Genomic DNA, 66778 nt, shown 5'->3' with positions numbered 1-66778 from the left:
AACGAGTATGCCATTAACAAGTTCATTAACAAGGACAAGCGGCGGCGGATCTCGGCTGCCACGAACCTATCCGAGAGACAAGTGACCATTTGGTTTCAGAACCGAAGAGTGAAAGACAAGAAAATCGTCTCCAAGCTCAAAGATACTGTCTCCTGATGTGGGCCAGACTGGCCACAGAGAGTTTAAATGCTTCCACTTGCCTCCAAAAGACCTTTGGAAAGACTTGAATATGTATTTAATTCCCCCATTCCCCTGCCAGTAATGGCAAATTTTGTGAATTGTTTTTCTCTCTTCCCCTTATCTGGCTCTAAAACCTCTTGCTGCCCAACGTGATTTCGTAGTTCTGTTCCTTACTTGTTTTTTATTTTGCTCTTGTCTAGGTTTATTTTTTATGACTTTTTAATGTTCTGTTTCTCCCTCCAGGCCAGTATAAAGGACTTGAAGTATTTTTAAATAATCCCCCCAGATGAATTTCAGAAGTGCCATTTTGACTTTAGGGTTTTATTTTTTTAAATCACTTTTTATGCCTGTTTCCAGCATTTCTTATCTTCATAATCCATTAGGGCTGAATGATTTGCAGTCATTCATATCCTGTGATTGGGTAATTGAATCATTAGCTCTCAGCAGTCTCCCTGAGGCAAATGGAAACAGCTCTGGGCAAGCAGTGTTCTAGGGTCACTGGGAAAGTCTAAAAATAGGAGGCTGGAGGGACTGTGATGGCTTTAAAAGCAGCTACCTTATTAAATAGGGTTTGTATCAATATTGGAGTGAAGACAATCTTTCTGACTTTGGGTCTTTCACTTGCTGTTGTAATTGTTTGTGTTTAATACACCTTGTAGATGTGTGCTTTTATAATCTTTAATTTGGAAATAATGTGTCCTCATGATGCCTTCATTTCTCTAGATGCAGATATTTAAATGGCTGCAATTGGCAGAGTGACCCACGGATGGTATAAATTCATCCCCTCTCCTTGGCCTCCAGTCTGTGGGGCTAGAATTGAGACCATCTCCTCAGTTCCCTGAAAGAGGCTTGAATCAGTGTGGCCATGGGTGGGAACTTTTATCCAGAACCCAGCGAAGAACTTGACTGTCTGAACAAATGTATTGGGCTCTCGTGGAGCTTTAAGACATCTAACACATGTGGAGCTCTGAAGTCCAGGAAGAAAAAAAATATGTTTCTGAAAGTGATGATAAATAACTACTTCTAAAGTGCTGCATATTTATACAACTGAGAGATTATTTTTGTAGATGCAATGTCTGTGAGCTGAGATACATGGGCAGTGCTTCAGGCATTTAAAAATCACTTTTTTACTCCTAGGGAGATGCAAATAAACAGAACTCTCTTGTTTCTTCTGAGTCTTTATACATTTGTTTTCTTTTTCCAAGCTTGTGTTGCCTCTAGAAACTGGTCTTATTTATTATAAAATCTTGTGATCCTGAATGCTATGGGATTCCCTATAGATGAAGGAAACTCAACACCAGTTCTGGTCTGTAAAACCTCCAGGCTCTCCACTTCCATCACCCCTTCCCTCTCCTTTTCCTGTGCCTTTAAGATAAATAGTGATAACTTTAAATTAGCATATAATTTGTGGTGTCTAAAATTATATTTTTTACCAGACCAGCTCAAAAAAAAATTCCCAATTAAATTCTACTTCTGAAAAAGAAACATTTCAGGCTTATCCCTTATCGCCTTCTCCCGGCAGCCTGCACACAGCAGTTGAAGACTGAAACCATAATTATACACCCTAAACCTCTAGACGCAATTTTTAGGCACTACTTGCTTTCTGAGGGCTTTTTGCCACTCAGGGAAATGGCCGCTGAGGAGCTGGATGCCTCGTCGTTGTTAGCGCCCGGGCGCGATGAATTCAATGGCTGCTAACTTTTGGTATGTGAGTTAAATACAGTTGTGTAAAACCCCACACGATATGTAAACTCTTCTGGCGGTTGGATTCCCCTATGGATCTGCCGGAGAAGGCTCAGAGACCCAAGGTTCGGAGCTACTTTCGTTTTCTCCTCCTCGGCTTGATTTCTTTCGTATCTTGCAACCGACTTCGAGCAGGCAACTTCGTTTTAATTGAGACAGGCCGATAGAGAGACAGGCAGAAAAAGAAAAGTGACCACGATTCAATCTTTCAAGAAGAAATAACCCCTGAAAATGGGGCCACACCGTCCCGACCTTCCACTTCGGGAAGAGATACTGACATTTTCTCTCTTTTTCTCACAAGACGTGTTTTCATTTGAAACGGGCCTGTTTCCCCTTCTTCTCCATCGTTCCCCCCACCCCCACCCCCGCCTTCTTTTTTGTAAATTCCAGACTCCAGGGCCGCATCCTATTTCCCAGGTCCATTTCTCAGGTTTCCTGACGTGGATAGGGAGGATTGCCTCGAGGTTTTCCTTTCATCTGTAGTCTGCCGGTCAGTTTTCCCCGCCTAAGAGAAACGGGAGGTTTGCTGAAGATTAAAACTGCGCTCAAACGCTCTCCAGTGGAATTTGAATTGACGGCTAAATCAATAACAGATGAAGACTTTGTTATTTATATGCATTCCTTTTATATTCTGAATTGAGGAGGGAGGAGCGGAGCCGGTCGGTGGTCGGAGGGCTGATAGGGAGGCCCGCGAGGCGAAGGGAGCTTCAGGGAGAGGCCTTTGCTTCGGGTGGAGACTGAAAGGCCGCAGGAAGAGCGCCTCCAAAACCTGGAAGGTTACGAGCGCCGCCGGTGGAGGATCAAGGCCGGTGCGTCTACGCGTGATTCGAGAGGCGAAGGAGGCTTCGGATCCGAGACGTACTGCCACACAAAGGGGCGGCCGCGACGCTTTCCAGTCTCTGGCAGCCCGCTGGGTCCATCTGACTCCGCTGTCCCGGCCACTTTGCAGCTACGATCTCCGGCTTTCCGAGACGCTCGGCCGCGCCTGACAGCGGGCCTTGACCGCACGAGCTGGCGACCCCAGGCCGGCTGCGCCGCCCTTCACTGTTGATCTTGACCATGCGGCGGCGCCTCACCAGGCGTGGAGCTCGCTCGCCATCTCCTGGGCAGTCAGCGGCATTGGCAGAGCTCGCCGTTTAGCTCCGCAACCAAATCCTCTTTTCCCATTCTCCAGCTCACCAGCAAAGCCTCCCTCCCTCCCTCCCTCCCTCCCTCCCTCCCTCCCTCCTTCTCTCCCTCCCTCCCTCCCTCCCTCCCTCCTTCTCTCCCTCCCTCCCTCCCTCCCTCCCTCCTTCTCTCCCTCCCTCCCTCCCTCCCTCCTTCTCTCCCTCCCTCCCTCCCTCCTTCTCTCCCTCCCTCCCTCCCTCCTTCTCTCCCTCCCTCCCTCCCTCCTTCTCTCCCTCCCTCCCTCCCTCCTTCTCTCCCTCCCTCCCTCCCTCCTTCTCTCCCTCCCTCCCTCCCTCCTTCTCTCCCTCCCTTCCTCCCTCCCTCCCTCCCTCCCTCCCTCCCTCCCTCTCTCCCTCCCTCCCTCCCTCTCTCCCTCCCTCCCTCCCTCTCTCCCTCCCTCCCTCCCTCCTTCTCTCCCTCCCTCCCTCCTTCTCTCCCTCCCTCCCTCCCTCCCTCTCTCCCTCCCTCCCTCCCTCCCTCTCTCCCTCCCTCCTTCTCTCCCTCCCTCCCTCCTTCTCTCCCTCCCTCCTTCTCTCTCTCCCTCCCTCCCTCCCTCTCTCCTTCCCTCCCTCCTTCTCTCCCTCCCTCCCTCCTTCTCTCCTCCCTCCCTCCTTCTCTCCTTCTCTCCCTCCCTCCTTCTCTCCCTCCCTCCCTCCCTCTCTCTCTCCCTCTCTCCCTCCCTCCCTCCCTGTCCCCGTCCCCAGCTGCCAGCTCCACGGTACAACTTTGTCTGCTGGACCTCGGAAATTATAAACCCAGGCGATGAGGTGGGGCGGCTGGGCATCATCTGAGCCAGAGAAAGGGAGTCTAGTTGTTCTAGTCTTTTCTATTTCTCTTTTAATTCCTTTACATCTCTAGTCCCATAGGGCAAACCGCAGCTATGCGGCTGCCAAAACGTCCGAAGAAGACACACCTGGACCTGGCAATACCGGAGAATCGTTGTATAGTACTGAGGTAGGAAGAGAGAAGACTGCAGGGATCCGTTGGAGCTGGAGTTTCAGACCTAGGGAGGCTGTAACTCCTCGAAAACAGGGCGAGTTTCCCAAAATGAGAGCCTAGGTTCCCTAAGTCCCTAGGAACTGAGGTTGCAGCTTGCGCCTACACCCCGCGCCCCTCCCGCCCCCCATGAAAGGACAGGGAATGGAATACGTCTCTGTTTCTGAGCTCCTAAGGAAACTCCAACAGAGCCCTGAGGAGCCCAGACTTGCCCAACCCCTACCCCTACCCCCACCCGCACCCCCTACCCCCGCCCTAGAGCAAGAAGAAGAGGCCGACTGCGTTCCCCAGAGCCACCCAGTTGGTCGCCATAACTCACACAATAAAGTCTCAGCGCGCTGGTCAGCCTTGCCCTCCGGCGGCGCCTGTGTGGTCTCCGTGCCGGAGCTGGCGGTCTAACCAATTCCAGCTTGGCTCGGGGACCGCGAGGCAGGCTGCAGGCTGGGGCGGGCGCCAGTCACGGGGTAGCTAGGGGTCTTGGGACCGGAGGCAGGAAAGGAGGATCCTTAACCCTCCGGGAGGAGCCGTGGCGGGGACTGCCACATTGCTCCCAGCGAGGGAGCGCTGCCGCCCGCCACCCTGTTCGCCAGACCTCCGAACCCGCCAGCGGCCCGTGCGCCCCTGGAGGCGCTGAGCAGAGGAACGCTGCTAGTCCGCTGCCTCGGTGTGCCCCGCTGTTCCCGGCCGGTGGCTCTGGCTTTTCTGTTCTTCCACATCAGATCAGGGGAGCTCGTCCTGCACGCCACGGAGTGGATTAACACCTTGGAGTTCCGGTTTGAAGGGCTGCAGTCTCCAAGGTGACTGCTGGCGATTAAAAGAATGTAGCCTTTGGCCACGACTGGCCAATCAAGCTGTCTGGGTCCCCAGGCCAGCATTCTCCATGGACCTGGATGGTGACTTTCTTAGGAGCAGAGGGCTGGACCATGGAGAAGCACACCAGAAGTGATGTGAATCCTCCTTCCTGGGCGCCAAACTTAGGCAGAATTTGTGATGCATTCCTCTTCTATCAGCAAACTATGCCTGCGGCCGGGGACCTAGGGCTCAGGCAGCGCTGGGTCTTCACTGCTAGATCATGTGTGCAGAGTCCAGTCCAGAGGGATGAGGTGGGAAGGGACGGGGTAGGAGTAGCTTTGCTCAGGCCTAGCGACAGAGTTAATGGCCCCACCAGACCAAGGGCTCTCTGGACAAGCCAAGAAGTGCACCGTACTGGAAAAGGCCTCAGCTGCGAGTTAAAGCTGGTAGAAGCAAGCCTGGCCCATGCAGCCAGCGGAAAATGGGAGTGCAAAGCCAGTGAAGACCAAGAAGGACCCCAAGGGACCTTGAGGCAAATGCACCCGATGCCCAATGCCCCCAGCTGCGGAACTCAGCCTGGAAACTCGAAGAGGCTTCACCTTTGCTCAACATGCCTTAGCTCTGCTTGGCAGCCTAGTCATTCGCCATCGAATATTGCGGGTGTTATCATAATACCCTGAATGGGGGGGAGGGGAGAAACGGGTCGGGGGATGTAGGCGGTGCTGAAATGACCGGCTTTGAAGAACCTGCAGGCAAAGTTTCGTCCAATCGTCTGAGCCTGTCCTTTTATTCCCGGTTGTAACTAAATACTGCTGCAAGCGCAGCCCAAGCCCTTTGTTGGAGATGTGTGAGCGCAGTCTCTACAGAGCGGGCTATGTGGGCTCGCTTCTGAATCTACAGTCGCCCGACTCCTTCTACTTTTCCAACCTGCGGCCGAATGGCGGCCAGTTGGCCGCCCTTCCCTCCATCTCATACCCGCGCGGCGCGCTGCCCTGGGCCACCACGCCCGCCTCCTGCGCCCCAGCGCAGCCTGCCGGTGCCACCACCTTCGGCAGCTTTTCCCAGCCCTACCTGGCTGGCTCTGGGCCTCTTGGCCTGCAGCCCCTGGGCGCCAAGGACGGATCCGAAGAACAGGCCAAGTTTTATACTCCCGACGCGGCCGCCGGGCCGGAGGAGCGTGGTCGTGCGCGGCCTCCCTTCATCCCGGAGTCTAGCCTGGCCCCCGCGGCCGCTGCTCTCAAAGCGGTCAAGTACGACTACGCGGGTGTGGGCCGCGTCGCGCCGGGCTCTTCGGCCCTTCTCGAGGGGACACCCTGCTCCTCCGGCTTCAAGGACGAGACCAAGGGCCCGCTCAACTTGAACATGACAGTGCAGGCGGCGGGCGTCGCCTCCTGCCTGCAACCTTCGCTGCCCGACGGTAAAGGGTGGCCACGCTCCGCGAGCAACGCTCCCCGGGCCGGGGTGGGAGGTGGGGTGCAGGGGAGAGTGTGTAGAGGGAGGGAGCCGCCAGGGGCGGGCAGGCAACCGGGAGCGGGCCGGGCTGATTTGGGTTGGGGCTGTGTTGCAGGCCTGCCGTGGGGGGCGGCCCCGGGGAGGGCCCGCAAGAAGCGGAAACCCTACACTAAGCAGCAGATTGCGGAGCTGGAGAACGAATTCCTTCTCAACGAATTCATCAACCGGCAGAAGCGCAAGGAATTGTCCAATAGGCTGAACCTCAGCGACCAGCAAGTCAAAATCTGGTTCCAGAACCGGCGTATGAAGAAGAAGCGCGTGGTGCTGCGCGAGCAGGCGCTGGCGCTATACTAGCTCCCGGGGTGGCCCTGGCCGGGCCGGGCCTGCCTTTTTTCACCGAGGCCTGGCGTGAAGGAAGTGAGGGGATAGGGCTTTTCCTTCTGCTCCTTCTCCGCTGGTTCCAGGTACCCTCCCGCTCAGACAGCAGCTCCAGAAGCCTGCAGGAGATACGTTTGGAGACCTGGCCGGTTGAGCATCCACCCTTTCCCCTTTCTCAGAGAAGCCTGCAGAAGCTGCAGCACAACCTTGGCCTTGAGGCTTCCAGAATGGGGGTCTGGAGTCATCTGCCCTAACTCTTAGCGGGGGCATTATTATACCCAGGGCTCACTCTAGTGTCCTTGTACTTGGATTTCTGCTTCCACCTGATTAGTCTTCTTTCCCCCCACCCCTCCCCAGCCCTTTCTGCATCTAGCAGGCACCTAACTAGAGCTCAGAGTGGAACTGAATTTAGGTAGAACTCCCGGGCAGATTAGAAAGGGCTGAGGGCACAGTTTTGTCTCTTTGCAGCCAAAGTCCCTTGTGGCAAAGCCAGAATCTCGACTTTGGAGGAGGGAAAGGGCGCCGTCCCCCTCCTGTATGCCCTGGCTGTTTTGGGAGGACGATAGCCATCCTAGACCTTCAAACTTCAGGAGGAAAAGGGAGTAAGGGCATGGTGGCCAAACTCCAGAGACACCTCAGAGTCCGGCTGGACTGACCCCTCCGGCTGGCTGGGCTGAATGGATTGGATACGTCCTTCCCGTGGATGGGATGAGGGAGGCTGGGGCTCCACAGCAAACTGCAGCTTCCAGAACAGACTGGTAAAATCCCCCTCCTTCTTCCACCTCCTCACACATGCCCAATGCAGAGCCCTTCACTCTGCAACTGGACCCCCAGAGCTGAGCTCTGGTGAGGAGAGCTGCTAGTTGGCTTTGAGGCTGGGCTGCACTAGGAGGAGGGGGAAATATCCGGGGGGAGGATAAGGGAGTGAGCCAGGAAGGGGGGTGTCCTACCTTCCGACTGTAAATATGGCTTTCTTGTCGAGGTAGGCAAAGGTGTCGACTTGTCTGTCTTTCTTGAATTACGGTAATGGACCACCACAGGGAGAGGTGAAGTCTCATCTCCCCCACCAGTCAACAGTCAGGAGGGCTAGGAAGGAGGCCCTTCAGATCCTCAGCCCCTTCTCTGCTCTAGACTGAGTAGAGAGAAGCAGAAGTTCCCCTCTCATCACTCTCTCCACCGCCCACCGGCCCCACCAGGGGCCCTGCCACTGTGCTCCTTCTGAGGCCATGTCTGACCGGCTCCAGCAGAGCCTTAGAGACCCTGGGCCCTGCCTGGCTTCCTTTGTGGAGACTGAGGTTGCTGAATGCCAGATAGAGATGTCCTGGGTATGCTGGAGTGTCCTGCCTTAGCTTCAGGGAACGCAAGGGCCCCCCAAGCTCCTTCTACCATCTCTGCCCCTTTTCTGTCTCCTTCAGAGAAGTAGCACCCCGCCCCAACTCCTAGCAAGATGCCCAACAGCCAAAGAGTTGAAGATTCCTTACCAAAGTATGATGATGATTTATTTTCGGTGGAGGACCAGGCACCTCACGGGGAGTCCTAAGCCTCATCCCAACTGACCTCAGTTGACGTTTAGATGAATTGCATTTTCTCTGCTATCTAATAGTTTTCGTGCATGTTTTGTTTTGTTTTGATTTTGTCAAAAACAATAGCGTGTATATATCAGACATACAGAAATGTTTTGAGTGGAAATAAATATCCAAGTCCCAGTCATGCTGTCGTGGGACTGATGTCGATTTTTCAAAACGTTTCAGATTCCCTTCTAATGTTTTTCAGGCCACCAAATTCACTTTTCTTTCCTGGTTGCGGCTTCACTATGGTTGCTGACTGTTCATTAAAGGAGAAAATGGCTTCCAAGTCAGTGAGGAAATGGTGTATAAAAGCCTATAAACAAAATGTGTATAAAACATCCAAGGTGGGGGAACCGTGAGCAGATTTCAGCGTGTCTCACACACTAAGCGAACCCTCGGCTTGTTGCTGGCTGGAGCTTCCACATTTTGCCTAAATTCTCAAACTTTGAAGCTTGCTGTTCAGGGGGCTGCCAAGATATGTTCCTCAGGTTTCAATACAAAACATCTCTCCCTGCCATGTTTCTGGGTCAGCCTTCTTGTGGGCAGGCAACGCCCTGTGGAAATCCTCCACACTGGCACCTCTGCCTGAAACCCAGCAGACTCCCTTGGGAAACGTGGCCTCTGCACCCCCTAGGCTTTCAGAGCCTCTATCTCAGGCCAGGAAAGCCAGGGCCTGCTTGGTATTCACCGAGCTCTTGCAGATCCCAGCTCCCAGCTAGCTCAGTGATGGAAACTAAAGAATTGCTAGCTTTTAGTAAGTGGGAGAATTAGCAAAACCGTTAAGTCTCTAATTCCGAGCGTTCAGTGGTTCCAACTCCCCTTCCCTGAAGCTAATTTGATGAAATATATTTTAAACAGCTCCTAAAACAAACAAACAACAACAACAACAACAAAAAAAAACAGGAATAAAGGAAACAAGAAGCTGCCGAGGGAGGCCCTATCGTTAGAAATGTTTCCCCGCCTGGTGGGGCTCAGGGAGGTGATGGTACCAGAACTGAGTTTCTCTGAGTCCCAGAAGGTTTGCCCCCTTCAAGATAGCTGAACAAAGGCAGAGGCCACACTCAGACCTCAGGTCTGGAGGGCTGAGTAAAGGGCCAGGGAACCAGACTTAGACCCAGGCCTAAGACAACACAGGGAGACCATTTTTTTGCAATATATACCATCAAATCATTGTGTTCTTTTTTCTGTAGCCTGGGATGTAGGGTGGGAGGAGATATTCATGGAGACCACTCCCCAAAGAGATTGAAATTATTCTAAGTGTAAAATCTTGTCTGTTAATGGGAGCTTCAGCAGTGTTTTTCGAATCCATCCTTTCTACTGATCCATACGAATACAAAGGTGGTGGTGTCCTCTCTCCCTTCCTAACCAAAGTCCTGGCAGAGATTTGGAACCACCATGAAATTTGAAAGAAATAAATACCCGAGAGAAATGCTGAAATCGAAGTGTTTAACATTCCCTCGCACAAAGACAAATGCGTCCTCCGAAATGCTGCAGTCCAGGCAGGCCTCTTGACCAAGGAAAAGGTTTTTAAATGAGAAAAAACGGCTTGGTCTGGCATTCAATCGGCTGCGAGCTCAGAGGGCCGACCAGGAGACGCTTTTAAGGCCTGGGGGCTCTCCCCTCGGGAGGCGGGCTGGGGAGGCTTCCGGGAGGCGGGCGGGCGGAGGAGAAATCCAGAACCGTTGTAAATATTCATGTGTGTGGAGGTGGAGGGAGGGTGTGCCCCTTCATCCCGCCTCTCCCAGCTGCATCCACCCCCCCGTTAGTGGGGAGGGGGGGCTCGGTGCCTGTCCGACCGTCCTTGGACAAAGGTAATCTCCCCACATTTTTGTTCTTCAGTCACTTGACTTAAGGAGCCCATTCCGAAGGCTCTGCAGGGAAGGGACTGGCTCTGGGTGCTTTCTCCGCGTTTCTCCTCTTCTTTCGTTTCCTAAAAGAGCATAAATAATTAAAGTTTGGCAGGGAGGAAAAGCTTTCTTGCAGAACTGTAGTGGCAATAAATGAAATGACTCAGAATCCCTTCCCCAGTCAGCTTTTACGAGAGCTGCCAGACAGTGTCTGTTCACGTTCTCCAGATACCACGGGCGCCCTGACAAAGTTAAGGTCAAGTTAGTGTCTTATCTTGGGTGGCTCGAAATTACCGCATCGTGTCCGGGCGCTGCGCGGAAAGCTACCGCTCGCGGAGCTGCTGGCTGTGCCCGGAGGGTCCGGTGCGCTCCCTGCGCTTCGAGTGGGGCCGCGCAGGCAAAGACAAGGCCACAGCTCTGGGATCTTCACGGTAGGTTCTCGAGCGGGACGCGCGGGTCGGGAAGCTGCGGTTTTCGGGGAAAGGATGGAGGAAAAAGCTGGGGCCAAAGGGCGAAGCGGACTGGGCCCAGAACGAAAGCCTTGGCTTGGGGGTGGGGGTGGGGGCCCGTGCTAACGCGCAGAGAGGGGCCAGCCGCCCCTTTCCCTCTGCACCCGCGCGCCGCTGCAGATGGCGCACCCTCCCCCGCCAAAGCACGGTTCCAGCCCGAGCGCCGTCGCCATGTCGTTGAACTTGAATGGTTCGTCCTCCCCCACTTCCCTCTTTAGCGGTCAGCAGGCTCCACTTTGGGGGCAGCGGGCTGCCTGCGCCCCACCCGTGCAGAGAGAAGGTACCAGAATCTTGCGCACTTGCAGACACATAAAGACCCAGCCGGGGGCCCCTGCGGTCCCTGCCCTGGGTCCTGAGCAGCCTCTTGGCTTGTGTTTAGTGTCCGGGGAGCCATTTTAGGAGACAGATCCAGGGGCGTCGACTACGAGCCCGAAAGGGAGAGAGGCTTGGGCCGCGGATGGAGATGGGCAGGCAGATAAGTGTGCCGGCGGGCTGGGCTAAGGAGAAGGGGGCGAGCTGGAATCAGGGCGAGAGTGCCAGCTGCGTGGAAGGTGCACACAGGGTGGGCAGTTCTGGGGGGGGGGCTTCGTGCCCTCCAGTCCCACCAACCTGTTTGCACAGTGTTCTGAGAGAAGCTGAGATGGGAGGGGGGCGGAGAAGAGAGAGTGGGAGGGAGAATGCGGAGGGAGGAGAAAAAAGAGGAAGGGGGGAAACATTGGCCAGAAAATAGATATGAGCTCTGATCACCCGCCTTTTTTCTGTCTGTCGGCATGGTGGGCAGAGCTCACGGCACCGGCACTGCAGCGGCCGGGGCCAGGGTGGGAACCGTCTTCACAACCTGCACTGCCTGTCCTGGGCGTAGGGCTGAGGCCCAGGACCAGTGCTGGGATTGCCTGGCAGAGGAATCCTGGGGAGAGGGGCAACTTCCTGCCCACGGTTCTGGGATTTGGGTTTGGGGAGCTTCTTTCTGAGACACTGATTTTTACCTTTGGAAAATGCTGGCTTTCCCAAGGCGGGAGCCCAGGCCTCGCTTGGACCCCCCCAGGCTAAAAAAGAGGGACGCAGCCACTGCCGAGGAGACTGAGGCCTCGGGGCGAGTGGATGGGGGGCCCGCAGAGCCGAGTGGAGAAGAGGGGCTTGAAGAAGGAGCCAAGAGCTTCTGAGAGCCCGCCCCCCACCCCCCAGAGCCAACGGACCTCCGGGGGGCCCACAGTGACCCTGCAGGCCCGAGGGTGCCGCAGGAGCCTTGGAAAGGCACGGCACGGATGTGTAGGCCTTGGCGGGGCTCCGACGTCGAGAAGGGGCTGGATGTGAGGCTAGTTGGTCCCAGTCCAGGCCATAAGGCAGAGAGGTTGAGGAGGGCGGAGGCACCGGCGTTTTGTCTCCGCTTTCGGGAAAGCGGGAAGCCAGGCACCCTGAGAGTAGGACTCCAGATCCTTTTGTTCACCAGACCCCCCAGCTTCTAGAGGGCCACGGGGTATCTTCGCTGGCTGAAGTTCCTTCTTGCTTTAGCACTGGGGGAGAAAAGGCAGAGAGGTGACAGGGAGAGAGATAGAGGCGGTGACACATAGCTAGGGGAAAGGAGGAGAGGATCAGGGGACAGACTGAGACAGGAAAGGAGGGGAGTAATAAGAGGAAGGAAGAAGAAAAAAGGAAACGGGGAAGTGAGAGAAGAGAGGACAGGAGAGAAAGAAGTGAGAAGAATGAAGGGAGACAAGGAAGGAGAAAGAGAGACAGAAAGGAGAGAGGGCGACAAGGCCGAGTGGGCACCGAGGCCCTGGGCCGGGTGAGCTCCTGGTAGGGTTTTGGCGTGAGTTTTTTGAGGCTGGCATTCTCGCTCCCGGTCGTCCATGGAGAAAGCCGTTACTCCGCAGCGTAAGCGCTGGGTAGAGAAATATGTAAATCAGGGCTCCTGGCGCCCCGAGAGAGGCGCAATTACGCCCCTTGAACAAGAAGCAACAAGCTCCCGGCGGGCAAACTGAAAAGGGTGGCGGCGTTGCGGGGGAGGGAGCGCCTGCAGGACGGGGTGTGGGGGGTGGGAAACTCACACCCTCACACCTAGTCCCCTGTGCCCGCAGATGGGGCTCCCCCCTCAGCTCTCCGCTTCTTTCCCTTCCCCCTTCCTCCGCCTTCCTCCCCCTCCCTCCTCCTCCCAGCCGGCCTCGGTCCGCGTACTTAAAGGCGCGGGCGGGCGCGGGCGGGTGGCCCAGCCGGGCGGTGGCAGATGCACCCAGCAGTGGCAGCCGACGGCGGCGCACAGGTGACCTGCCTGAGGCACAGCCTGATCAGGGGGCGCCCGGGGAGAGCTGGCTGTAGAGGGAGGCCGATCCGCCCCCAGCGCGCGCGCGTCTTGGCGCCAGGAACTGTCCCGGAGTGTGTTGGCGAGCACTGATATAGATATAAGGACATTTCTCTCCATGGCGTCACGTGACATAATTACCACCAGAATCAATCAAGATGAATAGCACGTCAGCTCCCGGTGGGGATTTTTGCTTAGTTGATCCTGGCCCAAGCCTCTTGTGCAATCGATGGCTCAGGTTGGCGGCGCGGGGAGCGGCCCGGGGCTCGCCGGCGCGCACGCCGCGGAGCCATGAACGACTTTGACGAGTGCGGCCCGAGCGCAGCCAGCATGTACCTGCCTGGCTGCGCCTACTATGTGGCCCCGTCGGACTTCGCCAGCAAGCCGTCGTTCCTGTCACAACCGTCGTCCTGCCAGATGACTTTCCCCTACTCTTCCAACCTGGCGCCGCACGTCCAGCCCGTGCGCGAAGTGGCCTTCCGCGACTACGGCCTGGAGCGTGCCAAGTGGCCATACCGCGGCGGCGGCGGAGGCGGTGCAGGGGGCGGCGGCGGCGGCGGCGGCGGTCCCGGCGGGGGCGGCGGCGGCGGCGCCGGTAGCTACGCTCCCTACTACGCTGCAGCGGCGGCGGCAGCGGCGGCAGCGGCGGCGGCGGCCGAGGAGGCGGCCATGCAGCGCGAGCTGCTCCCGCCCGCGGGCCGCCGTCCGGATGTGCTCTTCAAGGCGCCGGAGCCGGTGTGCGCCGCGCCCGGGCCGCCGCACGGCCCCGCGGGCGCCGCCTCCAATTTCTACAGCGCCGTGGGCCGCAACGGCATCCTGCCGCAGGGCTTCGACCAGTTCTACGAGGCTGCACCCGGGCCCCCGTTCGCCGGACCGCAGCCCCCTCTGCCGCCCGCGCCGCCGCAGCCCGAGGGCGCCGCCGCCAAGAGCAACCCCAAGACGGCGGCCAGTGGCGGTGGGGGAAGTCCCTGTGCCAAGACGAACCACGGCTCGGAGCCCAAGGGGGCGGCAGAGGGCGGCGACGGCGAGGTGCCCCCAGGGGAGGCGGGGGCTGAGAAGAGCGGCGGCGCAGGTAGGCACCGGACGCGGGGTGGGCGGCTGGGTTCGGGGGCCGCGGGCGCGGGGGGGGGGGGCGGAGGGGGCCTTCCTCTGCTTGCGCAGTTTTATGTGCTACTTTATAAGCGTTCGAAGGGGTTTATACATCCTATAAGATTTCCCGGGCCGTTGTAAAGCGTGTTTACGATACGAAACCAATTTAGGTGGGCTTAAGGTAGACTTCGATGAGGACATTAATCGCTGCAGAGAGCTTTCCCCCAGTTTTGTGCGTGCGGTGAGGGGGATTGGTCCTAGAGACCATGGAGGGAGGGAGGAAGGGAGGAGAGATTTTAAGCCAATTTGTGAGTGTGGACACTCGAGCCTCCTGCTTTTAAAGGGGTGGGGTGGGGGGTTGGGGAGAGTTTGATGCTTGAACTGGACTTTATCCAAGCCGCTGGCTGCCCGGCGCGCTCGTGTTTCTCTCCCTTCCGAGTCCAGCTCAGAGCCTGCCTCGCCCTCTGCTTCCCCACCTCGATGCCAGGCCGTGTGTGTGTGTGTGTGTGTGTGCACGTGTGTGTGGCTGGGCGTGAACACACGTCCACGCCCGCACTCTCTACTGTGACCGCCCATATATCATCCCCCACGACGCAGGCAGGGCCTTTCAGCGGCAGCAGGGGACGTCCCCAACGGGCCGAGGCCTGGCCCTCGCGCGGGCCCGGGCGGGCGGCCGGGGGGGTGGGCAGGCAAAGGCCTCTCTCACCTCTCGGTCTTTTTGCCTTGCAGTGGCCCCCCAGCGATCCCGAAAAAAGCGCTGTCCCTACACCAAGTATCAGATCCGCGAACTGGAACGGGAGTTTTTCTTTAACGTGTACATAAACAAAGAGAAAAGACTCCAACTTTCTCGGATGCTCAACCTCACTGATCGGCAAGTCAAAATCTGGTTCCAGAATCGCAGAATGAAAGAAAAGAAACTGAACAGAGACCGTCTGCAGTATTTCACTGGAAACCCCTTATTTTGAGAGCTCCAGGAAGCACCCCTCTCCCCTGAGCCCCACTCACCCACTCTCCTCCCCACCAGCCTGCCCTGGGCAGGCCCAATGTCCTTGGGTTTAATGACGCCTCTTCTCTGTGGAACTCCACGATTCCTTCCCACGGTCAACTCGGGACCTCCCAGCGACCACTGCAGCCTGCGGACGAGGTCGGGGACTTGGCCGAACGGATCCTAATAAGGGGAAAATGGTAAATGCAAACGTCCCTTTACAATTTTGCCGCCAATGCGCTGTTGTTCTCCCTCCCTCTCTCTGAGCTCCCGTGGGCACGCTGTGGGATCTGTAGAGAGTTAGGCCGAGGGGCTGGAAGGCGCTTGTTTTTGCTCTTGAGTTTAAGGGACCGAATCCCTTCCCCTTGGTGAATGCAGATTATTTAAACTCTGGGGAATGTACCTTTGGTCTGTCGTATCAAGGCATGGGTCACTGTCTTTTGTGTGAATAAATGGTTTCTAGTAAAATGGAGGTTACAGCTTCAATACACTGTATGAATTTTCCTCTTTGAAGAAGTTTAGTGTCTGATTAGGATATTTTAGTGGCCAGAACCTTCCCTTCCAAGCAACTGAAAATCAAGTGAAATGCTTTTTAATCCCGCTAAAATAAGGAGTCGTTCCCTCCCATTCTTTCTAGGCTGCACTGGCATTAAAAATCACTTTAGGGATGAATCTCTGAATTGAAGACGTGAGCCAGCCACACTGGTGCTGCCTTCTTCAGGCCATGAGGTTGGGGCAGCAGGAACCTAAGAAACAAATCTCCTTGCCCACCCCACCCCCAATGTAGTAAACTTGGAATTCCTGAAAAAACAAAAGAAACTTAAAAAAAAAAAAAACTGCTTAGGAGATCCAAATTCACTCTTAACAAGCTGTCAAGGAGGAAGCGTCCCTTAAAAGAAAAAATTAAAACTAGAACCTGTCATTGGGGAAAAAAAAGTTTGCTAAAGGGAAGGTATCAGTGGGTGGAGAGGGCCTGGGTCCTTGTTAGTGTCACACGGGCCTGGAGCAGAGAAGGTAACCCCTCATCCCTGGAAATAGGGCCCAGGGCTGCAGATCCACTTCTCACCACATTTACTGCTTCAAGGTAAAGAATGTGGTAGGGGCCGCACTGCACTTTATGTTGCAGGGCCAGGCCAGGCTGTTTACAAAACCTTGAACTGTCTAGACAACACCATAAAAGCCAAAGTTCTAAACAGCTTAATTGGGTTATATTATACACCTTCTGGTGGGCCCAAAGGAGATTTCCGCAAATGTGCAATAAACTGGAAGAGTGAGAAGAGCTTCTCTTTCTCTGAAAAGAATAAAGTGAATCTTATGACGTGTAACCTCTCGTAAGCCCAAAGTCAAAAAATAATCCATGAGAGGCACAGCACCCCATGCATCTTCCAAGGGGGCATGCATTTCCAAATGCAAAATTTTTTTGATTACCAAAGCTTTTGGGGGGAAGGAAAAACATAAGTGCATAAGTGTATGCCTTTGAACTTCCAAAATGTCAAGGTCATCACCTTTAACCTTTCTGAATAATTAGGTGCCTTAAGGTTCTTCTGTGATATTCAACTGCCACCCACTGTCATGCACACATGCTCACATACATCCAGACCCACACACACGTTTATGACCACACACAATCATATCGGGGGCTCACCATAAATCTAAGCCAATTCCTGATTTCAGGATCAATAACCTTAATTTCCCTTCAAACGTTTGTGTAATTCTATAGCAATTGACTGCTTTTAAAAATACTGGTTATATTAAAATGTCTACCAGCATGCTTTTAATACAGCTAAGAAATGCTGAGATTGTTTTGGGTTTTTTTGTGGGGGGAGTCATAGATAGCAGTCCTTTAGCTCTAATGAAGAACCGAGGTTTTAAAAGCAGGTATTTGAAAAAGGAAGGTATTACGGACTTACTTCGTTATATTTGAAAAAATTTGTCACCCTATTAAATAAATTATTGCACTTCTTATGATATGGAACAAAAGAAAATACATTTATACTGTTTCCAAAAATGTTCCTCAACCTTTGGTTAAAGATGCAGTAGAAACAAAGCCTACAGTGGAATAACTTCGTTCTGAGGGGGATTCCTTTGTTTGGAATTCTAGGCATCCGTTACAGTGTCAGTGCCCTAGTAATGTGATCGTTCCAGGAGATTAAAACTGGTTTATTTCTTTCTCTCTCCACCTCTCTCTCTCTCTCTCTCTCTCTCTCCCCTCTCTCCTCTCTCTCTAACTGCGTCTAAATGTAGCAAGCTTGTATGTCCACCACCGTAGGAGAGCCGAACCTAGAGATACAATTTCGCGTTTGCCTGGCCTTGGAGAGCCACACGGGGGCGTGCTCACGTTCCAGAAGCCGCATTTGTCGGAGAGGCAGCGGTACCATATCTTTCCAATACTGGATTCTAATAGCGGTTAGAAATCGCGGAGGTGTTTGGTGTTTGTTTATTCTAAGCAGCCGTGAGGTTGGGAAGTTGTATAAAGCCAGAGGAACGGGAGCAGATTCCTGAAACAAGAGATAACCTAATCGTTGTCTTCTTAAAGTTGTTGCAAAGAATACCTCGGTATAACCTGGTGGTGTCGAGGAGAGGGTTTTAAAAGACAAATATGTGCATTTCAAAATAGGTCATGCCACTGCGAGTTAATTAAATTACGGAAATCAATTTTCTTGGTGGTTTGAGTGTGGAGAGCCATAGGAAGGTAGAACCACCCCTGCCCAAAACCGCGTCCTCCTTGCACGCTCTCCGACCGCCTGGGGTGATAAAAAGGCTTTTGTTTAAGACAGATCAGGGCCCCGGCAACTTAGCTGAGTGTGGTCTCAGAAAAATGAGACGCGTGGGGACCTAGCGGGTCATTCTGCGCGAGGAATCCCCCTACCCCCGGTCGTGCCTGGCGCTTGGGGCTACCGGTAGCACCGGGAGGCGCAGGCAGGACTGAGTTGGGGCTCCCGGGCCAGACTGGGCTAATGTGGCTGCGGGGAAAGTCAGGCAGTCCGGGAAACGTTTGAACTTCAAGGCGTCGTGGAATGGGGAATGCATTTGAAGCAAACGGGCTTTGCTTTTGACAGAACCCTGGCCAGCCTTCCAAGCCGTCTGCTGGCCTTGAGCGCCGAATTTGATTTTGGCACAAGCTCTTGGAAGCAGTTTTCTCACTGCGTGCCCTCCTCGACCCCACTCCCACCCTGAAAAGCCCCTGACATTGCGGAGGGCCTGTGCCACCATCCGCCGTCCAAAAGGGAAGTTCCAACATGAAGGGTGGCAGTTCCTTCTTTCCCGAAGTTCATTGTAAGTACATGCAACCTCGGAATTAGTGAGGACCTCCTCAGCCCCGCTGTCTCTGCCCCCTCCCTCCAGGCCCTGGACCAAAGACTCTGGGTCCACCCCTGGGAGTTGGCATCTGCTTCAGTGGAGGCTGGGGGCCATGAGTCTCCCCACCCTATGGGAGGCGCCAGCCAGAGGCATTGATGTTCCCCACGCATACCCTGGCTCCTGCCTGTCTGACCGTGGGTCCAGCTTAGCTATTGTGAATCGACATTTCCGGGAGCCTAACCCGGGCCTCAGTCCAAGTGGGGTGAGAGCCCCCCTCCCCAAATGTCGTTGCGTTCCTCTTTAGGCAGCTCCAGTGGGGGCGCTTGTGGCCTTTCAGGGACCTTTGGCTTTGGCTGGCAGCCTCCCCCAGACCACGGATGCTTAGCAGCCTGCAGTTCCTTTCCTCTCAGCAGCGCCCAAATTGAGCCTGAAAAAGGCCAGGGAATTGGATCAGGACTTCTGGGGTCTGCAGACCTGACCCTTCTTGATCATTCGCAGCGTGTGGGGCTCATAGAGCATAGCCACATGCCTTGAGTCGCTGAGGTCTCAGATCCTGAAGTGGAGGGAAATTGGGAGTAGTCTTTTGTGTCTGCAAAGGGAAGAGGTCCCTAGACTGCTGGTCCTTTTGCATGTCTCCTTAGACCCGTCTTTGCATTGGTGGTGGCTTCTCTAGCCTCCCCAGTTGCCCCCTTGATTTCTTTTCACATTGGCTGGGAGATGCACGGTGCACTCTGGAAGGGTGCTCTGAGGAAGCAGCTTTTAAAATTTGTACCCATCCACTCTGCCCCCCAAAAGTGGCACAGCCCTGAGAGGCCACTCAGGGCCCAAATTCAGGGTGAACCTAGACCCAGGTCCACTCAGGCCCAGGGCCGCTGCCCTTCTTCCCGGTGACAGGAGAGCAAAGATGCAAGCCATTTCTTGAATTACAAATGCTAATTTCTTGCTAAAGCGACCCTTTTAATTTTTCTCTGGAAAGAACTGTGCCAGGGCGAAGGATGTCTTGGTACAATTGTGGATATTCATCTCCTTTATTGCGCAATATTGATTTATTATTAATGGTAACTGCTCTAACTGATCTAAAGATGATCGAAAACAGCAGCTACGTAGCTGTATTAAATACTTGTAAGCAAAATAAAGCCTGGCCTTGAAAGCCTTGCTTTTTCATTCCATTTGCTTTATCTTAGCCTTAGAGTCTTAGGCAAACTTTCCATCCTCCCAGGCTCAGATCATTATCTTGTATTATTTCTGTTTTGCTTGATTTTTATAATAAAATCTCTCTGAAATATTGGCAGTCTCTGGCCTCAAGGAGCTGGTCTGAAGACAGAAATTAGAAAAAGAATAAAAGAGAATTTTGTAATAATAGATCCAAAATTATATCTGATACACATTTTTCCCCTGTGGGTGAAGAAGACCTATTTAAAACCAAATCCAATGTGGGAGTGACTTTTGAGCTTGAAGGCACAGGGAGCTGAAACAAAGTCCCCCCACATTCGGAAGGCAGATCCTGCCTGTCCTGGCTCATGGCAGACCTACCCGTTCGGTGAGGAATCGCTGGGTTTTAGCTTGATGTTTTACTCATGTATAAATAAAGATTATGAAAGGGCATTTGATGGGCATAAAATTCTCGATTAGATTGAACACTCTTGCCTCTCTTGTGTGATAGGGAGAATTGGACAACGGAGTTCCCAGCAGCTCCCTTGGCCAACAAGCAAAGGGAGGACAGTGCTGGGGCGCCAGGCTGGCGTCAGGGCGCCTGCCACGAGCGTGTGCAGCGGGCACTTTGTCCAGCCCTGGGCATGCTTAGCTGTGGCTGAGATCATGATCTCCGCCTTGAGAGAAAGCAAATTTCAGGGTGCTAGTCAGTGGCTGTTAGCTTTGAACAGGACCTTAGCAGACTAGAGTCAAAAGTTGGGTTTTTTCCCTGCCTTCCTCACTCCCCCACCCCCAGGCTTTAAAAACACTCACCCCTGCCGAAGGTAATGTTTAAACCTCCGCTTCATCCGCGGCATCCCGCAGCCAGAGCAGTTAGAGGCGCCAGGCTTTTAACCTGACAATGATGTTGTATTTGAACAGCTGCGTAAAGGTTTAAAAGGTCTGTCTCACTGCCACTGCGGAGTTTTTTAAAAGGGGTTATTGTTTGGGCGAGGGCACTGTGAGGGGACAGCCGAAGCTGTCCCAAGGCCGATAATAATGTCCAACGACTATTTCCACCAGGCCAGGGGAGATTCCTTTTGGGGAGGGGTGGACAAAGAGTTTGTTGGGAAAGGTCTTTGTGAAGGAGCGAGCGGGCTATTATGTCCCCCGGTAGGCTGAGCATCAGGTTCCAAAAAAAAAAAAAAAAAGTTCTGCTGAGGCAGAAACCCAGTTTGCCCACAAGTTCAGTCTCTGGGCCTGAAATCCAAGGCCAGCCCATGACAGGACTAGTGTGGGGAGAAGAAAACACGGATGCCTTCCTGGACAGAGAACTGGTTTACGATCAGAGTTTCCAGGGCCCTTTTCCTCTCCCAGATGCAGGAAAGGGGATCCGGGAAGCCGGATCGGCTCCAGCGCCCTAGCCGGGGTCCCTCGTCTAGGGCAAGCCTTTGGAAATCAAGGTTAAAACTCCCTGCTGCTGCCCGGAGGCTACGGCTTCCGAAGGACCGCTCACCGCCTGCAACCAGAGAACAAGGGAGGAAGTTTCTCATAAAACTCTGAGTTTCCATGGTGGTGCTGGTGGTTGTTCTTTTAATGAGGTTGACCACAACCCCAGACTAAACCCTCTTTATAGAACTTTCCCTCACCAAAGGAAACAGAGGACTGAGGTTTCCCCACCTCCTTTTTCCCTCCCTTCCCTTACCCAAGCAGAATCGAATCATGTCAAATACTTTTAGGAATTGTCCAAAACTATAAAGCTCAACTTCTGACAAAAGTATGCTTTTAATATTTGACAATTTGTGTTAAAACAAAAATTGACCTTCTTGGTTAGCAGCGAAGGGGAAAAATCAATAGTATAATTTTCAATAATTCATAAAGCAAACGCCATTATGCTAAATCTTAACTATTAATCTTATCCTTTACAAAGTCTCAATTGATTTGTTAATAAAATATCTTCCCGTGTGTGGCAACAGCGGGTATAACTCTTTAAAAACCTTCAGAAGCCAGAAAATTACCAAGTAGCCCAAGAATGTAGATGAGAATTTTATTGATCACCCTGATTCTTCTTAATATGTATTAATAAATTCCACAACCTTTTGTGCCTTGCACTTGTCAGAAACCAGTGCTTTTACAAAATCCATAAAAGGAAAACATTTTTCTGTGCAGAAGAACCAAATGACACCTTTGCATCTCTCTCTCTCCTGCTTGGCCCAGTCAGTTTTCTAAAACTTCTGGAGTCTGAGGGCGAGAGTTTCCTCCTTTCCTAGAAAACATTCTTTTCTCTCTTCCTTCCTGTTTGCCCTCTACTATCAGGGCGTGTGGGGAGGGAATCCTCGGTTTAGTTGGTTTAGTTCTTCCGCTGGGAACCCGGGGGATGCTTTCGCGGATAGCGAACTGCTGGCGAGGGACTGTCTCGGGCTGAAAGCTCCCAGCGGCCCGACCCTCAGAGACTGGGGTGTGGTTCCACGGAGAGCCGAAAGCTCGGGTAGCCCACCGGGGCGCGGAGGCGCCGGGGGATGGGGCAGGCGGGCCGAGTCAGAGGACAGCGCCGGGGCCGGGCCGGTCCTCGGGGTTCCGTGGGGCCGGCCAGCTGCGTGGCCGGCCAGCTGCGTGGCCTCTCGGCTCTCGCGGCCCTTCTCGCCTCCGCTCCCCAGGATATCTTGGCCGCGTCTCCGCACCAGACCTCTTTACTGTGGACCCCTGGGGTGGTATGTCTCAGAGCCTGGGGAATCCAACTCACCTTCCCAGGTTGCCTGGGACAAAATGAACCAGGCTGGGCCCCCAACCCCGCCCTGGCCCCGGCCCTCTTGGGCGCCTTCTGCCTGGGCGTGTGCGGAGAATGCTTCTGTGTGCTGGCGCCACGGCGCCCCGGCTTCCCTCCCTGCGTGTGTCCTCCCGGAGACCCCTCGGGCCGAGCCTTTCCTTCCGCCTGCGGGGCCCAGCGGCTGGAGTGGGGGACGCGAGTGGGGCGGGCGGGCGGGCCGAGCGAGCCCCGGGAGGCTGGCGGACGGCGGAGAGTGCTGGGCCGGTTGTTTCCAGCGCGCACTATCGCGGGCGCGTAGTAGATGTCGCTGTTGTCCGTGCTTACGCGGCCGGCTGGCCGGGCTCTGGAGCACGTGACCTGCGAGGAGGCTGCGGCTCAAGGCCATTTTCAAATCTCATTGGCTTGGTTGTCATGTGGTCGACAGAGGCATCCACAATTACACGGGGAATGTTTTCGTAGAGATGTCAGCCTACAAAGGACACAATCTCTCTTCTTCAAATTCCTCCCCAAAATGTCCTTTCCCAACAGCTCTCCTGCTGCTAATACTTTTTTAGTAGATTCCTTGATCAGTGCCTGCAGGAGTGACAGTTTTTATTCAAGCAGCGCCGGCATGTACATGCCACCATCTAGCGCAGACATGGGGACCTATGGAATGCAAACCTGTGGACTACTCCCGTCTCTGGCCAAAAGAGAAGTGAACCACCAAAATATGGGTATGAATGTGCATCCGTATATACCTCAAGTAGACAGTTGGACAGACCCGAACAGATCTTGTCGAATAGAGCAACCTGTTACACAGCAAGTCCCTACTTGCTCCTTCACCACCAACATTAAGGAAGAATCCAATTGCTGCATGTATTCTGATAAGCGCAACAAACTCATTTCTGCTGAGGTCCCTTCGTACCAGAGGCTGGTCCCTGAGTCCTGTCCCGTTGAGAACCCTGAGGTTCCTGTCCCTGGATATTTTAGACTGAGTCAGACCTACGCCACCGGGAAAACCCAAGAGTACAATAACAGCCCCGAAGGCAGCTCCACAGTCATGCTCCAGCTCAACCCTCGTGGCGCGGCCAAGCCGCAGCTCTCGGCCGCCCAGCTGCAGATGGAAAAGAAGATGAACGAGCCCGCAAGTGGCCAGGAGCCCGCCAAAGTCTCCCAGGTGGAGAGCCCCGAGGCCAAGGGCGGCCTTCCAGAAGAGAGGAGCTGCCTGGCTGAGGTCTCCGTGTCCAGTCCCGAAGTACAGGAGAAGGAAAGCAAAGGTCGGTATGAGCAGAGTTGCCACCCCAGCGGGGCGCGCAGCCCGGGAACCCGGCAGAGAGAGGGAACGCCTGGGTGCCCAGTGCCGAACGCGGCAGCCTGGGGCCCCGACTGGCAAGTGCCACTCCTCCCCGCTCTTAGAGGGGCAATCTTAGTCCCGAGATGGTTTCCGCTTTTCCCGCGCTGCCCTCGCCCTCCTGGCTACTCCTGGCCCCGCGCTGATGGCGCCCCGGCAGAGGAAGGGCTTGCTGGGTTTATTTTTCCTGAGCTAGACCTGAAATGCAACAAAAGAGCGCAAATGAGACCTGCGGCTGGTAAACACGGCCCCAGAACCTCCTTTCTCCTGCTCAGATTTGTAGTCCCAGCCCTGCCTTTCACCCAGTGATGATTTTAAGGTGGTCCAAGGCACCGTGTTCCTGTTCAAGTGTATGCACCCCGCATCCTGCGAGCTTGGGGGCGGCAAGGGGAATGAGGTAGCTGGACCGGTTGGTGCTTGGGCCGAAGAAAGAGCAGGGCTCCTTGCCTCTGCGGAGCTAGGTAACCTTGGCTTTGTCTGGGGAAAGTGCCTCAAGCTTTGCAATCCATTTGCAAAGTGGGCAAAGGCAGAAGGGGGAGAGAATGGAATGTGTGTGGCCCACCCAGCAGGGCCAGCCTGAGGGCTGGGCAGGGCAAAGAGCCAGGGGCTGTGGCTTTTCTGCCCCTGATCCTCTCCCCCAGTGCTCAGAGTTGGGCCACAGCAAGGAGCTACATTTCTGGGAGAATGTTTTTGTGTGGGGGCAAGAAGGCATAAGAATTCAGGAAATTCTTGGGCACACAACGATGCCCAAGCAGGGCGGAGAAGGTGTACTCGGTTATCTTTTGAAAGAGAATTGGTACCTATAAACCTGGCTGTGCGGGGCTCCCTGCCTGCCTAGGAGAAGTGGGAAAGAAGAGGCAGACATGAGGATCTGAGGAAGCAGTGGCGTTTGTATGCTTGTCAGGCTGTGACTTGCTTCTTCCACTCTAGTCCCGTTGTAAGATTATCACTTAGAATGTTGCTGGTGAGATCCTGAAAGTTTACTATTGTACTAATATTTTGTGCAGGTCAGAAAGGAGAGAGAGAGAGAGAGAGAGAGAGAGAACACTGACACAGAGGGCAAGAGTACCCACCCATCGTGTCATTTTGGGGTATTTTAACTAATCTGGCATCATTTACAAATCCCTTCCAGGGCCTACTTCGTGTGAGTAATGTGTAATACCAGCATTTCCCAAAGGGCCTGGCTGCCAGAGGGGTCATGGCCAAGGGTACATTTGAACAGACTGAGAGAAAAAAAAATTCTTGATTTTTTTTCTTCTTCTCCCTTTAATTTTGTTAGAGGAAATCAAGTCTGATACTCCAACCAGCAATTGGCTCACTGCAAAGAGTGGCAGAAAGAAGAGGTGCCCTTACACTAAGCACCAAACGCTGGAATTAGAAAAAGAGTTCTTGTTCAATATGTACCTCACCCGCGAGCGCCGCCTAGAGATCAGTAAGAGCGTTAACCTCACCGACAGGCAGGTCAAGATTTGGTTTCAAAACCGCCGAATGAAACTCAAGAAGATGAGCCGAGAGAACCGGATCCGAGAACTGACCGCCAACCTCACCTTCTCTTAGGTCCGAGGCCCGTCAGAGGCCAGGATCGGAGAGGGGGCACCGACTTCCAGGGCCGAGTGCTGGAGGACTGGGAAGGCGGACACAAAACCTTCATTGCTCTTTGTTTTTTGATTTTGTTTTTGTTTTTGTTTTTGTTTTTTGTTTCCTGCTAGAATGTGACTTTGGGGTCATTCTGTTCGTGCTGCAAGTGATCTGTAATCCCTATGAGTATATATATATATATATATATATATATATAAACTAGCACATGTAATTTATTATTTTTTTCATCGTAATGCAGGGTAACTATTACTGAGAATTTTCGTTTGGGTCTTAACTTATTGGAACTGTAGAGCATCCATCAATCCACTCGTCCATCCAGCAATGTGACTTTTTCCTAACACAAAAGGTCTGTGTGTGTGGTTAGTCCATGAGCTCATGGTGTTTTGAGTACATCCAGTACTTAAAAGTACTTTTACATATATATTTTAAAAAGATTAAGAAAACCCACAAGCTTTGGGGGGAGGGACTAAAAAAGCACATTACAATGTATCTTTTTGCAAATGAGTTTAGCAATTGTCCTTGGTGAGATGGAATGTTGAGAATTTGCCTTGTAGCCTTTCCCTTGTGGTGCATCTATGGTTTGGTAGAAGTACAACAGCAACCTGTCCTTTCTGTGCATGTTCTGGTCGCATGTATAATGCAATAAACTCTGGAAACGAGCGTACTTCCTCTGCTTTCTGACATGGAAATATGTTACGGTGGAAATGAAAGACTTTGGTGAGATTGTCTTCCTGTTAAACTGCTTGTTTGGGTCAGTTGACTGGGTGGTAGAGAGCAGGGGAGGGGAAATGGGAGAGAAAAGCTGAAGGGGGACTTTTGTGCTGAAATTTGGCAGTGGTCAGGGGAGTGATAATCCAGACTGTGTGTACTGTTTTCCTAGTTGGGAAGAAGGAGGGTCCCCTCTCCCCCTCCCCCCATGATAGTAACATAATTGATTTGTCAGTGGGTGTGAGCTTCCCCTCTAGTCTCAGCCTGGTAAGTTAAGCCTGTGCCAAACCGCATTTTCCTCGCAGCTCCCCACTTGTGTGTCTTCCTCTCTTTGGTTTTGGTTGTGTTATTTTTAATGCTTTCAGTGGAGTCTTGGGGATTTCTGGCTGGTGTGCCATCATGAGGGGCTGGGTTAAAATCTGTCTTGCCCACCTGGAAGCCGCCAGGCCTCCATTACAGGAGCAAGGACAAGCAGCAACCTAGCATTGCATCGGATCCAATTCAGCCCCCATTTCCCTCACCCCCACCCCCACCCCCATCCCCATCCCCACCCCCACCCCCATCCCAAGCGCAAGACAGCCAGGCCAAAGTGAAGTCGAGGATGGGTGAGTTTTCCCATCCCACGTTGCCCTGGTTTCCTTGTGGAAGGATTTTATGCTCAGTCATTACCTTTTGGTGGCCTACAAGAAAAAATTTTTTAAAGGAAGAAAAGGTTTTCCCCAGTTAATCCTCCCGCTATTTAATTACAAAATGCTGGTTGGAGCCATTGTATCTGGGAGGCAAGAAAATACACGAAGGGTGACCGAAAGAGAATTTACAGATAAATATGACTTCCCATGAAGTCCAATGTTCAAGCTACCACCATGGCTCAGAAAACTCCAGCCAGCTTTCATGTGTGTGTGTGTGTGTGTGTGTGTGTGTATGTGTGTGTGTATAGATAGATAGATAGATAGATTGCAGGATCCTCAGCCCAAGAGGGTCCAGACTTTAGTCTGGCCAGGGAGAAGAGAGGAGAGGCCTTGGGGGGATGATCTGACAGAGAATTCGTTACCCCATGTCGTACTGTGGTTTCAGAGGGTCTCCGATAGATTCAAGCAGCTTCACAAAACACGTCCTTTTCATTTGTCCCCTTTCCTAGGGGGTCTGAGCCTTAAAACCCTCATCCAAGTAGTATTTGGGAGACTCAGTATTTATTCAGAGTTTTAAACTTCCTCCCGAAAACGAAGAGTCTTTCCCAGTTCCAAGACAGAACCCTTTAGGGGAGCCATTTCCTAGGGTGGAAGAGGGATGGCTGCACATCAGTGCCAGGTTGGGAACACTGGAATAGATTTGCCCAGACCTCCATTGGTTAGGCAGAAGAGGAGGGCAATTTTAGCTTCTCAGTTTACCCCCCGCGATGTGGGGAGCACCATTCGTTGTTGACAGGGGGCCATGTCTTGGAGGAAAACCCGTGCTACAGGCAAAGGCAGCTCCTCTGGAATAAAATCAGAAAGCCATTGGCAAAGGCAATCGATTAGGCCAGAAATAGCCATTTCCCCCCTTCCTTTCCGGTGCTCGAGGTGGGCTGGGAGCCCTCCAAGGGTGCGCTGGGCAACTTGTAGAGCGAGAAATATATCCTCCACCGCCGGCGGCCCGGCTGCTTTTGTCTCGGCTCCCAGCCGGGCTTCCGAGGCTCTGTACCATGGATTTGGGAGTGACAATGGGCATTTCCCTCAGATTCAAGGCTGCCCAGCCTTACCTTTGGAGGCTTTAAAAAAAAAAAGAAAGAACAGAATTCCTAAGAGAGTAGCCCAAGGACCAAGCCATTTAAAAGACATATCCGGAATCCACTCAGAGGCCGTTAAGTGGGAACCATGGGAATCGGCCTGGCCCAGGGAGATGCTGGCCTCTTTGAGGCGAGTTGGGGGCAGGGGGCAGCGGGTGGGAGCGGGCCTGCTCTACAATCTGGGTTCTGCCCTATGGCGTGTTTTCTTCCAGGACCTTTCCAGAAGTCCCGAAGAAGACAAGGCACCCTGGCCGCCACTGTCCGCGCGGTGCCCACTGCCAGCTTGCGGACACTTCCGAGGGCAGACAGAGCCCGGGCGGTGGCCGCCGCCACGCCCAGCCCACGGGCCAGGCCGCCCCAGCTCACCCCTCGGGCCTCGGCGTGTGCTCAGCCTCACGTCGGGGGTGTGTGTGGCTGCGCGCGCGTGTGAGTGTGGTAGGGGGAGGGGGCCCTCCGAGCTGCTCCATCCGTCCGTTTTATTAGGGACACATTAATCTATAATCAAATACACCTCATAAAATTTTTATTGAAAGGCATAATATCATTACAGAGGTCTTCCACCTGTTTTAAACAACACGACAAGCTGTGAGAGAGCGTGTGTGTGGGTATGCGTAGGGAGGGGTGGGTTTGGGTCGGGAGAGAGGCACGGGGAGAAGAACTCCCCTCTGGCGCTAGGGGGGCCGCCTCCGAAGGCCGTCCTGTCTCGGGCCGCACCAGCTCTGCGCTCCCCCCCTCCCCGGGCTACTCTGGGCTCTGCCAAGTGCTGGGTGCGCCCAGCACGCACGGCCGGTAGCTCGGAGCCGAGGCACTGGGGAGGCAGCACCAGCTCGGGACTGCAAGACCGAGTGCGGCCAGAAGTGGGGAACAAATAGTCCCCAGCGCCTCCTCCGGCCGCGATCGGGCGTGTGGTCCCAGCCGCCTCTGGGCTGGCCGAGTCAGGCCGGGCTGAGCCCGGCGCACGGGTCGGGACCCGCGGGCTCTAATTGCCGCGCTTATGTTGATGATTTTTTTTTTTTTAAATCACAGCAGCCCCCAGTTTAGCGGACTGATTTACTCCCGGTATTGGTAAATATGATCACGTGGGCCGCGCGACCAATGGTGGAGGCTGCAGCCTGCGAACTAGTCGGCGGCTCGGGCGCCGGCGGGGAGCGGCGCGGCGGCGGGCAGTGTAACCTTGGGTGGGAGCGCACGGCGCCTCAAAATGTCCTCCAGTGGCACCCTCAGCAACTACTACGTGGACTCGCTCATAGGCCATGAGGGCGACGAAGTGTTCGCCGCGCGCTTCGGACCTCCAGGGCCTGGCGCGCAGGGCAGGCCCGCAAGTGTGGCCGACAGCCCGGCCGCCGCCGCCGCCGAGTTTGCCTCGTGTAGTTTCGCCCCCAAATCGGCCGTGTTCTCCGCCTCGTGGTCCGCGGTGCCCGCCCAGGCCCCAGCGGCGGCGGCGATGAGCGGCCTCTACCACCCATACGTGCCCCCGCCGCCCCTGGCCGCCGCCGCCTCCGAGCCCGGCCGCTACATGCGCTCCTGGATGGAGCCGCTGTCCGGCTTTCCGGGCGGTGCGGGCGGTGGCGGAGGCGACGGTGGCCCGGGCCCCGGTCCCAGCCCTGGCCCCAGCGGTCCACCCAACGGGCGCCACTACGGGATTAAGCCTGAAAATGGAGCGGCACCGGCCGCCGCCACCGCCGCCACCACCACCTCCACCTCCACCTCCTCCTCCACTTCCTCGTCTTCCTCCTCCAAACGGACTGAGTGCTCCGCGGCCCGGGAGTCCCAGGGGAGCGGCGGCCCCGAGTTCTCGTGCAACTCGTTCCTACGGGACAAGGCGGCAGCAGTGGCTGGGGGAACCGGGCCCGGGGCGGGGATCGGGTCTGGGTCCGGGGCAGGCGGCTCATCGGAGCCCTCGGCTCGCAGCGACCACCCGAGCCCGGGCTGCCCGCTGAAGGAGGAGGAGAAGCAGCCGCCGCAGCCGCCGCAGCAGCAACTTGACCCAAGTAAGTGCAAAAGAAATTGCCCCCTGATTTATTGCTGAAACCTGTAAGGCTCGAATGTGCAAAACTGATAGTTTTACTAACCTATAAAAACGTCTAGACGCCTACCCTAGCCTAGGCGAGCAACACGCATCCATAAAAAAGCTTCCCATAACCACCTACCCTGGGCGCGCGGTTTGTACGGTAAACAGAGCGCGGGCATTAAGGCTTTTTATAATTCCCCCCAAGTTGTGAAAAGCAGCCATCCTTGGTGAAATTAATTTAACGACCTCTCTCCCCCACCCTGTCGTCTCTCCCTGCCTCCCCTCCGCCCCTCACTCCCCTTCTCCAAACACCCCTCTTCATAGACAACCCCGCAGCAAACTGGATCCACGCTCGCTCCACCCGGAAAAAGCGCTGTCCCTACACCAAATACCAGACGCTTGAGCTGGAGAAGGAATTCCTCTTCAACATGTACCTCACCCGGGACCGGCGCTATGAGGTGGCAAGGATTCTGAACCTCACAGAGAGACAGGTCAAAATCTGGTTCCAGAATCGTAGGATGAAAATGAAAAAGATGAGCAAGGAGAAATGCCCCAAAGGAGACTGACCCGGCGCGGCGCCGGTGGGACCACTCGGCTTTGCAGTGGCAGAGGGTTTTTGTGTGTGTGTGTGTGTGTGCTTGATTTCCAGAAGTTCTTCAGCGATTCGGACATTTCTCCCCACCCCGGCCTTTTTTTTTTTTTTTTTTTTAGGTAGAAGTGACTGTGTGGTTGGTTTCTGTGAGGTATTTGGGGGACTGTATTTGCTCGCTTATGTGTTGGAGAAACCAAGTGGCTTTGGGGTGTTGCCCTATCCCGCTCCCCTGTTTCCTGTCCCTTTGGTTCCTTAGGAAATGCTATATTTTGTGAGTGCACGCTGGCTTGAGGAGCCCTCTCCTGTGTAAATGTCCCCTATGTTTCTGAAAAGTGCTGTAGTTTAGCCCCCAGCGCTGCTCAAGCAGGGGCCAAGCGCACCCCACTTCCGACAGCGAAGGCAGAGCGACGACAATGAGGAAGCCGGCCTAGGCTGAGCCCCGGCCGTGTTGCCCACCGGTTACGGAAGCCCACTTTCCTCAGGGAGCCCGCGGGCCCTCCACTGAGACCTGGAATGAGGCCGAGAGAGGAGCCCAGGGCCTCCGGTGGGTCGGGGGTTTCTTCTCAGGGCATTGGAGGAGCCACTCTCTCCCCGGGAGGGCTTGGCTCCAGTGGGCGGCCGCGGGTGTAGGCCCTCCCGGCTCCTGCCTGAGGACCAGTTGTAAATGTTACCGCTTCCTACCAATAAATGCTGACCTGATCAAATGGAGCCCAGACGCTGGCCCTGAACATTGTGTGCTTGCTTTCTCCGGCTCTCTGCAAAATGTCACCCTCATGGGACTTTTCCCTCATCCCTGGGAAGGAGACGCTGCTAAAAATCCGGGGCCCTTCCACCTGAGAGGTTTCTCTGATGTGCCTCTGAGTCTCCCTTTGGGTGGGCAGACCCAGCCTTGAGCCCGGCCCCTGGGGGCACTTGGCCGTCCTCCCCTGGCCGCCTAGCCTGCTTCCAGTGCCTCTGCGAACTCTGTGCCCTGGGCCCAGTGTCAGCCTTGCAGCAGTGCCAGTGGCCCCACGGGCTCCAGAAACCAGGCATCCTCTCGCTGGGGCTTTGACATACCGTGCCCCACCTCTCCCTCTGCTCATGGAGTCGCAGCCATCGACATCGTCTCCAAACCAGGGAGAGGCCAGTTCTGCACTCTGGGGCAACTCTTCCAGGTCCGCGGGGCTGGCTGGCTGGCTCCGGGAGGGCTGAGCCGGGTAGACCGTGAGCTTCCGCTCCTCCGCACGGGAGCCCCAAAGTGACCTTAGCAGATCAAAATGGTCAAGGCTCTCCTCCGCAGCTATCCCCACCCCGCTGCCCCTCCCCCTACCCAGTTTCTGTGTTGTTAGCCCCCAGCTCGGCCCTCTGAGGGCCGCGTTCAGAGGCTAAAATGAAGGTCATTGTAAGTGAAGGATCGGGCCCAGCCCAGCCTTTGCAGGCCGGAGAGGCAGGCGCCGGGCGGCCTGGGCTGGGCGGAAGGCGGGGGCGATGGCAGAGTTTGGGGGGATCCGGCCGAAAGAGGGGACTTGAAGGAAAAGCAGAGGGGGGCTTGGAGGGAAACCCAAGGCCCAGATCCGGCAGAAGGTGCTGCGTACCCCCGCCCCTGCGACCAACCCGATACCTTGGGCTCTTTGAAAACAAGAAGAGACAAGGTGTCATAAAGCCATCGAGCCGGCGAGACGTCTGGAGGTAATGAGTTTACGACAAGCCCGGCGCTTCTCTTTGAAACCATCTCATTTTGATGTTTGTGTTTGTGGGAGGAAAGGAAAAATGCAGACAAAACTGGGTCTTAAAATCTGGACAATAAAATGTAAACAGGACTCTGTTGGACTAAGAAGGCAGGGGCTTGGGACCCCCGGATGAGGTGTGAGCACCTAGGGAATAAAAATGGAGGGCGGTAGGAAGGAGGAGACGATATATTTCTGATTTTTAAAATGGGTTGGGTATTAGAAGTAGCCGGTGGGTGGCTCTCAATAATATTTGACTATGGCCGCCTTCTAGCTTGTACTTTAAAAAAGAGAAAAATAGGCCTGTTATTTGGGGGTGGCAGAGTTAGTGATCTTGGGTCATTTACTTAGGCCGAGCGTCCCCCAGCCGCATGGTCGGCGGGAAAAGATGCAGTTACTTAAATGACGTTTCACAAAAATATCTGGCCCTCCACTGCAAACCTCGTAGCAGAAATATTGTTGGAAATTATATATATTTGCTTATAGAAAAATTAATCGTTACAGCTGAATTAGAGGAAAGAATTTTTGAAAATGAGAAAAAAAGATTAACCTCTCAGGAAACACCTAAACTGATTGAAGTCTTGGCTTTTAAAAAAAAACAGGTGGAATGCTTAGTCAATTCACTTCACTATGTGACTTTTGGTATAAATTTAATGTCTCATTTATTGTGCATAGAAGTTCCAGTGAACACCGCCCAACAGGGCCTTTTCAGACAGCCATTCAGAGATACAGCAAAAAGCTTTTAATTTGACTTCTATCCCCCCTCCATTGTCCAGTGAAATGGGCCTGAAGCATTAAAATTACAAAGTTAAAGTAGCAAATATTCACGATTTAATGCTAAGTGTAACGGCTTTAAAAGAAAAAAAATTAACAAATGTAACTTCTATAATTTCTTAGTTTTTGAAGTCCCTGGCTCCATTGGGGAAAAAAACAGGCCTGTTGCAGTTGTAATTTTTAAAAATCTAGCCCATCCTATAATTGTGGGCGATTACAGAATGGGGACTTACTGTGTCTGGCAAAAGAAGGGCTGGAAGCTTTTGAAAAAGACACTACTGGAAGCTCTTGGGAGCCCAAATATCTTTGGCATTCAGGAGCCCCTGTTTGCTGCACTTGACTCGTCGACAAAGGGATGAAGCATTATTAGTGTCAGTGATCCAAGCCCCAGTCAAACTAAAGAACAAGATTGGAAATGGTTTGTGTCGAATAAAGAGAAGTTAAGCTCCGTCGGCTAGAGATGGCATTTGGCCACTAGAGAGCGCCGTTGCTCCACTTTGTGATAGTAAAGCTGGAGTTGCGGCGGAAGGTTTTGATTAAAGATACTTACAATCTTATTTTAAATTCCAAATTAGGATAAATTTAAGCAAAAAGAAGCAATGTGCACTGTTAAATTCTCCGGAAGGGTTTGTTACTTATAAAATTTTGGCTTAGGATTTCAGAAAATTTGGACTACGGCACAGCTGAAACTATAAAACGTTATGGTAAGTCAATGCATTGTATCAGAACAGAAATGTGTAAAAGCATACATCTTTATTTACGAAGTTAATCGCACTCTCTTCCCATTCAGATTATAAACAGAATGCTTGAAGGAAAAAACAAAAAACTAAGTGTTTTGTCCCAGGAGGAAATGTTGTGTTATCATGTTTTCTTAATTAGGCCAGAATGCATAGAAATGAATTTTGTAGTGTTTCTTTTTCGCTCCCCGCCCTCCCGCCCCAGGAATCACAAAGTTCTAGAAGGTGCCTTGTATTATTGAGATCTAGGCTCGTTCTTCTTTTTCCCCCATTCCATTCCAAAACCCACTGTCGAGGGTTTAGACACGCACACGCACACACGCCAAACAGTGAAATAAAAAGGCACAATTGCATTCCAAGGCTTTATTGAAAATAATACTCTTTTAATTGGGTACTTGCAAGGTTGGAGTACAAATCGTTAACTGTCAGAATCAGTTCGTTCGCCTTCGGATTTAAAGGAAATTTTACCTGGCCATAACTGGCAGAAAACAACAACAAGAAACCCTTACCCGTCACCATGCCTCCAACAAAAGCCTCCTTGCACTCCCTGCTAATTTAAAAGTTAAACAAAGCATGCCTTTATCATTTGATTCATTAGAAATCCGTTTACCTTAACCATTTTCAGCTATTCCCTGTAGAAACAATTGAGTCTTAAACGTTATCTTGTTATGCCTTTCCATCTCGACCTTATTTTCTCCATTTGCAAAATATGATATTCAGTCCACTCGGACTGACCTCAGCTCACTCACAAGCTGGGCCACCCCACAAGGAGAGAGGGGTAGTTGAAATCACTCGCCTGCTGCACCTTTGGGAGCCGTCTGGGGGTTCTAGACGTTCGCATTTGGCGTGAAAAGCCGGGGAGGTGTGTTTTAGCTTTAGCTGGAGCTTCCTCGGTGGGCTCGGGAGTGTTTCTGAGGTCGGTTCCCAAGGCCGGTGGGCCTGCCGCCCTCAACAACAATGGATCATCCCAAGGAAAAGGGTCACCCAAAGAACCCACGAAAAAGGCAGAATAGGCAAAGGAAAACGCACTCAAATGTAGAGACCTATTACATTTATTGGACATGAAAATGGGAGGGGGGAGTGGGAGATGTGGAGAAGAGAAGGTGAACGGTGGTGTAACGCCAAGCGGCTTCAAAGCGAGTTTCTAAAATCAGGAATATTTTGCCGATTCACACTCGATTTCCCCACATGACACGGGACGTTCCTCTTCCTCATCGCTCATAAGCTAGAGCGAGCTTTCTCTTTTTTTTTCTTTTGGAAAGATCGGTAACTTTTAAAGCTGAGCCCGGCACCCGCTCTCGGCGGTAACTTCACCGGCTTGTTGGATGAACTAGAATCGTCAGAAGACGCGCGCCGCCTGCAGCTGCTTGGAACCGGCGCGATCCGAACGCCGGCCCGGAGGCTCCTTGGGGGGACTCGCGGGCGTCGGTCCCCCGTGCTCCGCCCGGGGCCACCGCCTGCCCAGGTCCGCTCCGCGCAGGGGCTGAGACCCGGGAGTCGTGCGTCTCGCCCGAGGAAATACCACCCACCTCAGCGTGAGTCCTCCCTTCCCGCCTTGGAACATTTCTGTCTGCTTTTCTATTTACTCCCTCAGCAATGCTAATGTTCCCCCCCCCCCCGCCCCGCCACATTCTTCAGCCTCCCCCCTGCGCCTGGTACTGACGTCTATCGAGGGTGAAATGATGGAAACTATATTCATGGGCATGATTTCCATTAAATATCAATTAACCTGGGAGCCTCAGCCAGGCGTGCAGTGCTTCAAGGGTAAATGTACATCTCATTTCCACAAGGCCCGCTCGGCTGGAAAAGAAGGGCTTAGATTCGCTTTGATAATGCAAGGTATTGGGGTCACCCTTGTGGCCTTTAATCAAATTACTTGGATAGGACCTAACGCAAATGTTCGGTCCGGATCTTCTACACGGCTTGCCCTCGCTCCCTGGGCTGCGCCCGCGTGTCCAAAGGCGCAAAAGCCACAGCCAGCCTCTGAAGGGCTGCTACAGGGGACCGGGGAGGGAGTCATTTGCTCCACAGCCTCCTGGGAGTGTCCTCCCTGCCTCCCTCCCCGCCAAGTGTAAGGCTGTGCTGCGCCCCCGCCCCGCCGGCTGTGGCTCGCATTCCCTCGGCCCCCGGGGGCACGGCGAGCCCTTGGCAGTGCGGCTTTACGGGCCCCCTTTAAGGCCGGCGGAGGCATCTCCCAGCCACTGTGAGGCGTCCATCGTGTGCAACAGTGTCGCCTCCTCACGGATCCCTCCGCGCGGTTATCTCGCGTCCATCTCGCTCCGTCTCTGAGCAGTGGCTTGGTGCGAAAATGCCTCGCCGGGGCGCACCGGGGTGGCAGCCTCGGCAGCGGCGGCGAGAGCGGTGGGAGGGGGCTGCGGGGGGGGGCGAGGTGAGAGGTGGCGGCGGGCAGAGGGTGTTTTTTTCCTTTTCCCTCCAGAGCGGGGGTTTGTAAACCGAAGCCAAAGAGTGTCCCCGTGGGCCGGGCGTACTTTTTTTCTTGTCCGGTGCGCTCCTGCAGGGCCGCCTGGTGCCTGAGAGGAAACAGTGGAGGCAGCGGGGCAGGTCACCCGGGGCGTCGGCGATTTTATTGAGCCCGAGCCGGCGCGCGCCGGGAGAGGCCGGGCGGGCGGTGGAACGCGGGGACTGGGTGAGGCCCCGCGACCCGCCAGGGAGGCGGCGCGAGGTAGAGGCGGCGGGCGCGAGAGCGGAGCATGAGCGCCCAGTAGCCGAGGCCCCGCAGCTACCCGGCCTCAGAGGCGACGCGAGGGCGGGCGGGTGGCAGCAGCAACGTAGCCCGGCGGCCCCAGCGGCGCCAGCAGCCGCCCCAGAGGCCCCCGCGGCAGTGCGGTCGCGCTGAGGCGCGTTCCCTGCCTGCTCCGCGCCGCCCGCCCGGGGCCGCCCTTCCTCGGCCCCCGGCCGCCGCCGCCCCGATGAGCTCGTACTTCGTGAACCCGCTGTACTCCAAGTACAAGGCGGCGGGCGAGGCCATCAATCCCACTTACTACGACTGTCACTTCGCGCCAGAGGTCGGCGGCCGCCACGCCGCCGCCGCCGCCGCCTTGCAGCTCTATGGCAACAGCGCCGCCGGCTTCCCGCACGCGCCCCCGCAGGCGCACGCGCACCCGCACCCGTCGCCGCCGCTTGCCGGGCCGGCTTGCGGTGGTGGGGGCGGCCCCGGTCCCGGCCAGGAGTACTTCCACCCCGGAGGGGGCAGCCCGGCCGCAGCCTACCAGGCCGCCCCCCCTCCGCCGCCGCCGCCTCCCCCCTGCGGCGGGATTGCCTGTCACCGGGAGCCCGCGAAGTTTTACGGATACGATAACTTACAGAGACAGCCGATTTTTACGACCCAGCAAGAGGCCGAGCTGGTACAATATCCTGACTGTAAATCGTCCAGTGGTAATATTGGCGAGGACCCAGACCACTTAAATCAGAGCTCGTCTCCTTCTCAAATGTTTCCCTGGATGAGACCACAAGGTTGGGATGCTTTTTTTTTTTTTAAGCGGGCAGAGGGGGAGAAATCTGCTTTCATCTCACGTTCTAGCTTTAAAACTCCCTTTTCCTCTCCCTCTCCTTTTCCTTTTTGTGTAGCTTACAGTGACTCTTATAAAGTAAGGTAAACTTTTTTATTTTAAGTGGAAACCATGTAAAGACGATGGGGACAGAATGATTGCGAAGACGTTTTCTCTGCCCCTCTTGACTGCCCATCCTATATATATATCAGACCTAAGGAGAGTTGTGTATATTTCACTCCTTAGACCCGTTCCAGAAACCTTCAGCAACCTGCAGATGCACCATTACATTTTTAAAACATTTATTTTCCTTTTTTTTTCTGTTTGTTTTAATCAGCAGCTCCTGGTAGACGAAGAGGAAGACAAACCTACAGTCGATTCCAAACCCTAGAGCTGGAAAAGGAATTCCTTTTTAACCCTTATCTGACCAGGAAGAGAAGAATCGAGGTTTCCCACGCCTTGGCCCTCACCGAGAGACAGGTAAAAATCTGGTTCCAGAACAGGAGAATGAAATGGAAAAAGGAGAACAACAAGGACAAATTCCCGGTTTCCCGACAGGAGGTGAAGGATGGGGAAACCAAAAAGGAAGCCCAAGAGCTGGAGGAAGACCGAGCCGAAGGCCCAACAAATTAACTTCCACCTTTAAAATTTTACCGCAGATTATTGAAACTAATGATCAGCATATGCTGGTGAACACCACCTATTTTCTTTGTTGGAAAGGACTTTACCTGTATTTCAAGCTACCTTCATGTCACTGCTCTTGAGGTTTCTGCGCTTTGAGAGGGATTTAGGTGTTTAAAAAAAGTTTCTAGTGTCGTACAGGAACAGCCCTTGAGCTGTCCTATGTAAGAGTAATTTGATTCTGACCTTGTAGCTATATTTTTATAATGGTAGTTTTTAATGGCTGAGCTGGTGATTTTGCCTCAACAACGTAAACTTCCTAATGTTTAGCACTAAATAATTGAATATAAAATGCTTTATTAATCAAACAAGTGCACTTGAACATTTTAAATTTTTTCTTTACGGTGAGTAAATTAAAAGAAGTCTATTAATTTTTTTAAAAAAATTATGCCTGCAGAATATTTACTTTATGTTATTTGATTAAAATGTATTATTTATATTTTTCTTTCTACTTTTATAATGAATGGTTCGGGTGCCTTTTGTTTACTCCTAAAAGGTTTCTTTGAGTATTTTGTAAATGTAATATCTCTGGGAAAAAGTCTGGGCCAAATATTCAAAAAGCACATGTTAGCTGAAGAGTGTAATGTGTAGTCCTGGCTCTGCAGCTTCCTTAAACTTGGGGAAAATGTTGGGCCAGTGACAGAAGTTTCAGGACAATGTCAAAGTTGACATTTAATCATTTTTCTATAGTTTATACAAATTATGGCAATTTAATCATCTAGAGTGAATGAATACTTGAAAAGCCAATTATAACATTTTCACTCATATACTTTTTACTTTGGCAAGTCGCCTTGTGGAACGCCTCTTGTTTCTGAACTTGCTTTCGTTTTGAACTGTGCTTGGTATTGCCTGAAATTGCTAGGTCTCTGTGCTGTGGCCGCCGCTGTGATTCCGTTTTTTTGAGGAGGTGCCATATTTATTTGTATTCCCTTCGCTCTGTTTGCACGCCCATTGTGAGCCAACTTGCTGTGCACGTCTCAGATGTCGGTTGGTACGTCCTCTGCTGTTCTCCAGGTTGGCCTCACCTATTTGAAACAATCCTTGAGAGCAAACGCAGAAAAATCCGAGTGTAAACAACCGCTGTAGAACATAGCTAGCTCTTTAATAAAAGAAATGAATCTTTTTCTAGAGCTAGTGTCTTTGAGCGCCGTCAATAACCCTTTTCCTGAGTCAGGAACAATCGCCTGGGCTCACGTGAAGGCAACATCCTGCTAAAGCGTCTACTTGATTTTTTAAAAGGGGGGGGTATGTGCACCCTTGCTGTAAAAATAAATAAATCAGTGCAAGGAGGGGGGCCTCTCTTTCATTCCAGAGAGAGCTGGCCAGGCTATCCCAGCTTCATCTTGCTCTAAATAACCTTGATAAGATACTTGGAAAGCTTTGAACTTCGCAAAGGACTGGAGTCATAGGTCCAGTGGGGAACAATCCGGAGTCCAGGTTACACCACAGCTTATTCCACTGAGCTGGCGCTGATGCTGGGGTTTGGGATCTGTTATTAACAAGATACCCATTTTCTATTTGAGGCTGCTCCTACAGCTGCCATTTTATGAGGGAAGAGGAGGGGGAAGAGGGGCGGGAGGGAAGAGGAGAAATTCAAGTAAACTAACATTTCTCCCCCCAAAAGGAAAAGCACCTTTATCAGGTAGGCATTGAAGAATTCTCTTCTTTTTCTAGATGCCTGTGTATTTTTAAAGAGGTACATTTTAATATCCAGAGTGGCTTTTATTGCACAGTTAAGAAACTGGAATCCTATAGTTTTAGGCCTGTATCACCCCCTCAGGCGTTGGTGAGCTGTCTGCCTGCTGTTTCAAGGACCAGGGAGATGTTGGCACTGGTTCAGCAAGAGGCGAAGCACCACCTGGCTTTCTATCCAGGGAAGAGGCCATGGCTGTGGCATTCGCTGACCTGAGCCAGGAAAGACAATTTTAAATCAAGGGTGTTGCACGAGAGGAGACAGCTGCAAACGTGCATGCTGCATTTGGAAACATTTTGCTCTGTGTGTTGCCTGAGACTCTGCTGTTGACTGGTTTAGAGCAAGTATACCAAGTGCCTGAAAGCATGGCTAGGGAACAGCCTGGCTGGGGAGAGGGTGGGAGTAAGCTGGCTAGAGACTGGTGCTGGCTGAGCTCCAGCTGCCCTCCATTTAAGGGACTCCTCTATTAGCAAAATTCGCTCTCTCCTACACAACAATGCTCCCCCCAAATCATTCTTAGAGCCATCGATATGGGCAAGACTCTCTGTATGGTGTGGGACCTGGTGCATGGATATATGTGGAAATCAGTGAAGGAAGGGAGGTAAAAATGTTCTTATTTCCTCTCCACTTTGTGCTCCTCTGAAAGTGTTGTACCTTCTGGCCTCATCGGCCCCCTAACCCATGATAAACTCATAGCTCATGTACGGAAAAAGGCTGTTGCATAATTAGTACATTTGAGCGTATTTGTACATTTACAAATTTGGTATTTTTGGTATATATTTGGTGTATTTGTACATATACGTAGATTAGTCATGTGTAGAAAGTGTTGGTAATAAATGTAGGTATATATGCTTCCTTTTGTAGCTAGGAAAAGCATAGATTTGTCTCCAAATAAAGAGCTTGTGGAATTACAAATCACACACACTCACCACCTTCTTTCTTCCAGTGGCTAGAAACCCCCATCACAGTGTTTCATGCAGACAACTCGCAATGACGAGTGCAGGAGATGCCCTTCTAATTGGCTCAAACCTGAAAACATCCGAGGGTTTGTCGCAATAAGCAAACCAACATTTTTGCTGCAGCAATTTGCATAAACCTTCAGAGAACCCTTTGCAAACAGCCGACACTCTGGTGCTCTGGACTGCTTATAGAGTCTGCTTAGAGAGGTTTGTAAACCGTTGACAGAAAGATCGGACCCTCCAATGTTAACACTGGATGAAAAAACCAAGAGTCCGAAGTGATTTAGGTTCTCTGTTTGCGTGAACCAGAAACACACAAAAGAGGGTGTGGGTCTCAATGGTTCCTAGAGAAAAGTCAGTTCAGGGGCTCCCATTTTGTGAGATTCCACAAAGCCCAGCACATGGCTTACAGGCTGCACAGTGGGGAGAAGTGCAAATATGGCTTCTTTTTAAAAAATGCGGAGTCTTTTCCCAGCCCTCCTTCCCTCAGCCGAAAAGGAGGGTCATAAAGCTCTGCCTTTATTTGGGTAGAGGAAAATTGACAATTGAAGTAATTTCTCAGAATATTTCAGAATAGAACAAGCTCTGTTCAGTTCCACACATACAGACCAGTGTAAAGTGCTCTAGCTTGGGAGGGTCCAACAACGTGCTTGATTTTCCTGTATAATTAAAAATATTGTTTAATTATTCTTCAGTGCAGAAGGTGTTGCTATTTCACGACCAAACCTCTGTCCTCTGCTTCCCCAGTGTTTGCTGAATCCTCGAGCATCTGGTGGTGAACAGGGGAAGAGAGAAAACATTTTAATGGACCCTGGCTGCTGCTATGGTTACCTCCAGAAAAGTTGGAGCCCACTGACTTTTTCTAGAAAGAATATGACTTTTGCTGACACGTGGCAACAGAAGTACTTTAATCAAAAACATCCAAGGTCATCGGAGCTTTTTCAAGGGATACAAATGGCCTGCTCCAGAGGGTGCTGCGTGCTTCCTGCTTAAGTCCACGTCCACTTAGGTACTTACTGGGTGTGAGGATGTTAATAGAGAACTTTCAAATAGACATCCAATGCAAATGTTTATAAACGTATTACTAGAAATCCAAAGACAGTGTCCTTGAAAGGATGGGGGGTGAGAGGTTACCTCTTAACAGGCAGGTTCTAAAGCCTGATGGCCATGCCCATGCATTAATGATGAGGGGAGCCAGCCAAGGACATTTACTTTCATCTGGGGTTCACTGGGGCAGCTTCCATGAGAAGTGCAAAGGGAATGTGACTCCTGCCTTTGAAGAAGAAGGACTATTTTTTTTTCAAGCCTGAAACTGGGGAGTTGCTTTTTTCCTAAACAAATGGAGCCCCTTTCCTCTTCAATGTTGCATTGACCAGGCTTTTCAGCGGACAAACATTTGGGGGGCAAGGGAAGAGGGGCTACAATTAATTCCATATAAATGAGAATTGCACTTAGGGGAGACTTAAACAAGGGGTTTCAGAGGGAATCCAAAAATATTGCCTTTCCTCTAACCCAGGACTGTTCAGGAAGATGTTTCTGCTGAGAAAAAGAATAGGCATTGGGGGTTCAAACTATTATTTTGGAGAAGTTGACAAGTACATAAAACCATGTCCAGCCTTTGAGCTGGTTGGCAATTCTACCGCAGAAACTGGAAGAAATGGGAGGGACCCCAATTTATGTAGGAGAGGGTCGGTGTGGGGAGAGCACATTTTCTTGGCCTGCAGAGCCCAGGTTTTCTGCGCAAGGTCAGACGGGCTGGCTTGCCTGGAGATGAGAGGGGCAAAAACCGAAAGTGCTTGTCTCCTCTTTCAGAGCGGCCTTTTGGTGAGGTAAGGGGAGGGGAAACCAAGTGAGGGGAGAGTTGGAGGGGTGACCGCCAGGATCACCTCCCCAAGTGAGCGCGGGGGGCAGCACACCGCACTCATTCTCCCTGTAACACAGCGCCCAATGAGCAGAGGTCTCAAGCCAAACCACCAAAAAAAAATAAAAGGAAAAGAATTCCTAGAAAAAGGAACCGTGAAGGCAAGAAAGGCAGAGAGAGCAGTGGAGAGGGACTTAGAGGAAGAAAGAGGAGAGGAGGGAGGGAGGGAGGGAGGAAGAGGAGGAGGAGGAGGAGGGGGAGGAAGGAGAGGAGAAAAACAGAAGAGGGAAGACGAGAGAGAAAGAGAGGAAAAACATGGCGCTTGCGAGCTGTATGTGCAAAATCTGCAAGGAATTGCAGTAAATTCCTTTTTGTTTGAAGAAAATTTACAACTTGGTAATAGACCTTTTTATGACCTATTTGCGGTCGTCATTGGCTGCGGCTGGTCATGTGCAGGCTCCGCTCGCCTTCACGGCCTTTTTCCTGATTTCCCAGGCGAATTTCCCCCCGCATTCTGCCTTCCTAGAGCCTCACCCCCTCTTTTTCTAACCTTTGTCTCCGCAGAGGTGGGCTCCAGTCGCCGGCTGCGGGATTGCGGGGTCCGCGGCGGTCTCGGCTCCCGCCCGGCGCCCAACTTGGCCCCGCCGCTCCTTCGCCCCGGTCGCGCCGCTGCCGCCCCCGGAGCCGGTGGGGAGCCCGGCAGGCGGGAGAGCCCGGAAGGAATCCGGGGCGCCGAGGCCCCGGCCGGCGCCGACACCGCCCGCAGGGAGCAGCCGGCCTGCTCTGGGTGACCGAGCCGCGCGGTTCCGACGCGGCTCCTTCTCTAACATGAGCGGGTCCCTGCCGCGCAGAGCGCGCGTAGCCCGGCAGCGCCTAGTGGATTACAGCAGCCGCCCCGGCCGACCGCCGCCTCCAGCTCGGCACCTCCGGTAAGAGCCGTCCCCTCCCCGCGCCCCCAGCGCTGCCACCGAGAAGCTCGAGGCGCCCACCCGTTTGGGCAGCTCGGAGATCCCTGCCCGACCCCCTCCCCTTCCCCGGGACCTGGGAGTGGCTGCCTGCGCCCCCTGCCCCAGATCACTCCATCTCTGAGCGGGCGTCCCCTGGGGCCCCGGGTGGGGTCCAGCTGAGCTCAGAAGTCGAAGGGAAGCCCTATTTCCTTTGGAGATTATGGGAGGTGGATAGCGGCATAGATGGAGAGCCCCTCGATCCCCACCCTGGGAAGAGTGTGCAGATGCTTCCTGGATGTGTCAGCTTTGCTGGGGGTCACTAAAGGCACTCTGTAGTATAGAGCAGTGTTTTGCGGTTTGTCTGTGGTCAGAGGTACCTGGGAGGCTAACAGGTGTGTTTTGAGGGTTGGAGCTTGGGGGTGGGGTGGATTCTGTGTATCCAGGATGTGCTTGGTTTGTTAACCTAGGCTTTGACGAGTGATGCTAATTTCTAGGGTTGATGGTTTATTGGGCCTTGTATATGAGATGGAATTTTAAATATTAACTGCTTCTCTAGTTCTTAGATAATTTTTGTAACAATTCAAGAAAGGTTCCTCACACATCTAATAATCTGTCAGGTGCATTTGTATTATTCTATGCCACAAAATGGATGCATGTTTTGAGAGGTAGTAGTATCAGAAAATCTGGTGCAGGTCTTGGGGAAAAACCAAGAGACATTTCAGAAATTCGAAGCATGTCTAAGTTCAGACATCGCGTGTGTTTCTTATTTGCCGGATTGGGAAAAGAGTGGATATTTTGCTCTCTAAATGTACTGTCGTGGTGTGTGTGTGTGTGTGTTGCCTACGAATAAATATTATATAGCAACATTTCCAACTCTACTTCAAAATTACTGGACCAAAATATCTATGAGTCGAAAGAAAATTATTTGCAGAAAAAAATGCTATTTTCTCCCACGGATTTTGAACGGCACTTGAGGATGCAGTTCTCAAATCCTATTGCCTATTCTCTCGTGGACACGTTGTGAAATGTTAAAACCTTTGGGACAATCTGCCGCATTGCGCATGAGGTTGACCTGCGCGCGGCGGAGTATCGTTTTTTCAACCACCCAGAGGAAAACCCTAACATGTTAATGTTCTCCCAAATCTTCCAGTGTAACCGTGTTGGCCGTAAAAGCATTTCAGAACAATAAATGACATCTTTGTAGAAAGGTATTTTTAGTAATTAACGACGGAATCATGCGAGTTTCAAAATGGAGGGCCACGATTAGTGGTCAGTTGACGTCTAGCAGAATTGTTGTGGATCGCTATGATCACTAACAAATTAGAAACTCAGTGATTTTTAAATCTGGAACGTCTGTATTCTGTAAATACTTCTCTATTACGGTACTGCTGAGATCATTCTTTCATATTGGTTTACAGCATTACCTACTGAAAATCAGGGCCCTGGTCAGGGGCTCACAAGGCCCTCCCCTGGCAACTCCAGAGCCTAAGGAGCCCCTAGGTTGCCTGAAAGCTCGGTGGGGGTGGGGATGAGTTGTGGCCATAATGGCCAAGCCCTTGTGTTCAGAGCTTCAGTCGCCTTTCCCTGGGTTCGATGGCTGAGCGCGCCCAAGTGACTGAGAACCTGGGCGGGCTGCAGGTCCGATTACGCAGCAGAGGGTGACGTCATGGGCAGATATGGAGGACTAGGGGGCTCTTTGTAAGTCCCGTGGTAGCATTAAGAGTTTAAATGGTCAATTGCATTAAGACCTTAAATGGTCAATTGCATCTAAGGGAATAAATAATCTGCAAATCACATTTGAACGCAGGCCATTTAGTCCAAGAGGAACTAGTTAACGCTTTTGCCACTGCCAGAAATGCCCCCACTGTCCCAGTTAACCCAATTTTTAAAAAATTAAACGAAACTAAAAAAAAACCACTTGGACCCTAGGACCTCACAAGTGGGAGAGTGTAACTCTCAGCGTCCTTGGGCCGAACCTCTATCCCTTTGTACATCAGGGAGCCGGTGGCACGTCCGGGCCTTAGTGTCTAAGGTCAGGCAGTGAGCTGGGCTTGCGCTCTCCGGGAGGACCAGAGAAAAGCTCGTTGTTATAAATGTGGTCAAGCACCAGGGCTGAAAACCAAACGTATTTTCCTGTCAGATGCTCCTCCAAATAAATATATTTCGCCAGAATTCTGTTTTCCGAGCTCGAGAAGCAGGGGAAGGAACAAAGACAGTATTTCACTCTGGACTGGCAGGCAGCTGTTAGAGGTATTTACGGCCTTGCCGCAGTGCGGCCGCCGGACAGGGCACGTGGGGGCACCGGAAGCTGGGGAGAAGCCACCAAGAACTCGGAATTCCTATTTAAGTCCAATTTAGGGCCACTTTTCCGGAATTGGTGTGAATAGATACCCTCTTTCTAGGAACTGGTCCCTTAGACTTCATAGTTGTGCAGACTGAGGGAGAAGTTGTGCTCTCTGAACGTAAGGTGGTTCTCCCCCACCCCGCCTTGATTAACGACTTGGGAGAAGGCGTGCACTAGATGTGAAACTGCTGATCCAAACGAAAACCTTGAGAGGGTTCACCGGCGACATGGCGATTTTGCTGGTTTGGCGCAACAGGGCTTGCAGATCAGAAAGGACGTTTGAGGCTTTTAACACAGGTTTTCCTGAAAAAGTATGTTTCCTGCCTCTATAAGATGGGGCGTCCAAGCGCTTCTGCAGGTAGGCGCAGAAGCAGTGCGTGGTGCCTCACACCGCCCAGCACTGCGCACAGCTACCGTACAGCTCAGTGCCCCGAAGCGCCTGCCTTGCCCGCTTGCCCAGCGTCCGGCGCATGTGCAATGAAATAGCCCAGCCTGGGGATCCAACCAGCAAAGCACGGAAGGGGGGAGGGGGCGAGTGGACTCAGAGCAGGAAGATATAACCCGATCTCTCCAACTCCTCCCTCAGGATTCGCCACTCATCTTTCCTTTATTCCAGCCTTCATTCTAAATATAGTCAAACATCTTGCCCTTGACTACGTTATTTTCAATCATCTTGACTCACCACCCCACCCCAATTTAAATCTGTACTTTAGAAACAGTCTGCAAATGCGAGCTAGTGGCCAAAAGGAAACCAAATCTTCTTTCAAGGTGTTAAAATAAGCACTCACACATACATTTAACACCTTAAAAGAAGATATATATATATATATGTGTATGTGTGTGTGTGTGTATATATATATATATCTGATCCTTGGGGAGGTGTATAGATTTTCTTCAGCCTGGTGTTTCTGCTTTGGGAAAAGGCCTTTCCTCTTGGCGCCTGTTCAAACCGCCAAACTTCAGGCCAATCCTTCAGCCGGACCATTCCCAGATCTTGTTACGCCAGCGCAGCACGTTCGAGGGCTCTGTGGGGACCACTGGCTCAGCAGAGAGCGGTCAAACAATAAATAAATAAACGGACAAACTGGAGGGCTTTTCCGCCCGGACTCGCCTAATTAATGGAAGATGCACGCTCCTGGGCCGCGAGCTTGTTGTCAGTGCTGCGGGGGGAGGCGGCCTCAGAGCCCTCTCAACTCCTTCCGACCGCCCCAGGGGACGGGAGGACCAGCTCGCAGCCTCCGGCGCGGGAAGACCTCCGCCCGCGCGAAGAAGCCCGGGCCTCGGGTTTCCGGGGCTGACGCAGTCCCCCTGCTCTGTTGTCTGGCGCCTTGTCCAGGAGGAGGCGCTGTAGGACAAGCGTCCTGTGGGCTACGGAGGCGCGGGAGATGTCCCGGGCGCCAGCGGGCTGGGGGAGGGGAGGACACGTGACCCCGCCCCTCCGCCTCCGCCCCCGCCTCCGCCTGCTAGGAGAGTGTTTTCCGCCTGCGAGGAGAGTTGGCGGTGCTGCGCCTACACTCAGGGGCGGCTTCCCGAGCAGAGGCAGCCCAGAGTCCCGGGAGCCAGAAGGCAGGTTCGGGGGTGGCGGGCCACCTCAGTTCCTCTGCCTTCCCGGAGGGGGCGCGATTTTCGCGCGCTGGGCTCCTAAGAGCAGAAAGAGTTAGGGTCCGGTGGTGGGGCAAGCTGCGCCCAATCCCAACCAGCCCCCTCATTTGGGCTGCTGTTCTTGCCACTTTCCTTTCCCGTAATTCCTGGTACCTAGAACCGGCAGCCTTGAAAAGCCGAGCGTTCAGCCCCTCCTCCCTCAAGCTGACGGGCCTCGCCCTGGCTCACCTAGAACAAGGCCTGCGTCCTGGGGTGGGACTCCCTCGGGCCTCTCTCGAGGTTCTGAGATCCCGGGTGAATCCCACTGACTGTGCGGCTTGAGAACAACGCAGGTGCTCCTCTCTCCCCTTTTCCACACCACCCACACACTCTTCTTCCCCCATTGCGCCCATTTCAGGCCTTTGGTGGGCTCCATGGGGTATTGCATCAGCTGTGACACCCAACTTAAACGACTGGCTCAGATCCAAGCCCACTGTTCCTCGTTGCCTCCTGGCAGCACAGTCTTTTGCCTCCCTCTTTTCCCTACTTTAGGTCAGTGATTCTTAATGAAGGCCTGCATTCAAACCTCTTGTTTATAATGCAGGTTCCTGTGTTTCATGCCATACTTACTGAATCAGAATGTCCAGAACCTGCAGTTTGTAAACACTCCCCACCATGGCAGTTAGGATGTACGCTTATGTTTGAGAACTGGCCAAGGGTATCTCCTGGTTCTTCTATGGTTCTTTGGTCTCCAGAGGCCAAGTTCTCTCTACCATTCAGCAACAGCCATTCCCCTAGGTTTGGGGGCTCCCTCCTTAATTAGGTTTTCTAATGTCACTACCCCATAAGCTGACTAGTTGCTCCCATATAGGGAAGGAGACATTGATCCCTTGCTAACTTGGAGATTTTTTTCAAAGAGGCGAGTAGGTTCTGGGTACAGACCTGCCTTCTTTCAAATCTTTATCACTTACCTGCTGTGTGACTTTAGGCAAGTAGGGCAAATTCTCTGGGCTTGTTTCCTCATTTAGAAAGTAGGGATAATAAGAATACCGTCAAATGTTGTTATGAGGATTTTTACTTACGTAGCACTACTATATGCCCAGCACTATTCTAACTACTTTACATACATTAACTCACCGATTAAGCACTTAAAAGTTTTTTTTTTTTTTGCACAAGCCAAACATTCAGTACCTGTTTCGACCACATATTGAATAGCAAGCGTTCAATAGGAGTTCTTATCATCACTATCCTTTTTCTGTTCAGTAATCAGGCCTAGACTTTTAGAGCTGAAAGAGACTGGTTCACTCACCTAATCCTTGAATTGTACAGAGAAGACAGGATGAGGTTTGGTCACAGGAGAACATGGATCTGGGACTTTCCCTTTTGCTGTAGTGGGCCTCATAGGCCCCACTCCCTTGGGTCTCAGTGTCTGGCCCCTGCCTACAGGTAGACTTCAGGGCCAAACCTAGGAGGAAAGTGCCCCTAGCTCCTCAGTGGGCAGATGTCAGGTAAGGGAGGCTTCACACCCACACAGGCACATCTGTGACTCCTACAGAAGGCTCAGGCCTTACCACAGAGCAGGCCCTACTTTCCACCTTCTGGAGTCACCTTCTCCACCACCACCCATCAGTCGCACCCACTAGGCCAAGCATCCTCTTTTACAGCCCCAGGGCAAGTACCCTCTTTTCAGTCTCTTGAAAGCTGGGACAGGGTGGGAAAGCAAAAGGCCAGTGAGCAACAGCAAAGGAGGCAAGGAGTGCCCAACTCCCCCTTAATCTGCTTGTGTTCCAAGATCTGGGCTCCAGGACCGTGGCTGAGCCACAGCTCCAAACTTGGGCCACAGTGATGTCAAGGTGTGTCTTAAAGAGGCCTATGCCCCCCAAATCTCCATCAGCCCTTCCAATTTTTTAGATTATTTATATCTTTTAAAAATAATTATATGTATACTATTTCAGGCTATAACCCACACATATGCATGCACACACACACACACCCTGCAACCAGGTTCTACGCCTTAGTCCTGGCCTCCATGACTTCTGACTGTAGACTTTTTGTAAGAGGGCCTCCGCAGCCCTTGGTCAAGCTGCTTCTCTTGGCTTAACCAGGAGTCCACCTGCGTCAGATTTTCTGTCCAAACCCACCTAGTCTCTTCTGCTATCAACCACGTTGGGCAGAGTTTGGCCCATGAAACCGGGCAGTGCTGTAGCCACCCAGCCACCTCCATCTCCTGTGCCATCTACCCTCTATTCTTGGTTCTCAAAGGACTTAGGTGACCCCCCAGATCCTGCTTTTCTTGGGACTGCTGGAGCCTTATCCAATCTCTGGCCCTGCCATCAGAGATCCTGCCCGAGAGCCTGTTCTTTTGGATGGCACATCTCACTGTTAGAGTGGTTCCCTCTGGGGTCACCTTTCCTTCCCAGAGGACACCAAGGCAGAGCTCCAATGAGCAGACTCCATTTAGGGGGGGAGGGGCGGGGGTAGCAGGAGAAGTGGTCCTCTTTCAGTGATGGGATATAATGCCAGGAATATGGAATTATATTTCTCTCCTGCTTGGGACTCCCTGTTCAGCCCTTTTCTGGCTCTACCGCCAGCCTGTGTCCCTAAGTGCCAGGCCTGGCAGTCTTTCTTTATCTGCCCCCAGCCTAGGGAGTTCATCCAAAGTTCCATCCCCTATCCTGGTTGTGCAGACAGTTTAAGGGAAGAGTTCAGTACCACTTCAGTACCACTTCTGGGCAAGAGGCCTCTTGAAAGTCAAGGTCAGGATATTCTTTCCTGGGCCACATAGCAAGGGCCCTTAGGGTGGGCAGAGAGTGGACCTCAATACATTTGGAGTGCAGCTGATGCCTCTTGGGGCCCCTTCAGTCTCTCCTTCTTCCTGGGAGCGGCTCTGGCATCTGGGTTCCTTCAGGGAACCCTAGCTCATGGAAGCTCTCTGAGCAGAAATTCCCAGGACTGGGTTTTTCCAGCCCAGTGAGGAAGGACAGTGTCTAGAGTCTCAATTTACCCAGAAACCAAATTCCTTACAGGTTTTTAAGAAGGCCCCCACCCCACCTCTTCTCCCCGACCTCTTCTTCAGGACTGTTACCACCACCATTGAAAGTCCTTGGAAAAACCCCAACAAATTGGCCCAAAGTAGTCTTCTGTTCTCCCTGGTGCTTAGCCTTCTTACTAGACAGAGTTTGCTCTTCCCCATCTGCACTCTGTCATTCATCTACAGAAGCCCAGCATTGAGGGCAGGGGCCAAGGAAGATTGGAGGGAGGTAGACACTTTCTCCTTTAATCATGTCGCCTGCCTGTCCTAAGACTAGAAAGTAATTGAAGTTGTCTGCCTCAGTGTCTTCCTTTCTTTTCTCCTTTTCCCTTACGCATAGCTAGTTACTTTGCTGTTATTATCTAAATGTACAGAGTAGGCTATATAGTTTTATTCTTACGAAAGCCACTGTGAATACTGCAGGCAAGTCCTAGTTACCATCCTTTATCACCATTCATTCAAAAAATATCTACTGAGCCCTGAGTAGGTGTCAGACATTGTTTCAAACACCATTCTCTCAGCCTGGTCTTCTCTTTACAGGGCCCCTCCCCCATAAAAAGCTCCTAACAATTGCCTAGAATGTCATAGGTCCTTTGATTCATCCTCTTTTATTAACTTAAGGAAAAATAAAGAAGGCTTTTCCCAGCCCCTCAAACTTTTGTTATTTTTTACAGTGGATTAAGGGGGGCTTGTTTTGAAGCTGCTCACCTAGTGCTAATAGAGTCAGAAAACATTTTTTTAAAGGATTGATCTTTACTCATATTTTAAAAACAGATGCTACCAACTGTAAAAGAAAAAGGTACTTCTAAGTGGCTAATGGCATGGGGAGGGAAGAAGTAGATGCCATACAGTCTGGGCTAATAGCCCCCTGCTTTCTAGCCAGTGAAAGTGAAATCAAGAAATGGGTTTAGAAATGCACAGAGAATGGGTGGAAATTAGGATGCAGAGAGATTTTTGTGGAAAGGAGTCTCTTTCAAGGGCTTGATGGGTTTGCTGATGAGAACTTTTACAACTGAATTTGATTTAGAAATCATAGACGTATATGTGCTCTACAAAGCTACACAGAACACCCATTCTTTTAATCGGAATAGTAAAAATCATACGTTTTCACACTGTTTGGTAGCAACTCTGCCAGGCTATGGAAGGATGTTGGGTGTCAATTCTCTTTTCACTCACAGCCCTTGGTGGGAGCTGGGGGTGTCTTCCCCACCCGCGCCTACCTCAGGCATAGCGTGGCACATTCTACCCCATGGATCAGTGCTCGGGCCCAAGCTCCTTCTCTTGGCTTTCACAGCAGGAGAGCCCGCTGCCTCCCCCTCTCTTAGGCTCTCCCTCTGGTGCTGGTGGAAGGGTAAGGGTGGGGGAGAGAGAGAATCCCACCCAGGTTTGGACCCCTAAGCCCTGTGGTTGGGACACTGTGGGACTGGGGACATCTGACTTCCTGGGCTTGGGTTCCTTGAGAGCCTCATTTACTTCCTCACACCCTGTCCCCTTCACACCAGGGCTGTTTTTATTGTTTTATAACCTTCTTTAGAGTTTCAGTCGCCAAAGATGCCGATGGGGCTATTCTCCACTTTCTCACTTTACCAAACCCCAAGTCTTGCTGTTTTAAGCAGTTTGGTCACTTGCAAAGGCTTCCCTTCCAGATCTAAGCAAATTATAGAAACCCCTAGGCATGTGGCTACCTTCAACTTTCGCTGAGCTCATTCGCAACAATACAGAGCCAAGTGTTAACTCCAGCTGCCCCCCCACCCCCAAGCCCACCCAGCATCTCCCAACCACCCTTTTCTTATCGAAGCTAAAACAAAATCTCAAATAACTTCTGGTATAAGCAAGTAAGAAGTGGCCTTTGGCTTTCCTCTTTATTTACCACATCCAAAGCTAAAAAATGATTGAAATAAAGGAGTGGATGGTACTCACAGCGGATGCAGCCAAAGAATCATAAGACATGCCCATCAACCAGCCTTTTCCAAATAGCACTATCTCGCAGTTTCAATAGACATCCCTGAAAAGATGCTATTTGAAAAGCCTGGGGTATTGATATGAATATGACTCCCCCCTTGCATCCTAGATATTTGGAACTATTTAAATGTGAGGGAACAGTTGCAGTGAACCTTTATTTAGTGAATAAAAGTTTAAAGCGGAAGGTTATTTATGGTTCTGCCAGAGATGGAAACTGAGTGGCTATTTACGAGCACGTGATCCCAATAAACTTTGTTTTATGGCTTGAGAGTTGACAAGCCAAAATATAATTCCCACCATAAATTAGGTTAAGAGCATACAAGTGCAGATGCTTGGTTCCTGAAGCAGCAATAGAAAAGTGAGAGGCTCCAGCTAGCGCCGGGCGCAGGAGACAGGTCTGCTCCCAGCTCCCCTGCCCACTAGGAGAGAAAACCAGTAAGTCATTTATTACTTTTTCCAGGACAACTCCAGGGGTGGGGGATTTCTCTGCCCCATCTTTTCCACCTGGTGTGGGGAGAAGTCCCCTGGAAGTTAATTTTAATTTTAGCTTAAACCTAGATCAAGAAATAGGATGGAAATCCTGGTTTTCTCCTCTCCCTTCTAGACATAGAAAGTTAGGAATTGAGGGCTCCCACCTCACAAGAGGGACATTCTGTCTCTCTCCTCCTCATAATGGGGCATCTGCTTCTGAAGTGGAATCAAACGGGTAGTCTAGGTGGACAGAGAGAAAGGATAAGGATGGAGATGGCTTTGCCTTTGTGATTTCTCAGAGAAGACTGCCATCCCAGAATAAAACTAGAGGAGACTGAAAACTTAAAGCTGGACACCAGCCCCTGTGAGGATCACTGCTTTGTAAGATTGCTTTGTGGGTCCTCCAGAAAAAATGCTGACGAAATGATGTCATATCCATAGAGCTGGATAAGAGTCTAAAGCATTGCCATTTACCTTTAAACCCATCGGTTTTCCTCTTCCTTGATTATCATTTGGGTCCTCATTTCCCTTGGAAATTGCTCTTTGTTTTGAATTAGAGCAGAAGTGGGAAGGCAAGTCCTAGCCTTGTCTGGTACTTCTTTGGGAAGGAAAAGACAGTTTTAGGGGAGCGCTGGTTGGAGCTGGGGAATTTGAAACCAATCTGAAATTGGAAAAGGGGTCTGAGTTGCTCCTAGCGCGAGACAGACGGGGAGCTGGGGCAGGGGACAGATGCAGCGGCTAACCCCCTCCCCAGTGGACCTGCGCCCACCCCGCCGATTGTGCAGAAGAAAACACACAAAGGCCCGTTTTCTCCTCGCTTCCCGTTTTCCCACGGGGGAAACCCTGTTACAGACAGCCTGAGTCGGGCCAAGCAAAAAGTAAGGTTTTGCTCAAGGGGTGCATAGAGTGGGGGAGGTGATGGGGGCCATACTCTCCTACCTCGTGGGTCTGCCCTTGAGCACTGCAGTCTCCCGCTCCGCGCGCGGAGAACTTGGCGCAGTTCCTGGGGGCGGGCATCCGAAGCAGGAGGGAGGTCTGGGTATTGGCGGGGTGTCTGGGCCTTGTCATTTTTCTGTGTATCATCTATCTTTATTATCCTGTGGAATTTAAGTGACCCCCGTTTTCATTGCAACAGGTTCGGGACCGTGAGAAACCGCCGCTGTAAGTACCTTCCCGTTTCTTCCGAATCGAGAAGGGGCGGTATTGATAACTGGGGTGGTAGGGGCGAAGGGCCGCGCCAGAGGAGTGGGCGGGTGGAAGAGCAGTCCTGCCTCCCCAGGCCTGACTGTGAGAGGGGAGCTCGAGCTGGAGGTGGAGGATCTAAGTTGGACTCTTGGAAAAATTTTCTGGGGCCTGGTTTACAGTCACCTAAAGTAAGGGAACGGGCCGCGGCCTCTCGCCCTCGTCTCCTTGGACCTCCCTGGACTTTCCCGGCCTTCCCAGACCTCCCCAGCTCGCACAGGTGCAGCTCCGCCGCAGCGAACGCGTCTGTGAAGAGCTTGCAGCTAATTAGCAGCCCGCCCTATTAACAAGTCGCGGCGAGCATCGCTTTCTGCTCGAATCAACCTGCTGAACACCCAGGCAGCGCGATCCCCCTTTGCCGCCCAACCCAGCTCAACCCGGTTCAGCCTGGCCCAACCTTCTCTAGTTTTTTGTAAAAAGAAAACAAACAAACAAACAAAAAACCCGCAACCCTCTGTGGCTGCGGGTGTGTGGGGTTGGCCGGCTTCCGGGAAGGGCTGCGAATTCTGAGCTTTACGTGGAAGTCCCTCCTCCCCCCTCCCTAGGCCCCAGCCCCAGCCGCGGCGGTTTAGGCCCTGGGTTGGGGAACTGCGGCCGAGCGAGGAGGGAGGGATACGGCCCTTCTAGTTCACCTCTGCTTCTCTATAACTGCAATTTGAGAATTTCTGCGCCTGAGCCGCTAGCGTTGCAGGCAGACGTGGCGGGGGGGGGGGGGGGGGTGCGGGGGGGGCAGAGATTCTTGGGGTCTTGGGCTTGGAAGTTTGGATCTTTCTGAGTTGCATATGCCGCAGAAGACAGGTACATTTCTGAGGAGGCCTGTGAAATCTCCAGGAAGGCTCTCTCATTAAGATGATGGTAGTGGGGAGAGAATCAAGGAAAGACCAGGGGCCCCTCCCTCATGCAAAACGGAGCTGATTTTATTTTCATAGGAGATGGAATGTGCGAAGATGTTAGGAACCAGGCACCCTCCCTCCCTGGTGAGACATCCTCTCTCTAGGGTCCGGGAAGCTAAGGCTTGGCTCTGGGCCAGGTTTCTGCCCTCCAGGCTGGGCAGCCTAATCGACTCGCTGGGGGCTGTGCCAACCCCCCGGGAGTGGAGGTTCCGCCCAGTACATAGTTCACCTCTATGAATCAGGCTGTCTCAAGTGAAACAGGGCTCAGGGCTCCAGGCTGGAAAATCCGGTGTCCCCAGGAACTCCTGGTCTTGCCTTCTTCCTGAAGCTGCCCTGGCTCTGGGTGCTTATCTCTGTGGATGCTCCTTGCTTGCAAACCCACGATCAGCACCCTGTAGCTGAACACAGCACAAAAAGCCGGAGACATCAAAAGCATTTGTATGGGCAGTTGGGCGGGAGGTGAATATTTAACGCTTTTGTTCATCAATAACTCATTGGCTTTGACCTGTCTGAACAAGTTGAGCAATAAGGTGAAATGCAGGTCACAGCGTCTAACAAATATGAAAATGTGTATGTACCCTCACCCGGTTCCCCACCTGTCCCAGCAGCCTCCTCCAATTTGTCTGGATAAAGCCTAGGCCCAAGGTCCCCAGGAAGGCAGGTGTGTGGGAGCTCTTGGCATTAGAGGAAGTTGGGGGGAGCCCCCCTGGGACAAGGGGGCTGGGTGTGGGGCAGCCTCAGAGCTCTTGTTAGAATTGGCACCCAGGATATCCCTACAAAATAGCCAAAGCACTGGTCCCAGAGGATGGCGGTGGGGGAGTGAGCAGGGAGTGTGCACAGTGCAGAGTAGGAGAAGCCAGCCAATTTTGCCAGGCAGAGGGGGGCTCCACCGCACCAGGCCCAGGTTGGGGCTTGAAAATAATTTTTGAATCATGAGGGTAAAATCAAAACAATCAAAAAAATTTAAACACCTCTAGCCTACAGTCAGGGATCCAAAAGCCCCACCCGAGCCCGGGCACCCCTCTGCCTCTGAAACCCATTCGGGCCCTGAGTGCTCTTGGTGCCCTGAAGCGAGGGGTGAGCCCTGGACTGCGCTGGGGCGGGCACAACTCGTGAACTTTTGTACTCTTGTGTGCTGCTGTCGGCAAAGCAAAAATAATGAAACTTTGTGATATGTTTGTAAATGATTTCGAGTGACCCCTTGCCCTGCCCTTCACCATTAGTGCGCCGGCCCCAGCCCAGGGCAGCTCGGTGCCTGCAAGCGGCGCCTGCCTCGGGGTCTGCAGCAGCAGCCGGACGGAGAGGCCAGCCGGGCTCAGGGCCCTGGAAGGTAAATGCGCGACTTCTTGGAGAACTAGCTTTGTCAGCCAACCTGGCTTGCCCTGACAGTGGGCAGAAGAATGAGCAGAGGATATTCCCTCTTGCCTCTTTTTCTTCTGCCATTGAGGGCATTTGCTCCTTTCTGGAAAATACCACTTGCTAAGGGAGTGGGGGTTATGTGGATCCGGAGAGGGGGGTAATAAAGCCGCCATTTCTGGGATGGATTATTTTTCTTCTTTTCTTTTTTTCTTAAGAAGACTGTCCTGACTCCTTGGCTGCTTGGTAACCCCGGCCCTGGTACAAGGATGGGGAACTCGTTGCTGCAAATTGCCACCAGGCGCTTCAGGCTACCTGAACCATCTCTGAAAGGCAGGGTGGCCGCGTTGGGCTGGTGGCGGCTCCGAGGAAGAGGCGGGGGCTGGCAACGGTCTGGGTACTCGCTCTGGGTGGAACCCGGAGGTAGTAACGTTGTCTATATATACCCTGTAGAACCGAATTTGTGTGGTATCCACATAGTCACAGATTCGATTCTAGGGGAATATATGGTCGATGCAAAAACTTCACATTTCTCCGCAATAGCCAGAATTAGAACTGGAGGCCAGAGGCAGCCGGCGGGTCAGTCGCCTCTTTCTGTTTTATTACCTTGGACTCCAGGTGGATCGTCTGAGCCTGGTGACATAGAGCAGCCTTTTCCTGGAGAAGCTCCTCACCTTTAAACAGGGCCCCCTGTGTAAAACCCTAATTGGTTGCGTGAATGCAGGGCCAGAGGGTTAGGTTTGGGGGCACTGGGGAGCAAGGTGGGAGTCCAGGTCACCCCAGCCCCAGGTCTGCCCTCCAGGGGCATAAAGTTGGAGGGTGCTCAATGAAGGGCCTCATTGGCCGTTACTGCCATGTGAGAAGAAGGTGAGCTGGGCAGAAGGAGTTTAGGGTCCTTTGGGGTCCATTTGGGTGAGCTGGGGGTGCCCTCCCCACCTTCCTGGGCTACCCTTCAGCTGCCCTGGCTAGAGCAGCACGGGGGCTTCTTGCCATACCAGCAAGGGCCAAGATTTGGCTGGAAACACCCCGGCCTCGAAGAAAGCTTGGCAGTTACTCATTGCCTAATTTGATTCAGGCCAGCCAGATTGTAGTAACTTTTGGGTGACCCTGATGAAGACAAAGCCGGGATTCGGCCTTTGTATGGCAGAGTCCCCGCTCCGCAGGCTGGGCGGGCGGGAGTCCTGCCTGCCTGGGGTTCTCTGCCCAACTCAGAAGCCACCTCTTCCGCCCACTTTTTGATGCCATGCACCCTGACAGATATGAGGATTCATTCCCGCTTGAATTGTGCCCATTTTGGGGGGCTGATTACAGGCGGGGTGAGTGGCGGGGGCACTGGAGGTTAGCAAAGTCAGTGGCAGACAAAAGCTGGGGTTACCTGTGGGGAATGAGGATGCTGGGATTAGAACTACTTTAACATCTGGCGGGGGCCCTCAAATGTACCACGGCAAGTCACTTGATTACACGTATGTTATTTAGTTAAATTTGTGAAAATTATGAGATGCTCACCAACCCGGTGATAAACTCACTCCCTCGCTATTGGCTGGTCTGGTCACATGGCCGCCAACTTTATTCAGTTGACAGCAAGTAGGAGGGCCCTATGGAAGGAGAAAAAAAGACAACACGAGAAAAATTAGTATTTTCTACCTTCTGAAATTAATGGCCATGAGTTCGTATATGGTGAACTCCAAGTATGTGGACCCCAAGTTTCCTCCGTGCGAGGAATATTTGCAGGGTGGCTACCTAGGCGAGCAGGGCGCTGACTACTACGGCGGCGGCGCGCAGGGGGCCGACTTCCAGCCCCCGGGGCTCTACCCACGGCCCGACTTCGGTGAGCAGACCTTCGGAGGCGGCGGCCCCGGGCCTGGCTCGGCACTGCCCACGCGGGGTCACGGGCAAGAACCCGGCGGCCCTAGCGGCCACTACGGTGCCCCGGGAGAGCCGTGCCCCGCGCCCCCGCCCCTGCCCGGCTCCCGGGCCTGCAGCCAGCCGGGCGGCCCCAAGCAGCCGCCCCCTGGGACGGCCCTCAAGCAGCCGGCCGTGGTCTACCCGTGGATGAAGAAGGTGCACGTGAATTCCGGTAAGGCACGGGCCCAGGACCTCTCAGTCTCCACCCCAGCCCGGCGGCCTGGGCCCCGCGAGGGGGTGCGAGTGGGTGGGGGCGTGTGGGGCTTCAATGGGCGCCGCAATTACTCTCTCCATAAATTTTTATAGCCGAGGGAGCAGGCCGGGACCATGTGGCTGGCTGCTTGGCTCTGGGCGCAAAAGGGGGTGGAGGTGGGGGTGGGGTGGGGGAGGACTCTATTTTCAGAGCGGAGGGAACGCGGTGGAAGAGGGGATTTCCAAAATGCCTGGGAGTGCTGGAGCGGGAGGTGGGCTGGGGAGATGGGGCACGTTTGGGGATCCCCGCCCGAGAGCCCAGGAGAGCAGGTGGGTCCGAGGGGTTGGGTGGGAGTGAGCGTGTGCGCCTGGGAGGGCGGGCAAGAGGCAGGGAGTGGGCCAGGAGCGCGCCGGGAGGGCCCGGGCCTCGGGGCGCGCCAGGAAGTGAGCGGCTGTGGCCTAATCCGAGGCCGGGCGCTGACCTGACTGTGCGGTCTGCTTGTCTCGCAGTGAACCCCAACTACACCGGCGGGGAGCCCAAGAGGTCCCGGACGGCCTACACCCGGCAGCAAGTCCTAGAACTGGAAAAGGAATTTCATTTTAACAGGTATCTGACGCGGCGCCGTCGGATTGAAATCGCTCACACCCTGTGTCTTTCCGAGCGCCAGATCAAGATCTGGTTCCAGAACCGGAGGATGAAGTGGAAAAAAGATCACAAGCTGCCCAACACGAAAGGCAGGTCCTCGTCGTCGTCGTCTTCATCCTCCTCCTCCTCTTGCTCCTCCTCAGCTGCCCCTGGCCAGCATTTGCAGCCGCTGACCAAGGACCACCACACGGACCTGACGACCTTATAGAAGTGGGGACCCTGGGCCCATCCCTCCCTGAGCTCCCGGCTGAGCCGAAGCTGTGGGGGCAGGCCGGGCCTGCTGTCACCTCCCTGGGCTCTAAGGTACTGTAGGGTGGACCTGGGACAGGCAGGCCTAACCTCGGACTAGGTTAGCACCCTGCCCGAGGGTAGCCCCCTCCCTGGAGCGGGGATGGGGGTCGGGGGGGGGTGGGATTCTCTCTCTAAGTATATTATCAAATGGCAGGAGCTACTGGGAACATAAAACCTTGGCGAGTCATTAAACTCCTGAAAATCTCCGCTGTTGGATTTTGAATTTGCAAATGAAGGTTGGATGCTTTATCCCAGTGTGAATTTGAACATCCTCCCCGCCCCCCCCCACCCCTCCAGGAATCTTTGTGGTTTCATAATGTGGGCGTGTTGAATCAGAAGGCTGGCCACCCTTGCGCTAGGTGCTTTCAGTGGAAGCAGGAGGGCTGGGCCAGGATTTCTGAACTTTCTGGGTTGTCTGTATAATTTCCAGTGTGAAAAAAAATTTTTTTTGCTCCCAGTGGCCCCATGCCCAAAGAAATGAGTCTAAGAAGGAAGTGCAAACGGGTTGTTGTATGTTTAGATTATATTTGCTTAAGTATTTATTTGTTGGGGAATTGGGGTGCAGAAATAACTGACATCTTATTGCCAAAAAACTTACCATGGTGAAAGGGGCTGGGTTTCAGGGAGCAGAATCAAGAGATGCGTGGACTTACTTCTGGCTGTAACCGGCATTTTGAACTCCACCCCCTCCCCACTCCCCGGAAATGTGTGTAGGGGGCCCTTAACCCTTCTAGAGGGAAGCAAAGGATCCACTCAAAGTTGAGTTCCTGAAAATATATTTCCACATGTGCTTTTCTCAGCACTGTGCTTACAACCAGTTCTGGGTGATTAAAGGAAAGGGAAAAAAGAAAGAAACAAATGGTCCAACATTTTCCTTCTGGGGAAAGAAAACAAAACCTCTGTGTTCTGGGTCATTAGATAATGACTGAATTTTCTGTTCCAACTGGATTCCAAATGTCCCCAAATACCCCATATAGCAGTATTTTATAAGCATTGGTGTATGGCCTGCCTATATGAAAGAGGGAATGTGCATTGGGGAGAAAGTGGGAAGGTGAGGAAGTCTTGCTGTAAAAAATGAAAGAAAAACTAATTGAATCTAGAAGTCCACAAAAGTTGGTCTTAGGGTTTTTTCCCTAAGTTTTAATTTTTTAAAAAACAAATCTAAGGAAGTTTTCCTCAACCCATTAATTAGCAGAATTTGTGAAAGTATAAAAGTTTTCAGGCCCTCTCCTCTCCCTTGCCTTGAGAATAGTGGTTTAAAAACAATCGCTCTCAAACAACAGGAGAGATGTTCTTTAGTCATTTTTCTTATGCCTTGCCTGGGAAGGGTTCAAAGCTCACTTTTCTAAAATGTTGACCCTTAAGGATAAGGGAAAGAGTCAAAGGTAATGGCCAGAGTTCATAGACTCAAATGAAACAAGGCTTCAGAAATTTAAACCGCAAAGCCTCGGGCTCCAAAAAGAAACCCCTGGTTGTAGCTACCGAAAAGTCACAAAAGTGGGGAGGGAGAGGGGGTGAGCTTGAAAAGGAGATTCAGAATTGGGGCTATTTTTTCAGTGCTTGAGAACACTTTAGAAGATTTCAGAGGTAATTTTTAAAATATATTTAAGTGTAGGGGGAAAAAGACTTTCTCTACAGGCATGTTCTTTGGTTCTGTGTCTCCTGAGAGCTGAGGGCAGGTATTCACTGGAGTCCCTAGGCTGAAATTCCACTTCTCTAAAGTGTCTTCCAAGCCTTGCTCTTTTGTATTAGACCCTAGGGACAGCTCTTTGTTCCTCCTTGGGGTGAGCCTGGCTCTCAGACTTGCACATGGCAATACTTGAATATCGCCACGTCGGGATATTAAAGATGGATATTCCTGCATTATTCGCATCATTGTTTCTATGACAAAAAGCACAGAGTTCATACATAGTCAAGACGTCTTTTTTCTGATGCCCTCACGTTGAGAAGCTGAAAAGGTATTTTACTGAAGTTCGGCTAAATTACAGAATCAGGTTCATCCAGAGGACAAATTTTCTATTCGATTAGCTGTATTTCAGCCAGGAGGACTGACCTCTAAACCCTTAACCTTTTGGACTCTAACTACCCTTCTCTTCTTTTTTTCCCCCTCGAACATGGAGAGCAGTCTTTGGATGTAGGATTTGAAAAGGGCCGCTATCCTTAGGCAAGTTGGAAAGTTGCTCAGATTCTTTCCTAAAACCCGAATCTGTGAATACATTGAACCTTCTCCTTGGGAGGGGGTAGTATATATTTTCACAACATCCAACTACATATGTATTGCAAAGATTATTATATAGATTTCCCCCTTCCCAGAAGTTCAGGTTACTCACTCCAGCTTCAGACCAAATGCCAAACTACTTAACTGCCTTCACCCCTGCCCCAGAGGAAAGCCAAGAGGCATGTTTTGATGAAGAAAACCCAAGGTTCTTCTTAAAAATAGCCCCACTACTTTGGAAAGTAACTTAATCAGAGAAACAACTTGTTTGTTTATAAGTCTCACTTCTCCTTCTCCTCTTCTAGGGATTGTCTTTTGAAATGTTAATGGAGCCTGGATGGCCCAGAGGGCGGCCCTCAACCCTGAGGTCCCAATCGGACCCCAGCGTCCATTTGGGCCCACAGGAGTGAGGCAGGGAAGAAGCAGGGCCCCCCAGTCACCTAGGGCAGGGAAGGAAATGAGTTTCCATCTGGGAACGTACTCTGGAGAAACCTAGATGTAGGAAGCCTCAGTGCCCATTTGCTTTTATTTGTTTCCAGTTTGTTCCCCCAAATATGAGCCAGAAGTGTTTGTTTTGAGTTTTTTCAATGGTATGTTGGGGTCGTGACTGGGGGGAGTGAAGTGTTTGGCGAGGACATTGCTCCTCAGACTCCCATCTCACTTTGTCCATTGCAGCCTTTTGTTGGGCGATGACATTGTCAGTCAGCCCCATGGTGTCTGTTCACACAAGATGCTTTTTTAATAGAATTGACCAATGTTCTGCTGCCACTGATTAAAGTATTATTTATACTAATTGTTGCCTGTAGTTTTGATGTAATTCATTGATCTATATTTGAAATAATAAAAGGTGTAGCGAAATCTCCCTCCTGTTTGGTGCCTCCACAGAAGCATTCTTCATTAGGTCTTCTAAAAGCTAACATCCAATATAAACAATTTATTATTTTCTGTAATGTGCCTGATGTGTGAAGGTTAAACTGTGTAAGGCTTAGCAGTTCTACCATTTTCTCCCTCCCCCATACCTACACTCCCAATTTGGCCATCATATATTGTGAGAATTGGGAAGCCTAAGGCTGGATTCAGGCTGCAGCGGGGTGGACATTATTTTTTAAAAGGAAAATAAGTACCTTCCCGGGCTAAAAGGAGGCTCCAGTTTGGCTCTCAGCATGGCCCGGATCAGCCCCAGGCCCCCTCGGTCTCTCTTTGTGACATGGTGGGTGAGAGAGATCTCCTGGACCCCCAACTCTGAGGGCGTCTGGTGCTGGGTTCTGGGCCAACCTGGGGCTGGCGGGTGGCTGCTCGGATCTCACCCCTCTGGCCTCCGATCTTGGGCTCCTTCTACTTCTTCTGTGCTGTTCAGCCCCACCGGGGCCTCCAGCACCTGCCCCTCCTCCCCCGAGTGCCCCCTCCGCCCTCCAGACCACAATAAACACTCCCCACTATAAAAAGTGGCGTGTGCTGTTTTTTTCACGAGGGCTTTTCTCGTCTTGGCTTCGCCTTGAAGAGGGGGCCAAGACAGGAGTCCCAAAATAGATGGGAGGGGGCCTTACTCGCGACAGGAAATGAGCAGAATGCATAAAATCAGACATGTGTCCTTAATATATGGAAGGGCTCGCCTCAGACGCGTGGACATGTGTATTTATAAGTGCGCAGACAGAAGTTTAAATATTCAGACACATTTTATGATTGTTCTCTGCCCGTCTTCTGCTTAATGGCTCCTCCTGTGCCCACCAATACATCAGTACGGTTGTGTGTATTGAATCGCGGGCAGGGATGAGGAGGAAGCGAGTGCACAGCCGAGCCCGCCGGAGTACAGTACAGTAAATCGGGACCCTCGGCAGACTGCGCTTCCCGCGCGCCCGCCATGTTGGGGAGCCCTCCCTGCCCCCCGCGCCGGGCTGGGCGGCCGGGGCTCGCCGCCAGCCGGGGGAGGGCCTTTCATAACCCGGAGAATTTTCAAAGTGCGAGGAAGATGATAAGAATAGATTTCTACAAGTCCCGACCACGTGATTGGTGAAATAATTAATTCAGCACGTCCCTTAAGAAACACGGAGTCGTCATTAATCTGCCACGCAAAGGGCTCTCTCCGACTTGGAAAGTGCAGGGATCCCAAGAATATCACCCGCCGAGGGGGGCCGTGCGGCGCCCCCAGCCCTCCACCCTCGGCCCCAGGCGGCGGGCGCGGGAGCGCGGCCGGCAGGTAAATATTTTCGCGACTTTTATTTATTCTGATTTAAATCCTTAATGAACTTAGCTGTCAGGCCACTGACAAATAGTTCCCTTTGCTTCCTGATTTGGAACCGTGCGCCGGCGAGAAGTTGTTAGTGGCTTGGATGGTGACCTTTGGTTCAGCAAAGCTTTGCACTTATGAAAAATTACTGAGAGCCGCCGAGTGTGTGTGTGTGTGTGTGTGTGTGTGTGTGTGTGTGTGTGTGTGAAAGAGAGAGAGAGAGAGAGGGTGTGTGAGGGTGTGCGGGGGGCGAGGGGCGAGGGTGCGCGCGGGCTGCTCAGAGGCGACAGGAGTAGTAAAAACCCGCCCGGCTGGGGGACGCGCCTGGCGCACGCGGGCCGAGGTTGCTCGGTCGCCTGTGTCTACCGGGAACAATGGTCGCTGTCACGGCATCTGCTGCCTATTCTTAAACCGGTGAGAAAAGGCCTCGGCCCTCTTTTCAAGCGAGGGTCGTAAATTTTTCTTTGCGTCATAATGGAAGGCTATAAAATCGAGTTGAAATTTTACCCCAGGCAGGTTTCAACCAACAGATAATGATTTCCGAGTTGCTTCTCCCACTACCCACCCACGCACCCACGCTCTGCTGCTTCTGTCACCCCAGCAAGGAGTTTGCCCCCCTTCCCCTCGATTTTTGTATCTTTAATTTGGGGAGAAGATCTAAAATAAAGGCAGGGAGAAGTCCCCGCCGCCCGAGGAATGGGAGACCCTGGGGTGAGGGGAAGAAGCCTCGGGGGAAGGGAAACGGGGTTGGGGGGGAAGAGGCTAGGGTGAGAGGCAGGAGCTGTCTCTCCCGCTGGCTCCAGTTTCAGCCTTTTTTCTCGTGCACTCCAAGGAGCTGCGAGGTCCCACGGACCACTCCACTCCTACCCCCTTACCCCACCCCCAGCTTGCCGGAGATCTGTGCTGGGGGCAGCAGTGGGCATTCTCCTCCAGCTCGCCACTCCGGCCCTGATGCCGGGGAGGAGGGCCTCTCTTTTTTTGCCTCCTTCCCTCTAGTTGGCTTTGAGGATGACATCGGCGAGCTGGGGGCTGTCTGCGTGTGGTGGTTGTTTTGGGATTGTGTGTGTTTTGATTTCTTTTTTGGTGTGTGTATATTTCCTCGTCAGGACAGAGACAAAGTTTCCTCCGTTGTGAATTATACATTCAAACAATAACACATTAATTCAATTATTCAAAGATGACAAATGTTTATGTGCTTTGCAAGTGACTCTGGCGCAGATTCTGGGCGCTTTCTCTGAGCTGCTTGCGTTTTTTTCTCAATGAGAATTGGCTGCCCTCCCACCCCCCAACCCCACCCACCCACCCACCCCGACATCCCCTGGTAGGCCCAGAGAGGAACCCACAAAAAACCTCCTCAGCCCCGCCGCCAGCCCGGCAGCCAACAGCCTCCCAAGGCCCGGGCTTGGCGGGCACCGGCCCGGGCTATTTTATCAGTGTGACAATTGCCTGGGTTGGTGTGATAAATCATCGTAAGTAATTCCTGAAAGGGTGCGAGGCTGTTGGGGGCCGGGCGAGGACTGTAAATCTTTCCGGTTTATTGCTCTATGAACATATGCTCCGATTGAAGAAGGCTCAGATCCTTTCCTGGAGACAAATTCCCGCAAAGCAGCCCCCCTCTTTGGCTGGAGATTAACACTTACTGCGGGCCGGCTGCTCGGCCCCTGGCGGGAGGCTAGGGGGCGGGGTCCTCCGGGTGAGGGTGGACTGGGGGCACCCACGGTCTGACTCCAAGAGGCGCCCCGAGTGGGCCTCCAGCCAGGCCCGGCCGGGTGAACAAAGGAGGGGCTCGCTGACAGGTCTGGGGGCTCGAGCCTGTGACCTGTTCTCCGGGACTTGCCCGTGCTTCTGGAGTGGGAATGCGGAGGATCTTACCCCCTTCTCCCTGGCTCTTCCGCGGCTGCCGGGCACATTCGCCTTCGCCTGTCCGAGACCTTGCAAGTGGCGACAGGGCATCTGCTCCGTGCCCGATGCCGCTAAGAAGCAGAGCTGGCTATGAAAGCGAGACTTCGGGGATGGAATGGACACCCCCAGATGGTGCGGGATTCCGGGGTGCGGGCCGAGCTGGGGTAGTGCCGTGGGGCTCACCGCAAGCCGGGAGCTGGAGGCTGGCTGCTCGCCCTGGCCGGGAGCTTTTAACTCTTCTTCCCGCAGGCAGAATTGTTACTGTAAATTCCACCCGACCACTCGGAGAGTGCTGGAAACCTATCCTGATTTAATATTTCTAAAATAGAAGCTCCCTCTTCTCCCAGATAAGCCCAGCCAGGACTGATTCGCAGACCCCCTCGCGTTCTTGGAGGCGCCGCAGGAAGCGGGAAGCCGCGGCCTGGCGGTTGCTGGGCCTGCGGGATCCGTGGGCCCTGCCTGGATCTGGAGGCGCACAGGTCGCGGCAAACAGCGACTTCGCGCCTCGGCGGCTCCAGGCCGCGCAGGACCTGGGTGGAGTTCGCCAGACGCAGAGAGGGGAGAACGCTCCGGGTCTCGGCCCGTGCTTCTGCGCCTTTTCTGGCTCTGGAAGTGTAGGCTCATCGGCCGCGTCCGCGGAATGAGCCAAGGCCCCAAACTGTGGTGGTGGTGAAGAGGAGTGTTCCTCGGGGTGACCAGCCTGGTCTGTGAGCTGGAGCCTCTCACCTTAGGGCCGGAGCCTGCGCTGTGCCACAACGTAATTGCCTCCCCGGGGAGGGGAAGAGCGGCGCTTCCGACTAGGCTGCGCCTTGCCCGGGTGCTTGAGGATGCGGAGTACCGGGCGCGGCCGGGGAGCTAGGCGAGCCCTGGGCCTTTGATACTCCACGGCTGCCTCCGGAGACGCCCGTAAGAGAGGCAGCCTCTAAAATTTCCGATCCCCGGACCAGCCTGATGGAAGGCGGGGCCAGGGTCAGAGGTCGTGGGGGAAGAGACTCTCAGCGCTCGCATCCCACTGCCGGCGGCCAGGCTGGAGCTAGGTCACTCCCGAGCCGCGGGATGGGGGCTTTCCTTCCGCCCCATACCCACCCTTGTCTGCCCAAGGGAAGGGACCGCGAGATCCCACGTCTCCTGCCCCTCCTCCCAGCCCCCAGGCCTGGCTGCGCTCCGGGGCTGGATGGCGTGAAAGTTTCAGCCTCAATCAGTACAATCTTCCCTCGGGGTCACGTGAACAAATATGCTCGCATTTGAAGGCAGCGTCTGTATTTGCCGACTATGAGGGGGTTTCCGGGGCTCTCTTCAAATCCAGAAAGGGCCACATTCCGAAAGGAAAACAAACGCCGAGCTCTGGGGGGCCTGGGAGGGCTGGGCAGGAACCCAGGAGTGGGTGGGGGCGCGGGTGGCAGCCGCTCTGGGCCTGGGAGCGGACAGGCGGGCGGGTGGACCGA

General features: G+C 52.9%; 7 protein-coding genes and 1 long non-coding RNA gene across 11 annotated transcripts in view; 7 read left to right on the top strand and 1 right to left on the bottom strand.

Annotated features, from left to right (window-relative positions):
* The window catches only part of HOXD13 (homeobox D13), a 3041-nt gene extending 1657 nt beyond the window's left edge, over positions 1–1384 (top strand). Inside the window, exon 2 of the mRNA XM_067739877.1 lies at positions 1–1384. This exon is cut by the window's left edge and continues 95 nt beyond it. Within this exon, the coding sequence (XP_067595978.1) occupies positions 1–156 (156 nt within the window). The 3' untranslated portion in view covers positions 157–1384.
* A 4145-nt stretch (positions 1385–5529) lies between these two features.
* HOXD12 (homeobox D12) lies at positions 5530–6684 on the top strand. The gene is made up of 2 exons (XM_067739876.1): positions 5530–6295; positions 6446–6684. The coding sequence occupies exons 1-2, from the start codon at positions 5722–5724 to the stop codon at positions 6682–6684; spliced, it is 813 nt and encodes a 270-aa protein (XP_067595977.1). The 5' UTR covers positions 5530–5721.
* Positions 6685–13222: 6538 nt separating this feature from the next.
* On the top strand, positions 13223–24949 carry HOXD11 (homeobox D11). 3 transcript variants are annotated; one of them, XR_010944381.1, is made up of 3 exons: positions 13223–14003; positions 14750–15205; positions 24813–24949. XR_010944381.1 is itself a non-coding variant. In XM_067741466.1 (2 exons), exons 1-2 carry the CDS (start codon positions 13223–13225, stop codon positions 14983–14985), a joined length of 1017 nt encoding a protein of 338 aa, XP_067597567.1. In that variant the 3' UTR covers positions 14986–17215. The 3 variants fall into 3 exon arrangements, 1 of the variants encoding a protein (XP_067597567.1); XR_010944380.1 differs by lacking the exon at positions 24813–24949 and adding an exon at positions 17250–21988; XM_067741466.1 differs by lacking the exon at positions 24813–24949 and having other exon boundaries at positions 14750–17215.
* On the top strand, positions 22450–25804 carry HOXD10 (homeobox D10). The gene is made up of 2 exons (XM_067741465.1): positions 22450–23459; positions 24813–25804. Exons 1-2 carry the CDS (start codon positions 22505–22507, stop codon positions 25088–25090), a joined length of 1233 nt encoding a protein of 410 aa, XP_067597566.1. The 5' UTR covers positions 22450–22504; the 3' UTR covers positions 25091–25804.
* Positions 25805–28404: 2600 nt separating this feature from the next.
* Positions 28405–30923, top strand: HOXD9 (homeobox D9). The gene is made up of 2 exons (XM_067741462.1): positions 28405–29596; positions 29941–30923. Exons 1-2 carry the CDS (start codon positions 28807–28809, stop codon positions 30180–30182), a joined length of 1032 nt encoding a protein of 343 aa, XP_067597563.1. The 5' UTR covers positions 28405–28806; the 3' UTR covers positions 30183–30923.
* A 4421-nt stretch (positions 30924–35344) lies between these two features.
* Positions 35345–38738, top strand: HOXD8 (homeobox D8). 2 transcript variants are annotated; one of them, XM_067741468.1, is made up of 2 exons: positions 35345–36899; positions 37275–38738. In XM_067741468.1, exons 1-2 carry the CDS (start codon positions 36356–36358, stop codon positions 37565–37567), a joined length of 837 nt encoding a protein of 278 aa, XP_067597569.1. In that variant the 5' UTR covers positions 35345–36355; the 3' UTR covers positions 37568–38738. The 2 variants fall into 2 exon arrangements, with proteins under 2 accessions (XP_067597569.1, XP_067597568.1); XM_067741467.1 differs by having other exon boundaries at positions 35501–36899; positions 37272–38738.
* Positions 38739–40726: 1988 nt separating this feature from the next.
* On the bottom strand, positions 40727–43354 carry LOC137226494 (uncharacterized). The gene is made up of 2 exons (XR_010944382.1): positions 42679–43354; positions 40727–41036 (listed from the first exon to the last, which is right to left on the bottom strand). It is a non-coding gene; the product is annotated as an uncharacterized lncRNA (long non-coding RNA).
* Positions 43355–55939: 12585 nt separating this feature from the next.
* HOXD4 (homeobox D4) lies at positions 55940–62066 on the top strand. Its single transcript, XM_067741469.1, has 2 exons — positions 55940–58032; positions 58563–62066. Exons 1-2 carry the CDS (start codon positions 57612–57614, stop codon positions 58904–58906), a joined length of 765 nt encoding a protein of 254 aa, XP_067597570.1. The 5' UTR covers positions 55940–57611; the 3' UTR covers positions 58907–62066.
* Positions 62067–66778: the final 4712 nt, after the last annotated feature.

This window comes from Pseudorca crassidens, chromosome 6 (assembly GCF_039906515.1).
Source record: "Pseudorca crassidens isolate mPseCra1 chromosome 6, mPseCra1.hap1, whole genome shotgun sequence".
Classification (NCBI taxonomy): domain Eukaryota; kingdom Metazoa; phylum Chordata; class Mammalia; order Artiodactyla; family Delphinidae; genus Pseudorca; species Pseudorca crassidens.
This window is presented reverse-complemented; position numbering and strand designations above follow the sequence as displayed.

Bases quoted from the DNA above. Each gene is read 5' to 3' on its own strand.
- HOXD12 (XM_067739876.1), top strand. From the start codon at position 5,722: ATGTGTGAGCGCAGTCTCTACAGAGCGGGCTATGTGGGCTCGCTTCTG. The intron at 6,296-6,445 runs GTAAAGGGTGGC...GCTGTGTTGCAG, and splicing joins GCAACCTTCGCTGCCCGACG to GCCTGCCGTGGGGGGCGGCC.
- HOXD11 (XM_067741466.1), top strand. From the start codon at position 13,223: ATGAACGACTTTGACGAGTGCGGCCCGAGCGCAGCCAGCATGTACCTG. The intron at 14,004-14,749 runs GTAGGCACCGGA...TTTGCCTTGCAG, and splicing joins TGAGAAGAGCGGCGGCGCAG to TGGCCCCCCAGCGATCCCGA.
- HOXD10 (XM_067741465.1), top strand. From the start codon at position 22,505: ATGTCGCTGTTGTCCGTGCTTACGCGGCCGGCTGGCCGGGCTCTGGAG. The intron at 23,460-24,812 runs GTCGGTATGAGC...TAATTTTGTTAG, and splicing joins ACAGGAGAAGGAAAGCAAAG to AGGAAATCAAGTCTGATACT.
- HOXD9 (XM_067741462.1), top strand. From the start codon at position 28,807: ATGTCCTCCAGTGGCACCCTCAGCAACTACTACGTGGACTCGCTCATA. The intron at 29,597-29,940 runs GTAAGTGCAAAA...CCCTCTTCATAG, and splicing joins GCAGCAGCAACTTGACCCAA to ACAACCCCGCAGCAAACTGG.
- HOXD8 (XM_067741467.1), top strand. From the start codon at position 36,356: ATGAGCTCGTACTTCGTGAACCCGCTGTACTCCAAGTACAAGGCGGCG. The intron at 36,900-37,271 runs GTTGGGATGCTT...TGTTTTAATCAG, and splicing joins TCCCTGGATGAGACCACAAG to CAGCTCCTGGTAGACGAAGA.
- HOXD4 (XM_067741469.1), top strand. From the start codon at position 57,612: ATGGCCATGAGTTCGTATATGGTGAACTCCAAGTATGTGGACCCCAAG. The intron at 58,033-58,562 runs GTAAGGCACGGG...CTTGTCTCGCAG, and splicing joins GAAGGTGCACGTGAATTCCG to TGAACCCCAACTACACCGGC.